The sequence below is a fragment of the Pleurodeles waltl genome, chromosome 3_1 (assembly GCF_031143425.1).
Source record: "Pleurodeles waltl isolate 20211129_DDA chromosome 3_1, aPleWal1.hap1.20221129, whole genome shotgun sequence".
NCBI classification, from domain to species: domain Eukaryota; kingdom Metazoa; phylum Chordata; class Amphibia; order Caudata; family Salamandridae; genus Pleurodeles; species Pleurodeles waltl.
In genome coordinates, this window is record NC_090440.1 from 723,291,853 (window position 1) to 723,363,941 (window position 72,089).

The window sequence follows — 72,089 nt, forward strand, 5'->3', positions numbered from 1 at the left end:
TGGTAAAGGTGGTTATGTCAGTACAACCTTGGGAATGACACTTCTAGAAAGTCTGCATTTCCATTTTCTAAAGCCCCTCGTGTGGGTCTTTTCAATTCTAGCTTCATTTCACTGGGGGCTAGGGAAAACACATCTGTGCATTCCCCAGTGATGGCTACAAAACTTAGAGAACCGAAACAATAGACCTCTGCAATCTGAGAGCCTGGCTGGATAGATAGGAGGGAGAAGTTTTGACACTTGGCCTCTCTGAGCCAGAAAATGGCACCACTAAAGATAAGGATCTACATTCTAGGGCCCTATGGCAGACAGGACTGAAATTTAGGGCAGTCATCTGTGGTACAAAGGGTACTCCTTTGAACCACCCCCAACGTCAGTGGCACTTGTTGTGTATAACTAGGGGAGGCACACGTCAGCAATTCAGAGATACACTTGCAGGAGCGCAGGACAGAGTCCCCCTACTGTGGCATGCACACTGCCAGACGAATCTGTTGTGCACAGGAGTATTTACTGTCCTGGGAAGGAATTGTGCACCCTTCCTGTACCGTGGCTGGCCTGGGCACACTGCCAGCTGAAGTGACATTCTGAAGTGTGCTCTCCAAGGGTTTGTTGGCTGGCCCCCGCCCGTTCTGCGGGTAGATCTCAGGGACATCAAAGACCTCCAGCGAGGGCCCTGCATTGTCTGCTGTGTCATCTGGAGAGCGGTACCCTCTAATGCATCCACATTGACTGCTGGATTCAACCTGGTAGCAGAGGTATGATTGTTGATCTACATATTGGACCTGGAGATCTGGTTGTCCTGGTGCAGAGTTGGTAAAGTATAGCCCGCATTCAAGGAGTGGGGCCCTTCATCACGGGGCCACATCACACATATGCGTTTTATTGGCAGTGAATAGATCACTGGTTGTGGGACCCCGCATGGACCAATATTCTTGAGTGTGCTGCATTTCTCTTGTGCAACCACTGACTGCACACTGATTTTGTGCGATGTCCTTGTCACTGGTTGGGACTCTCAGAGGTTGGGGCATATCAGGAATAGTGCCACATTCTACCTTGTGCGGTGCCTCTGAATTGGCGTCTCTGTGTGTGGCTGGATTTGTCCTGTGTGACTCAAGTCATTGCGCACCAGACGTTGTGCCTCATTCCAGGGAGTTACAGAATGGAAAATGACTGTGTAGTCAGAAAAGCCTGGTGCGAGTCAAGTCATCACACACCAGACGGAGTATCTCATCCCCACAAAATGCTGCTTTGGTAAGTTTTCATGGAGTGGGATTGTTTGGTGTGACTCAATTCATTGCATGCCAGACATTGTGTCTCATTCCAGGGAGGCACGGTAGTGGTACATTTTCATGTGCAGCACGATTGTCTGGTGCGACTCATGTCATTGTGCGCCAGATGTGGTGTCTTATTTTTGGGGGTATGCTAAATTGGTAACTTGTCGTGTGCAAGTGGGATTTTCTGGTGCAAGTCATCGTGCACCAGACGTTGGGCATCACCCAAGGGAGGCCCTGCTTTGACCACTTTGCGCTGGTGTTTAGACGTGTCTGGTGTGACTGACGTCATTGTGCACCAAACCTTCTTCCCACATCAGGAGATCACAGAACTTGGTAAACTCTCTGTGTGCAATCCGTCATTCGTGCCCCAGCCATGATGCCTCCTGTCCTGGGTCTTACCTCCGTGAACAGCATGTCCCAAGGTCCCCCACCCTCCCTGTGCTTTGCAGACAGGGTCCTGCACCGGTGTGGAGACACTTGAGTGAACTTCTCAAGTGGAAACGAAAACCACCATTTGCCGACTGTTGCCTGTTTGGAAATTTCTTCTTCTTCCCCCATACCTTTTTGTTTAAGTATAACCACTGGCTGTGGGAGTCCTGGTATCTGGAAAAGGTTGCTGCATTTCTAACTCTGTGGGAGGTGGAAATTGGTTGGAGGGTAGAGGTGGGTTTGTCCAAGAGAGGTCTGCAACACAATAACACCTCACCAGCTAGTTGTCAGAGTGCTGCATCAGGGTGCTGAAAGTGAGTGTGTGTGTGACTGTGTGTAGACAAGCATGGCTAGCATCCATGGCACCGCAAAGCAGTGCTGAGAGAGTGTGTGGGAGCAGGTATCTGGGGTTGATTTCACCACATGGCCACATACCCATGCACGCTGCTTACTATTGTGGTTGGCTCTGATGTTTACTGGTGCTGCCTCTGCCGAGGAGCTATTTAAAAAGTGCTATAGTTCTCTGGATGTATACATTGCTGCTATGGTTGGGAACCGCTATGCATCCTGTGATGGTTTTAGATTGAACTGGAGTGATCATTGGGGTGGGTCTGCCATCGCGGTAGCACCACATGTGGGTAAGGGGAGGGAAAGTATTTGTTTTCTCATGTGTACATGCTGTTGATTTCTTATTAACACGGTTGGCCCTCAGACTATTAGTGGTATTTTCTAATGTGATTTGTGCCCAGATTACATGACGTTTAGGTAGTGTTAATTCATGTGTGTGGTGAATATAAACTTTATTTACAGACCCCTTGTGTGAAGTCTTGTTTGTGATGTTCATTGTTCTTATTGTGTGGACATGATGTGCTGATGTTTTACACATGGTCTCTGTGATAAGCGTGACTGCTCTGTGCCAAGCTTCTCAAGGTAAAGCGCATGTTAAACAGTGAGTGTAATCACCCACCCCTGATGGAAGTGGTAGGTTCTGCCTGGCTAGCGCCTCACCTCAGCGAACCAGAACATGCTGCCTCCAACAGTAGGGTTTTATTGAAGGTTTATCCCACAATTCTCTTACCTGGTTGCACCCTTAACTGACCTACAATAGGAAAGCTGACCAGGAACTATAAGGTACCTCACATAAATTGTTGGGAGCCTTCAAGATGATTCAAAACACCCTTCCATCAAAACCCGTCCTTCACACCCCAGAATAATCAAAAAGATTCATATTAGAGACCAATGCATCCGGGGTAGGATTGGGTGAAGTTCTTGCACATGAGGATGATACAGGGATAGAGGAACCTGTGTTTATATCAGTTGCAAACTCTTCCCAAGAGAAAGTAACTATGCTATCGTTGAGAAGGAGGGGTTAGCAGTCACTCGTGCTAACAAGGCTCTCAGATATTACCCCGAAGGCCAGGAGTTTGATTTATTTACCAATCACGCCCTGTTAGATTGGATGTCTCAAAATAAGGGGAACAAAGTCTGTGTATTACAGTGGTTTTTGGCTCTGCACTTACCTGTTTCCAAGGCCACTGCTCCTCCCGCATTCCATGATGAACGCCAGCAGCACCTAGAAAAATTAAAGCAAAACTTTAGGAAGGGGGCAGAGCCTATGTCGGTACACAGAACATGAACTCTATTTTACAGGATCAATATGGCAGACGCTGTGGTACCTGCAAGTCTCAGAGGATCAAAGGGGGCACCCGTCGGGGCAGCCAGTGTGCCACAGACACCTGCAAAGGACCAACCCGTTCCACCACCTGCCAAGTTGAAGATGGGGCCAACATGCAGCACAACCAAGGAGCACGACCCACCCAGCAAGGCCTCATCCACAACTCAAGCTGCCAGTGCCAAGGTCTCAGCAGCATCTGCCAAGGTGAGGAAGGGGAAGAAAACCCAAGGCAAGGCACGTCAGGCCTCGGAGGCTCCAGGTGAGGGACTGGTGCCCAACATCAGTACCGACAGCCCCGCAACCTGTACCGTGGCAAGCACCACCACAGGCACCACCACCTGCACGGCCACCTGCACTGCCACTGCCACACCAACTGTCAGAAGCAGCATCCCAAGTGGACAGTCGTCCAAGGCTGCAGGAGATGGCCTGGTGTCTCCCTCCCACACTACCAGCACCTGCACCACAGGAGCACCGGCAGCATCCCCACTGCAGGCACCGCCGCAAGCACCACTATCTGTACCACCATATGCCCAGCCGCTGCCACAACAACTGTCAGCAGCAGGATCCCCAATGGGCAGCCGTCCGAGGCTGCAGGAGACGGCTTGGAGCCTCCCACCACCACTTGAAGCACCCCCACTAGCACTGGCACAACCACCAGTTTGCAGCGTTAGTTGTCACAGGATGAAATATCTACCTGTTCCCTGCAAATCTCGTGCCTCAGACACCCAGGTGAGGGAATGTGAACTGCCACACCCCAAGTGCAACATCACTGGGCCCAAGGCCCCCTCCAGAACTAGTGGAAATGCATCCACTCACCCTACCCTTGGCAGGGTGAAGCAGACTGGACACAAGGCCCCCTCCAGAACCAGTGGAGAAATGCATCCACTCGCCCTATCCTTGGCAGGATGAAGCAGTCTAGGCACAAGGCCCCCTCCAGAACCAGTGGAGAACTGCATCCACTCACACTATCCTTGGCCGGATGAAGCAGACTGGGCACAAGGCCCCCTCCAGAACCAGTGGAGAAAGGCATCCACTTGAGAGACTGTAGCTTTGCACTCCCCAGGACCAAGCAGTGGGCAAACCACCCACTGGAAAGACTTGTGAGACGGTGGCTTTGCACTCCCCAGGACCAAGCAGTGGGCAAACCACCCACTGGAAAGACTTGTGAGATTGTGGCTTTGCACGCCCCAGGACCAAGCAGTGGGCATGTAGCCCCCTCGAGGAGCAGTGGCATTGTACCATCTTCCGGCTGAGGCGCCCCCACTTCCTCTTCCCCCTGAGGTGCCTGTGTGTTTACGACCTGAAGCCGCTGCAGTGTTCTCTCCGTTTTGAGGCAAGTGTGGGTTTCGCCCATGATTTTTGGGCCAGTGGGCCATGGAAATTTGCAAAGGATAGTGTACGGCCTTCTGTACATATTGTATATATTTGTATATACTGTTTTTCTAATAGTTCACTATATATGCATATTTCAAAATATCACTGATTGAACTCAATTCCTTTTGTCCTTGCATTCTTCCAGGGGGTAACGGGGTGTAAATGTAATGTTGATGCAGGTTTTTGTGTATATGGTGTTGTCGGTGAGGGTGGGTGTGTTGCGTGTGTGTGTCACTCTTTTTCCTCCGCCCTACCCGGTGTACAGTACTCACTGCGGTCGTCGTCGCCGCCTTTGATATCCGTCGTGTATGAGGAGGTAGATCAGCATGGGCAGGACCTGCAGCTCAGGCTCCATGGCGTCCTGGTTTTTTGTTGAGTGTCGAGAGGTGAGTGGTTTCCCTTCCAAATCCTGTTTCTGCTGCACTTTTGATGCCGTTGGTACCGCCCCATAAAAGCTGGCGGACTGGCGGGTTGTAATAGGGTGGGCGGTACATTGTCTTCTGCCTGTCTATTGGCGGTGACTGCCGTGGTGTTTGTTGCTACCGCCATGGCGGTCGGTGTGTTAAAGTGGCAGTCTATGTTGGTGGTTTCCTCAGTGGTCGTGATCCCATTTTTTTTACCACCGGCCTGTTGGCGGTATTACCGCCGCTTTATCACCGACCGCCAGGGTTGTAATGAGGGCCTTAATCCTTAGAAAATAGTGAGAATTATGTTACGCAAAGTAACTGGGTAGCATCAAAAATAAAGCCGGACTGGCGACAGTGCATCAAAAAAAGCCAGTGATGCGTTGATTTCTCACTCACACGTGAGACTGTGCATTGGTCCATTTGGTTTGCGTCATTTCTTCTTTCCTGCAAGAGAGTGATGTGTTGATTCCCAGATGGGCACCTCGGGTCTGGGCAGGCTTTGCATTGATTTTTCACGCCGAGCGATGTTGTGATGAAATCCGGTTGCATGGTGTCAGAAAACCGCGCTGGGTGGGCTTGCGTCGTTAACAGTGTTGTTTCTCCAGCCAAGATGCACCCAGAGCATCAATGTTAGCCACGAAGAGGGAGGCCCGGCATTTATCAGCTGCGTTGCAGGTGGTGCATCGAACGTTTTCCTGCACGGCAGTGTTTGCCTGTATTTCTGTCCTTTTCCACCAGCTTTACATTTCAAGAGCCCAGAGACAGGTTAGAGCACCACTTGGCAGGGCAGAACTCTCAGCAGAGAGTCCAGGTGCTGGCATAGAGAAGTCTTTAATATCCCTGAGAATTCAACAACAGGAGGCAAGCTCAGTTCAAGCCCTTGGAGATTCTTCACCAGTGGAAAGTCACACAAAAGTCAATCTTTGTCCTCTCTCAGGCAGAAGCAGCTACTGCAGACCAACCCAGCAAAGCACAGTCACAGGCAAAAGGGCAGTACTCCTCCAGCTCTCCAGCTCTTGTCCCAGGCAGAGGTTCCTCGTGGTTGCAGAAGTAATCTGATTTTCAGAGGTTTTGGGTCCACTTCTTATATCCCTTTCTTCCTTTGAAGTAGGCCTACTTCAAAGGGAAGCCTCTGTTGTTCACATGATCCTGCCTTGCCCAGGCCAGGCCCCAGATACACACCAGGGGGTTGGAGACAGTATTGTGTGAGGGCAGGCAAAGCCCTTACCCCTGAAAGTGACCACTCTTTCCCTCCCCTCTAGCCCAGATGGTCCATCAGGATATGCAGGCTACACTCCAGCTCCCTTTGTGCCATTGCCTAGAGGAGAGGTGCATACATCCCAACTGTCAAACTGACCCAGACAGGGAATCCAGAAACAGGTAGAGTGTCAGAATGGTTTCAGCAAGAAAATGCCTACTTTCTAAAAGTGGCATTTTAAAACACACAATCTAAAAACAGCCTTCACCAAAAGATGTATTTTTAAATGGCGAGTTCAGAGACACTAAACTCCACATTTCTATTGGCTCCCAAAGGGAATCTGAGCTTTAAAAATATTTAAAGGCAGACCCAATGTTAACCTATGAGAGAGATAGGACTTGCAACAGTGAAAACACTTTGGCAGAATTTCACTGTTAGGACATGTGAAATGCATTCGTGCACATCCCACCTTTATCCCCTTCGCTGCCAGGCCTTTTCCCCCTCCAGTGCCAGGCCTTTTTTCGGCTATTTGGGGCAGTTTGTGTTAAGGACCTCATAACTAATTGTCCACATAAGCTACCCACGCTCAATTTGCGTCCTTTTTTCAACATCCTAGAGATTCTAGAGGTACGTAGAGTTTGTGGGTTACCCTGGAGGAGACTAAGAAATTAGCCAAAATACAGCAAAAATTAGTTTAAAAAAAAAAAGAAATGGGAAAAAGGGCTACAGAAGAAGGCTTTTGTTTTTTTTTTTCCACTGAAAATAGCATCAACAAAGAGTTTGTGGTGCTAAAATCACCATCTTCCCAGCTTTCAGGAACAGGCAGACTTGAATCAGAAAACCAAATTTTTCAACACAATTTTGGCATTTTATTGGGACACTCCCCATTTTTACTATTTTTTGTGCTTTTAGCCTCCTTCCAGTTAGTGAAAGAAATGGGTATGAAACCAATTCTGGACCCTGGACAGCTAACCATTTCTAAAAAGTAGACTAAATTCTGAATTTACCAAGGGGTCAGTTGTGTAGATAGATACTACAAGGTGTTTCTACAAAAATAACAGCTGAAATAAAAAAATATTGAAATTGAGGTGAAAAAAACTCAGCCGTTTCCACGTTTTACTATATAGCCTTTTCCTGCAATGTCAGATCTTCAAAAGCAATATACTGTTATGTCTGCTGGACTCTTTTGGTTGCGGGGAAATATAGGGCTTGTAGGTTAATCAAGACCCCTAGGTACCTAAAGCCAATAAAGGAGCCACACCTTGCAATAAGTTTTTATTGTGTACCGGATATATAGCAGTTCATTTGCTCAAATATAAAGAGTGAAAAATAAGTATCAATGAAACCTTTGTATTTCCAAAATGGGCACAAGATAAGGTGTCGAGAAGCAGTGTTTATTTGCACATTTCTGAATTGCGGGACCCCCTTCCTAGCATGTGAATTACAGGGCATTTCTCAAATAGACGTCTTTTTTACACACAGTCTTACATTTGGAAGGAAAAAATGTAGAGAGAGATGAGGGGCAATAACACTTGTTATTGTATTCTGTGTTACCCCAAGTCTCCCAATAAAAATTGTACCTCACTTGCATGGGTAAGCCTAATGCCCGCAACAGGAAACACAACATAGACTCATCACATTTTTACATTGACAACTGATGTGTTATTTGGAAATTGCCTAGCTGTGGATTTTGGTCTGTCGCTCAGCCGGCACCTCGGAAAACCTACCAAACGTGCATTTTTTAAAACTAGACACCTAGGGGAACCCAGGATGGGGTGACTTGTGGCACTCCCGCCAGGTTCTGTTACCTAGAATCCTTTGCAAACCTCACAATTTGGCCAAAAAGCACATTTTCCTCACATTTTGGTGACAGAAGTTCTGGAATCTGAGAGGAGCCATACATTTCCTTCCACCCAGAATTCCCCCAAGCCTCCCGACAAAAATGGTACCTTACTTGTGTGGGTAGGCCTAGTGCCCGCGACAGGAAATCCCCCAAAAACACAACATGGACACATCACATTTTCCCAAAGAAAACAGAGCTGTTTTTTGCAAAGTGCCTAGCTGTGGATTTTGGCCTCTAGCTCAGCTGGCACCTAGGGAAACCTACCAAACCTATACATTTTTGAAAACTATACAGCTAGGGGAAGTTAAGATGGGGTGACTTGTGGGGGCTCTCACAAGGTTCTGTTACCCAGAATAACTTGCAAACCTCAAAATGTGGCCAAAAAAACACCTTTTCCTCACATTTCGGTGACAAAGTTCTAGAATCTGAGAGAAGCCCCAAATTTCCTTCCACCCTGCGTTCCCCCAAGTCTCAGCTAAAAATGGTACCTCACTTGTGTGGGTAGGCCTAGTGCCCGGGACAGGAAATGCAATAAAAAACATGGACACATCACATTTACCTGAGGAAAACAGAGCTGTTTTTTGCAAAGTGCCTAGCTGTGGATTTTGGCCTCTATCTCAGCTGGAACCAAGGGAAACCTACCAAAGCTATGCATTTTTTTAAACTATACACCTAGGGGAATACAAGATGGGGTGACTTGTGGGGGCTCTCACAAGGTTCTGTTACCCAGAATCCTTTGCAAACCTCAATTTGGCCCTAAAAACACATTTTCCTCACATTTCTGTGACAAAGTTCGGAATCTGAGAGGATCCACAAATTTCCTTCCACCCACCGTTCCTCCAAGTCTCCCGATAAAAATGGTGCCTCACTTGTGTGGATCGACCTAGTGCCCGCGTAAGGAAATGCCCCAAAACTCTATATGGACACATCAAATTTTTCAAATACAAAACTACCTGTTATTGTGGGGGGGGGACACCTGCGTTTTTGTTCCTGGGCTCAGCAGCCATATAGGGAATCCTACCAAACCCAAACATTTCTGTAAACTAGACACCAGAGGGGCCCAGGGAGGTGTGACTTGTGTGGATCCCCCAGTGGTTTTTTACCCAGAATCCTCAAGTTTTGCAAAAAAAACACTTTTTCCCACATTTCTGTGTGGGATCCCCAGACTGGGCCAAATTTCCTACCACCCAACGTTACCCTAAGTCTCCCAATAAAAATGATACCCCACTTATGTAGGTGGGCCATGTGCCTGTGACAGGGAAGAGCCAAAAACATTTTGAAATTGACAGGGAACCAAAGCGGATCTAAAAGGGCAATTTGAAAAAAAAATATTTTTAGGCTGACAAGTGGGGCAGAAGTTTTATTGATATAGATGCGACAATGCTGGATGGTAGGAATTTTGTGGATTCCTGCAGATTCCGGAAGGTTCCATCACAAAAATGTGGGAAAAATGTGATTTTCAGCAAAATTGGAGGTTTACAGGGCATTGTGGGTAATTAAATGGTGCAGGCTGCATGTGAAGCACACCAACCTCGACTCACCCAGATGTTTAGTTTTCAGATGTGTCTAGGTCTTGTGGATTTTTCTAAATGGCAGCGTCCCAAAGTCCAAAAAGTGCAGCCCTCATCTTTCCAAGTGGGACGATTTTGAGTTAGCCAAGCTCTCATGGCCCAAATGTAAAACCAAAATCCAGAATAATCAAATGTCCTCTTGACTGCCATGGGATAACATGTTTTAGTCTGCAGAGGCAAGGTGAAAGACAGTTACACCCTTCAGTTGGGGTGGGGGTATAACCATGCCCATAGTGGTTTTATTTCCATGGCTTCTAGTGGGCTTTCTGCCCACCTGGGGAGTGGATCGGGGTTAATTGCCCCATCTACCTACCAGTGGGCAGAACAACTTCGTCCCCATTTATTTGGGGAGGGGGTATGGCCATAACTCCACCCTTTTAAAAAAAAAAAAAAAAAAAAATCTTCCCTGGTGTATAGTGGGGTTTCTGCCCCCTGGGGGGCAGATGAGCCCAACAGAAATAGGCCAATATGCCCCCAAGGGGGGCAGAAACGGCCTAAAAACAATTTAGCCATCCCAGTGGAGCGACCCTTGCTTAAGGGGTCGCTCCCCTTATCAATGTAAACAAATAAATAAAAACATCCCTGGTGTCTAGTGGCTTCTGCCCCCTGGGGGCAGATCAGCCTAATCAATGTAGGTCTATCTGCCCCAAGCGGGGGCAGAAAAGGCCTAATAAAAATATTGTCCCCTGGGGAGCGATCCTTGCCAAAGGGGTCGCTCACCTTATGCCAGTTTCATTCGAAAAAAAAAAAAAAAAATCCCTGGTGTCTAGTGGCTTCTGCCCCCCTAGGCGGAGATCGACCTAATCAATATAGGCTGGTCTGCCCCCCAGGGGGCGCAGATTAGGCCTAGCAAAATTATTGCTCCCGGGGAACGACCCTTGCCTAAGAGGTCACTCACCTTATGCCAATTTCATTCAAATTGGTGTCAAGTGGGCAGAAGTGCTCAGAATTATATCAATAGAAAGGAAAAGCCTTTCCTTTCTTTCGATGTCTCTGCCCGCCCCTCCTCCCGAGCGGAAGAGAAATGCTGTCGCGGTCGCATGCTGATGTCATCAGACGTCACTGGGGGGAGGGGTGAGTTGGGAGTGGAAGGGGAAGTGATTCCCCTTCCATTGCCGATGGGAGTGTAGATGGGAGGCCCACGGAGGGGAGCGCGGGCCCTGTGCAGAACGAGCTGATCTCATCCCCAGCACAGGGGAACCGAGGGCAAGACCAGCTCGTCCAAGGCACCATAGGGGTTAATATGTAGGCATTAGCTTTTAAGAAATATTTATTTTCCATGTAGCCAACGTGTTCCGTGTGGTTCGACTATAGTTTTTAAGTGGAAATCATGTATTTTGTAAGCGCATATTTGCCTTCAGTAAACACAAAGTTAGTGTGCTTCAATTAAGTTTCGCCCAATTAAACGCTGCTAAATAACAACATTTACATTTTTTGCTGCAGTTAGAGGGAGAAGGTACATGGAAGTGCTTTAGTTTTATGCAGGGCCACTGGAATTATATGGCAGGAAAAGACAAATTTATGAGGCAGGGCTGACTAATTTATGTCCGGTAATGAATTTACAATGCCAGTAGCTCTAACTCAAGAAAATGCAAGACCTATTGCATTGCAAATGCATGTTCTTACTAGTCATCCCAGTCAGAGTGCACTCCTCCATATGTCCTTTTACATATTTCCATTCCTTCCTAAATTAAACAGTTCTGTTTACACTAGAGTTCTGCTAAGACCACAATCATCTTCCACTTTTAATGTTGCCTTTTCAAGTGTCAGTTCATCATTTGTCACAGTTTCTTCTATCCTATCTATCTATCTATCTATCTATCTATCTATCTATCTATCTATCTATCTAGCTCAAGAAGGCTCCCTTGTTCCCTTGGAACCATCTAGAGAGCTCTAGAAGGAAGGTATCCAGAGAGATATGCATTTAGCTACCATTCGATGGGCATGTTAAAGAGTCATCACTTTTTTCCCAGATAATGGACGGAGATTGCACTGTTATGTATCTAGCTAAGACATGTGGTTTAAACATGTTAGGTTTAATGCCTCAAACAAAGTTTTCAATGTGTTTTTTTAGTAGGAAGCTAGTGATTTTCATGCATTTGTGATGAAAGTGAGTCAATCATTTTTTGGATCAAAAAGCAGTTGGGCTGGGTTGTCAAGCCTAAAATGTGCAGTACCTATTTCATGTATTATTGGGAAGCCCTACATAGACGGAGATATAAGAGTCAATCTGGGAACAAGTCAAGGCATTTAAGATAAGATTTCTTTTTAATGTTATAAAAAGAAATTATGTGGCGATCTTCTATTTTACAGAAACAGTTTTTGGATACTGCAAATATGTAACTCAGTGTTGCCATTTCCATATTTATCATTACTCCAAGGATCCAAATAGTCCTATCAAAGTAAGAAAGGCACCCATCAGAAAAGGCCAAAAACTACTGTCCCTATTTTTTGCAATCATTTTGCTCTTTTCCTCATGTTTTAACCCACACGCTTAATTATAGAGGTCATGCCCCTTTGAGAGACCTCGCAATTTTTTCATCCCACTTAAATCCCTGGGTCCAGGTAGGACCTGGCTTTGCAGTTCAGGCTGGACCTTTCCCATGGGGAGCAGGGTCAAGACTGATTTGCATATGGCTGAGTCCAAAGTTGGGTGGTGTGGTGAGCAAAATAACAATGGATTAAAGCCAGATCTGTGACTGAGGGTGAGCGTTTGCACAGTTTCAACACTCTGTCGATCACTTTATTTTGTGGTGTTGTTATGGGTGCCCTAAATGGCTAGTGTATGCCCAGACATAAGTCCCTGACTCACTGTGTCACTGGATTCAAGCTAGCCTGGGTGATGAGAGGTGATACCCCTAAACTGGTCCCAGGATGCTTGTTTCCTGTCCAGTCCAGAGAGGACCTCACTTACCACTTCAGGCTGGACTGTTCCTGTGGGAGAAGGGTCAAGACTGGTTTGCATATGGCTCGGTCCAAACTAGAGTGGCGTGGTGAGCAAAATAACCATTGGTTAAACCCAGATCTGTGACTGGGGATGAGTTTATAAAGTTTCAACACTCCATCCATTAATTTCATTTTGTTAGTATTGCCATGTTCCCTTTTATCGACCTTGATATAGTGACATACAACAAATATCCACATTAACATAAACACTGATCGGTGGTAAAGCTTAAGGCATTGGAATCAGGTTGGGAAATGAAACCTGTAATTTCAAAATGTGTACATTGTAATAAACAAAAGAAATCAAATTAATCAATTACTTTTTTTTGAGCAACAACTAGTAAAACCACTAAAAAGTTCTAACCAGCCTTTGCGAAGAATAACGACTGTCAAATACGAAGCCTGTCCTCTAAATGTTCTTCGATCAGTGTCCGTGACTCCCCTTTTTTCAATATACAGCAATTAGAAAATCAACATTAATTAGTCGTTCTTGTTTTTTTGTCCTTTTCTGGTGCAGTCGTGACATTTTTCGTGCGATTTCTTTTCTCCACTTTGGCTTTTCGCTAGCACCATGGACGCAAGCATCAGGAAACCGAGCCTCGATTCTCTGCCAGCCGTCATTACAGAGTCCGACGTTGGGTATTGACATGCTTCTCCGAGCACTAATGTTCTTTCGAAGCCGCCTGACTAATTTGTTTGGACCAAAGACCAGGGCATCTCTGCGTCTCTATCTATCAGGTTAATGGCCCTCCTTTTGACTGAAGATTGAAAGTGGAGCGAGGCGCCTGTATGTCTTTTCAAAGCCATCTCCATATAATTTCGTGCTTCCATAATTGCTTCGCTACATCAAGGTTCCCAAATTGTACAGTTTACACGTAAACATGACGGAACATGATTCAGCACTTGTTTGATTATGCATGGACCTTTCTGGCACTAACTGCACCATCTAGGTTACTATTATCGTGGCGAAATCGCCCCGTCATCCTTGTGTGTGACCTCGTTAAATTAGAGGTTAATGGAGTTATAAGTGAACACTACTCCCATAATTAAATCTTAGTCGCATTAAAAACGACGGTGTTGCAGCCAAATTAACTGAAGTGCCAGAACTGCCCCTTCTTGGCATGCAACCACCCGGCATCACAAAATGACATTTACATTTGAAGCTGCCAGGCAGGTTTTTAAAATGAAACACCAGCCTTAGTAGCATCAGAGGCAACCTCCTTTGAGAAGCGACTGAACATTGAAACGTGCACGTCAGGAGTTATCGTGCTTTATTGAATTTCACTACTGAAGTTATGTTGTCATTTTTTGGGACCTTTAAATATCAGAAGGCATCTGAGCAAAGCATCGTGATCACACCTTCGATACAGCCTCTTACTACTGCACACTTAGGGCCATATTTATACTTTTTGACGCAAAACTGCACTAACGCAGTTTTGCACCAAAAAATTTCATGCCGGCTAACGCCATTTATTTGCGCCGCCCGGGCGTCAAATTTATACTTTGCTGCGCAGTGGCACAAACCACTGGTGTGAGTCATGTTTTTTTGCTCAAACCAATGCGTCACGTCGTAAAGAAAAACAACGTTAACACAATGAAAATGACTTTAAGCCTGTTTACAACGTCGCAAATCGGATACGCGCCGTTTTTTGACGCAACAGTGTCAAAAAGCCGCGCAAACACAGCAAAATGTGCTAAGGAGAGCCAAAATGGATACCAGATGCTTGCACAGACCCCAGGAAGATGACAACAGACCAGGAACCAGCCAGGAGGACCCACAGAAGACCCAGGACAGGAAGAAGAAGAAAAGCAAGTGTCGCCTCAGTGCAGAGGAGCAGGAAATTCTGGTGAAAGAGGTGACGGAACACCAGCACCAACTGTTTGTCACATCAAAGTTGCCAATCAGTAGGAGAGAGGCAATATGGCAACAAATTGTTGACAAGATAAACAGTGTGGCAGAAGTACGGAGAACAGTCATCAAGTGCAAGAAACGCTGGCATGACTCCAAGCGCAGGACCAAGGAAAAGATGGCTAGGAACAGGAAGGCAGCACTGCAGACTGGAAGTGGGAGTCCAGCACCGCAGGAGGCCCTGGACCACATGGAGGAGACGGTCACAGCCGTCATCCCTGAGGAGATCGTCACATGGATTCAAGGAAGGACAGCGCAGACTACCAGGAGACAACACAGATGCAGAGTAAGTCGCATGGGAAATTAAAATGCACAAATGTTAACTGTTAGTGGGGAGAACATACCTACTACACAATGCATGTAATTCATGATAATCAGGACGTGGCATGGGTAAAGGGGCACAGCACGGGGGCATGGCCCGTTCAGAGGAAACCTGGGGCACAGTACTACACTACACCAACAACCTTTGCATAGGGGTTTGCTGCCATGCCAAGGATGTTGGAAAGGTAAAGCCAGGCCATGAGTGTGGGGTACAATGTAAAACTGGCCTGCTGTCACACGTCAGCTGGTATTCTCCCTACATGAACTAGGGCTCAATTAAGTCTGAGGCCATATCTGCAAGTGGAATTTAACATTGACAACAGTTGCCACTACGACCTCTGCTGTGTGTGCAGGTCAAGTAGCTAATGGCAGTAACGTCCCCATGGATCAAACACACCCAAATTAGAGGGTTCAGGATGACAACGTTATCAATCCCCTGAAATCAATACAAATGTTCCAGTCCTATCAAATGTGATTGTCCATAGTTGCTACAAACATCAGCCATTGTCATAATCATTATGAGGTACACAACACTAATGTCATACCCATGCTGCATATGTCAGGGTCCACCCTGTGCCTGGGTCACAATCGCTCCAATGACACCATGCAACATCCCAAATGTCCTACTGCTCAGAAAAAGAGCATGGAGGGGGAGGACATATGTAACTGACTAGTGCAATACACACGCACAGTCAGAGGAGGAACTGGACACTGCTAGGACCGTCAGTGCAATCCAATGTAGCACACATTTCCCAACATCAGCAGTACACTACCAATGCTGACGCCCGTATCATGCCATGCAAATGCAATACATAGTATATGCTAGGTCTCAGCAACATATAGGTGGATGTGACTGGGTCAGTTCCAGATTAAGTGTGGTGCAAGTGCCACCAGAACACCCACAGCCAGTAAAAGGCCTCACCATGAGAATGGAAGTAGACAGAGGGTTGAGTAGGACAAGAAGGTGGCACTTCACAATTTGGCCAGAACCAAAACCTAGGGGATGTGATGCTGACAAGTCCCCAAACTGACGACAATACATATGACATGCAGGTGGGGCATAGGCCTGGGAGTATGATAATATGAAAGACAGGAGTAATGAACCAGAACCAAGATCACAATGTGCAACAAATAGGAAGGCAGACACGTCACATTACAAATCCCACAACACAGACACACTAATTGTACCATATCTCATTGCAGAGGACAATGGCTCTCCTGCAGATATGCCTGTCCTGGACTTCCCTGCTGACATGGATGACGAGCTGACAAACATCAGCCAGCAGACCCTCCAAGATGTCCTTGGGACCCTCCCGACCCCACCTTCAGTCACAAGGAGGAGCACAGAACTAGCAGCTATCACAGAGGACCCACCCACCACCCCAGTAGTACGACCTGCCAGCTCTAACCCAGCTGAAGACTCTGACGACACTGGCACCAGCTTTGAGAGAACTGTAGTTGGAGTACAGCGGGAGCTGGCCAAGGAGGTGCGGGTGGGGATGGAAAATATGGCAGCCAGCCTAGAGGGGGTGCGTTTGTGCATGATGTCAACTGCAGAACAGGCAGCAGCCATGCAAGGGCGAACATCAATCTTGCAGGAATTCAAAAAAACTGTGAAGTAAATCAGCACAGCTGTAAGAGAGTTGACACAACACCTACAACAACAATCCTGTCAATGTGTGCAGGAATGCAATATTGACCCCCTCAGGGCCTACCTGGCTGCCTACCACAGTGATGTGGCTGCTATACTTAAGAACCAGCAGCTCCTCCTTGCTGCAGTACTGCCCTTAATAGCCCCACAGTTGGCAGCTACCGGGATGTCAGACTCCAAGTCTTCAAACACTGAGGTGTGTGTTGCCCCCTTCACAACCACCACCACCAAGGACAGAGGAGACAACACACACATCAGAAGATGAAGACGTGGAACAGATCACCTTCACCTGTAAGAGTACCCGGTAGCACTAGTCCCTGCCACATGGCCACCTATAACCAAGGTCCTGTGCTTTGTAACATGCCAGTCTTGCAAAAGCTGTACTCAAGCACTGTTCTTCAGCCCACTGTTTATCTCGTCACCCTGCTCTGCGATTGTCTCTCACAAACTCATTGGCAAATCCTGTCCCTCTGCACTGTCTGACACTTCACCCCAGCATGTCCAATGACATGTCCTTTTAATGGGCTCACAATCATGGACAATGTACATATAGCACTGCAGCACTTTAAAATAAATAGCACTTACACAACAACTTTGTCTCAGTGTAATGTGACATATCAACCGTGATGGCCATCAGTGATGTTTACCTCAGGCCAATGATTATAGATTGTCAATACAACTGACCTGAAAGAATGTTGGCAGATAACTGTGCACTGTGGTCTGGATTGTACCATCATCTGCCCTTCCTGAGGGTTAATTCTGAGGATAATAGAAACTATACACCATAATGCTGTGTTTGACAGAATAACGCTTCCTCAAGGGATGTCTAAGCCAAAAAATATTGCCTTCAACTTTTTCTTTAAGCCAAAATTTACATATGTGACATTTGACCCAAAGTTTTCCTAACACACACCATACAGCAGGAATGGATGTGTCTGAGTGTACGTACAAATATGTAACCTGGCTGCACAATGTAACAAATGATAGGTGTAAGTTATGTATACCATACTACATGAGATGATACTACCACTCACCTTATAAGGCTTCGCTTGGACATCAGGCTGCAGGCAGACTTAACACAGTGTCCTCAATACCAATTCTGGTCACAAAGTATGTGAGATTGAAAACATACATAAAAAAATAACAACACTTTGGGATGCATAGTAACCTTGAGTGGAGGGTGCAATGGATGGCAGAATTTTAGCAAAGTAGCTCTGGTGTAGTTGGCAATGTAACAGATCAATTGGGAGTTGGTTGCAGGATGGGACACAAAAGCTAATACTAAGGAGACACTGTTTGGCCATGCCAATGCCCTGATCCTCAAGCATGTGACACATACTGTAAAGGGTTACCTAAATATTTATTTAACAGTAAAAACAGAAGCTAAAACTAGGGGAAACACCTTCCCTAACCTAACCTATCCTAATTACACATTACCCACAACTGGCCCTAACTAACCGAAGCTAAACTTATCACATTTAACTAAACACTCTAAACATCAATCCCCCACCCCCCCTTATAAGAAGGGACACATGGAGGACAACATATACTAACCTAAACACATACAATCTTATCCTAAACAAATATATATTTTTTGTATTTTTATATTTTATATATATATATTTTTTAAACACCAAAACCCCAACATCATCCCCACCCACACACATAATAAAAAAACAGATATTAAAAGTATCATACCTCCACACCCCACCCACTACTACTAAATAACTAATAGCCTATTCTAACCTAACACTAAGCCCCCTAAACGCACTAATGAAAAGAACCAGGAAAGAGGGGGGAGGGGAGGGAATCATGGCTGAGGGTAAAATGTGTACAAGTTCGCCCTTTGCAGGGTCTTCCTTATGGCACGCACCCTCCTATTCACTTGTGCCACCTCCTTCTGCAGCCTGTTCATTTTTCTCAACATACGGTCAATATTCCGTTGCATCCGCTGAAAATCTGCTAGGTCAATGACTGCAGCAGGGGTGGTCTGGGTGCCAGTTGAAGATGTATGCCCCCTTGTCGGTGCCATGCGTGTAGGAGGAGGTGCAGGTGGTGCTGTGATAGGTCCTGGAGCAGTGGAGGTTGATGGTCCAGCAAAGGTGCCTGCTTTGGTAGGTGCCACCTGGGTTGTAGTGGTGGCGCTGGTGGTGGTGGTGGCTGTGGTGGACACGGAAGGGCCCCCTTGGGCAAATGCCCTCCACACTCCAGAGGCTCTTTCATAGCGATAACGCCTTGCCATGTTGCGGAACCCAGACTCCACATCCAGAATGTGGCAGTAAAGCATCACCTGGCACTGAATCTCCCAAATCTGGATGGGATTCATATTGGCAGCTGTTAAAAAAAAAAATCCCATCCACATTTATGTTTGGAAATGCAGACAATTGTCAACATCATTTCATACCAGTAACACATGACTTACAACAAGCAGATATATGCAAGCACACATCTGGCCATGAGCTGCATGCACACAGAGGCCATTGTACTCAAGTGCCTCATACACGTAGCACAACATGTGGAGCTGCATGCTGCTAGGAAGTCAAACATACAGTCAAACATGTTCATTAGTGAATAGGGACGCTCAAGTCTGTGGGTAAGACTTTGGCATCCCTATTCTGTGAGATTCAGGGTCGGACTTGCTGACTAAATCATAAATATGGTCCCCGCTACATTTTCTTAATATAAGTATTATCCTCAAAAGTCACCCTATTCACATGGCTGTGCCTACAGTCCCAAAATATGACTATACGCTAATGAATGCCCAACTCAAAGATGGAAAAAAAAATGAGACTCCACTCAAGGAACATATCCGATCATTGACCAGCGCATCATACCTTGCTATGTGTCCAACACACAGGAGTCAGTCACACAACAGCAGCAAACACAACACAGAACAGAAATATCAACACTTACTGAAGATGTCTGGGTCCGCAAATCGAGCCACCTCTACGATATTGTAGGGGGCAGGTCCACCTGTCAAGCATGGAAGGGAGAAATGTGCTCAATGTCTGTGCACTGTACAACACTTCCAAATACAATTACTGTGTGTAAGATTTAATCAGAAAGTCAATCCTCTCAGGCATGATGATACTGCATCCGTCATACCACTGCAAACATGTACAGACCCGGGCACTCCAGTGAGTGATACACACTTCTACACACATGCAGTGGCCCTAACTATCATGTGGTTGCAAACCGGCTCCATCATTTGTTTGCAGACTCATTTATGGTGTGTATTCCTCTCATGTGTATCCATGAGAGACATGCAGAGCCACTTTCCTGGAGGACTGCAATACCAGTCACTCAGGTATTGTGACTTGGGCATCAAAGGACAATACTTTACTGTGAAACGCACCTGTGGGTTGAATTAAGGGCATGATTTATCATGCTTTCTATGGTCCCTTACATGTAGGGCCTGTGTTGTGTCTAGGTTACATATGCTACATTAAAAGGTTACCCTGAGCCGCATATGCCCCAGATGACACCATAATGGCAGGGATCCTGTGCATTATTTGGTGACAGTTTGAGGCCAGCCATGGATTGAGCAGTTTTTATATTTGGATACAACAAGGAGATATATGTTGACAGTGTATATTGGATTCATCCATGACAGACTGCATGGGCACAGGTGTAGTCATTGCACCTGAAATGTCTCTCATTGCCCTGTTTACCCAATATGGGTTTCGGAAATCAGATAAGCCACATTCATCATCTTACATTTACCAATTTGGTTGGTCAGCGGATCTATAGCAAACTGACACCGTGATTTTATTAATACATGGTTTAGCAAATGTACCAGTGTGTCAATAATGATAATGTAATTTTCAATTTGTATGTACCTTCGGAATGAGACCCTTCTCAGGAATGATGGTCTACTGATCTTAGCATAAACCCATGGCAGTGATAGCCTTCATACTGGGAGGTTAGTTATTAAACATATGCTGCACTTGATCAGCATGGTGTCCCAAACTAAACTAGCTAAGTATTAGTCAACTTTACATGTATGATGGAATTGGTCAGTGGTCCCTTGCATGACATCATGCAATTAATCCATTGTGATCATGCATTCCCCAACGTCATGTATCCCATGATGATCCCATAACTGACAAGAAGTACATGGCAATAGAGTAACACAGATGGCAAAAGCATTAGCTTGGGGCCAGCTATTGTGACTAAGACCAATGTAAAACACACAGGTACAATGTACAGTGGGCCAGGAATAGTTGTTACTCCTCAATTTGTATCATTTGCTTCATTTTATGTGCCACAGCTATGGTAAGTTGCTCAAAACATTTTGATATGAACCCGTGTGCATTACATTTGGCATCCATCCCTAATTTCATTGTGGCACAACCAAGTCCAAATATCAGTCTAAGATGTTACCTGAGGTCAGATATAACTTGTTACGTATGTGTCAGAATACAGTTCAGACATGTATCAGAGATAATTGAGGGACACATTAGTTCTTGAAAATATCTGGATTAAATACATGTCTTTCCTGGTACACTCACAGACCATGTTTATATGCATAAAACATATGTTAGAGCCACATTTGCATCATCTATTGACATGAAGGCAGCACTAATTTACAGGCTCCTGTTGTGTTTTGTAAGTTAGTGCAGCTGTTGCGTCAACAAATTACGGTAATGTGTAGGAATTATTGTATAACACACGCCAACTGTATGTTTAACTTGCATTCCACATGTCCAAAAACATTGCCTGCAGCATTTGAACAAATCTGCTACTGTCACTACAGAGTATCCAAATGTGCACATTACTCTGATTTGTACTCACCAACAGGGCTACCAATCACAGTCCCCAGGTGGTCCAGCAGGTCTTGCTCCCTGGCAACCAGGTCAGCCCAATGGTGTTTCAGCTGGTGGTCATTGCACAGTGTGTTGTAGATTCTTTGAAGATGGTACAGGACCTTTGCCCACCGGAGCCTCCTTGCCTCTGTGTGATACCCCTGTATCACATGGCCACCTGCTTCAATTACTGATGGTAGGAAGTGGCACACCAGCCAAATAAATCCCCCCAGCTCCTCCTCTCCCATCCTACCGAGACGTGGCCTACCCAACATGCTTGAAAAACAAAAATGTAATAAAGGGGTACAGAGGATAATAAAGGGAAAGTAGGAGAGGCAAATGAAAACAAATTAACACTAAAACAGCCCAACTATCCCCAAACTAACCCTACCAACAACAGACTCCCAACAGTACAGAGATAAATTTAGACACCAGAAATTACAAAAATACACTTACACAGGATAACACAGACACTTAGGAAATACCAAAAGACAATTTAAAGACCACACAGGAGACAAATTCACAAAATGCACAGAGACAAGTCAAAACACAGCCACACAGTCAGGAAATATCACAGACTGCAAAGTGAAAGTGAAAGTGCATCCACTGTACCAATTCTGTAAACAGGATATCCTATTACATCACTTCCTGACTCAAATGCGGTGCATTATTATTCTTATGCGTCAAAATTTTATAACTCTTAGTCTATGCATCATTTTTTTCTGACGCACATGCTTAGAAATTACCCCGCATCCATATTTTCAAATATTTGTCATAGTTCACCAATTTCATGGGATGCAGTGTGGGAATTACGGCTCAGGACCAATGGATGTATCATGGTAGTGAGTGTCATTTTTCTACGCATATGCAGCATTTCTTGACAAATGTGCATCTTTTTTGACAAGTATGCGTAAAAATTTCTGTCTTTGACTGGGTTTGGGTCATTTCTCAATTTTAATAGTACATGACAGGTGTGACAATACAGAGATAGGCTGTTTGCACCTACATTGTGCATTCCAGTGTATGGGCACATGTGACAGATCATACTACTGCGGACCATGATCCTCTAGTTGTTGTACCGGATTTGCACTCTTCACTGACGCAATAGGTGGCCAAACGTGTGGAATACAAATAGGTATTACCCAGTTTGGGCATGTTTTGCATCAATAGAGGATAGCAAGGCTACGCAACTCAGTACAGTAACTCAATGACTGTGTGTCAATGTGTGTGAATTGGCTCTTACTAATGTAGTTGTCCCACTGTGTGAACATCACAAGACTCGTTTTCTCAAATCTGCTTGTATGTATTCTCAATGTGGCCAACCATCAGATGCTATTCGGTGTGGAAATGAGAAAGGAAATGTTTGTCATACACGTAGCAACAAATGCTGTGTGAACTTCCCAGGTTTTTTGGGACATAAGCATCACTAATGACAAACCATGCGCAGGATAGATAGAAGGCGGTTGATCATGGCAAAGTTCCAAGACTAGACCATCACATGTCCTTAAATGTTGGATACCACTTCCTGGGCACTTGTTTGTATACTACCCATGAGTCAGGCATTGGAAAATGCTATGTGGGTACGGTGTTTGTGACACCGAGTACCAAAACCAATCTACAAATGTCATGTCACGCCACAGTTTGAGTCATATAAATGAGCCATGTTTCTCCTGTGGCAGTGGAGGACCAGCAGACCAAGCAGCATGTGTGCACATATTTCCAGTGGTTAATTGCACAAAGGTGTCCAGTTCAAGTGTGTGGGGCCATGTGTAGCCTGAGTCATTATTGGGGTCCATGTTGTCACAGTTACGTGCAGGTCTAGTCATGAGTCTGTGGAGCCATTTCCTGCATTTACAAAATATCCTTCACAGCTGAATTGAAGGAAAGCCAAAGAGGAATTGAGAACACACATGGGGCTAGTCCAGCTATGGCAATGCAGACGTTTTATAAGACTGACAACAGGGTAACCTTGGTATGCTGACATGGTTAATGGATCAGGAATCTTTGTACACTGGGTGGCCTCTAAAATTCTCACTGCAGCCGGGAACATCAGCGCTTTTGTACTGATTAATCTCACAGCTATTCACCACGCAAGCCCCATCAATATGTTGGGGGCAATGTGAATCATTGTGTGGACTGTCAGGGTACAAACATGTGTTGACATTTCATGCTCATTATCTGACGTTTATTGTGCTGGAGGCACCAAACCCAATCCATGCATTAAGCCATGGTACACTGTCATTATTTGTCACTCATGCATACATGAAACCCAGACAAGGGATGGGCCATGATTAGGCTATTTGAAGACAAGTTCCACCTTATGATACGATAAGTAAACTGATTACGCTATACAATGTATTTGAGTACTCATTGTAGACCTACATGACACAATACACGAGGAGGAGAGTGAGGGCATAGAAAGCAACTATGAGATAAATGTGGCCACAGGAACCTTTATGGTGATGCAAAGACAGGAACCAGTCAGGCTAACAGGATGCAGGGTCAATCAGGAACAAAAATGAACAAGGCAAATACACAGTGAGCAGACTGAGACTGGTCAAAGCTGGAACAACACTGTGGAAAATGAAAACTGTATTTGTCCTGTGTGTTGTAACGTAACACAATAACCCAAGGCCTGTGTTACACAAGTGATTTATACGGCAATGCATAACAGTGTTATACATATAATGGCAGTTTCTATGCCGTTCCAGGCAGCTGTAAGGGCAGTGCATGTTCAAATGGCTGGTCTGCATGGAGGTGCTCGCAGGTGTGTGCAGCTTCAGTCTCAAGTCCTGTAGGTGAGAACCAATTTCAAATGGCCAACCGTACCTTTCACATGGTAAGCAATGTACAGGTTATTTCAGGTCCTACAGACTACAAGGCAGTGCATTATTCAACCAAAAGTCCATGCAGATAGAAGAACAATGACTATGGCATACCATGCTAAAGAGGGAAGCACACTGGAGTCAGAATGTGAGTCTGGGTGTGTGTAGATGAGGGATTATCTGAGTACAAATATTCCATTTCCAGGGCCCTCTGAGGAAGGGTGAAGTGAGACAGGGAACATGGCAGTGACAGGACTTATGACCTGGGATGGCATGTGCAGGGGATGTCTTGTGAGCAATGCTAGTCATACCTGGGGCACTCATGCTATACATTTGCTGCTTACATGGATTTCTTTTCACACATATAGCTGATGTAACACTTACTGCTGTCAAGTGTCTGGTCATACCTTCTTGTTACTAATGCAATAGCACATCCTCTCCCCCATGCATGAGGCATTTTTTCCTTAGTGATTGATGGTGTCTTAGTTGTGTGCCATATGCTGCAATGAACCATGATGCCAACATGTATGTGTGAAATAGCTGTGCTCCTCTGATATTGACCTTCAAATGTGAAATGGACATGATATGTCATTTACAGTGTGTGTGAAGTTGGGTGTACATTTATACCCATCAAATATGATGTGGATTTTTCTGTATCCTAATCTGTATTTCTGCAAAACTCCATGAGGCTACACTCTGATTATGATTCTTAGGGATAATGTTATACAAAAATGATTAGCCAGACCATGATATAGTGAATAGAATAAGTGTTTATTGACATATGGTAAGACCGTGGTAATGGTGAGTAGAGTTCAAATAAATTCTGGACAATATGTTGCACCAACGCAATCCTGCAGCTGTGGTTGGATGGTCCCCCTCATGTTGATGGACAGCTTCCTCCTCTTCCTCCTCTTCAGGCATTTGTGGGTCGGGTTCATATAGGGGAATGTTCCTCCTTTCACATATGTTGTGCAGGATGGCACAAGTCAAAATTATTTTTCACACCATTTCAGGTGAGTATAGGAGGCTGCCTCCGGTGATGTTGAGGCACCTGAATCTTGACTTCAGGATGCCAAAGGTCCTCTCGACTATGGTGCGTGTCCTCTGATGTGCCTCATTATAGGCATGCTCTGCTGCCGTGCTTGGGTTTGCTAATGGGGTCATGATCCATGGCTGGATCCCATACCCCTGATCAGCTGAAAGAGAAAATGAGTGAGAAAATGTTGATGTTGCTTGCACCATGATTATCACTTTGCATGGCAGTTGTTCTCTTGTGTTGTCTGTGACTCATCAGTGTTTGTGTTATTGTGTGGAATCCTAGGCTTCTAGGATGTACCATCAGCATTGGGTTGTTTCCTTATCTGAACTGGTTTGGCTGATTGACCGGATGTCAGCGGTATTTTTGTAGAGTTGCAGTACATTGTGTACTCCCTTGCATTATGTCATGTGAAAGAGGTGTCCTTGTGTCTTAACTGGGGGTGACATGATACTTCCATACACAGAATCAATTCCATCCAATATAACATATGCAATAGAATTAGTTAAACATCAGTGAGGCACTTAGATTTGGCAAGGTGACAATGTACAGCACATCTCCATAAGTTGTCAGCACTGACGTGTTGACAATTGACAATGCACAAATATCCCATGTGTGACAAATTCTCTGCAGACCTATTTCTCAGTTCTTGCCAAGTCGACTCAGGTTCAAATGTGTACCTATACTACTGAACATGTTCTGGTTCATAACTTTGTTTTGAGGTTGTCAATTACAGGTCAGAAGGTCCATATGCTTGTACATCTGTTGTTTATATGTGTAATTGTCTCAATCCGTATGTGTAGGAATATGCACTTTCAATATTGTCACATCAATATGTGTTCTTAGCACAGTCCACTTGCTTATTGGTAGTGGGCAATGTCAGAGCAGGAGTGGTGTGAGATATTGGTACAGCCTCAATGATTCCATGTCACCTTCATTGTAGTCATCATCATGCTATGTGTATCATGGTGTTTGGCCTGCAGCAAAACACATTACACACCCCTTACACAGTACTTATTGCTTGGAAGGGTGTTTGATTGGGTGTTCTTGATGTGATTTTGAAAGATTAACCTTCCAAGTTTGTACTGCCAGTTGAGGCCATGTTATTGTCATTGTGTTGTTTTAAATTGTTCCCTTGTGTCTATGGAGAGGCATCTGTTATTTGGATCTGTCATTTGTCCATAGTTGTTTATCCAAATGGGTGAGGATATCAAACATGCCTAGCAGTGTCACAACATCAGTGTGTTCCTGGCCACGTGTCAATGTAGTGGTGTATGTGTTGTTTGTCCTAGAGGGTTGCTGTGCAGTGTGTATATAAGTAGGTTTCTGTCCTAGAGGGTTGCTGTGTAGTGTGTATATAAGTAGGTTTCTGTATTTACCCGTACCAACAAAGCTAAATGGGACGATAAAGCCTTCACGGTGGCTGCAGCTAAGTGCTGGAACTCGCTCCCTTTGGAAATAAGAAAGGAACATAGCTACTTAAAATTCAGGAAGTCAGTTAAAACATGGTTATTTCCGCGATAATTGCTGGTCACGATTTCCCCCTTCTGCTTAGTGTCTCGCGTCCCTCACCTTTTGTTAGCGCTTCGATGCTTTTTGGCCGGAACACGCTTTATAAATACTACATACATACATTCAAAGCCCTCAGTATGGCCCAGAGGGCATTCCACGACAAAGGGCCTTTGATCTTTCCACCCCTGATCTCCCCTATACCACAGACAGAAGTGTGTGATCTTTCAGATATTATGCGACCAAACTTTGGAATTCCCTCCCCTCACTCCGAGGACAGCTAATCTGAAATTTCCATTCTCTAAACTACTAAAATCTTGGCTTTTTGACAGTTGCCCCCTCGAGGGCTCTTTGGCGACTCTGTGTTGCACTCCTAGCCCTGGGATTCCTCCGGGTAGCTATGCGCTCCGCAAATGCTGACTAGAATAGAACAGATCAGAATGTAAGTACTGCTATAAACAATTTAAGGGGTCCTATTCATTTGTATTGTTTTGGTTTCTGAACAAGTTAAATGAATTCCAAGTAAACTTCAAATATCTCTTTAACTTCATTTCTTAAGAGGCATTAACTCTAAACATTTTCTTGTTCATTGATTGATATGTGTTCTTTCTTTAACATTTCAAATGGCCCATTAATATATGGTGCCACTTTTGGTAAACTTTAAACATTAATGACTTTATACAAACGAATTTACAATTCATGGATTCATTTTCCCAATCAGCTTCATCATACCAAAACTTAGTTGGTATATAAATGTATTATTCCCGCACATGATCTAGGTCTTCAGGTGAACGTGCCTTTGCGTTAGAAATATGTATCCTTCAAGTCAGGACGAAAAGGACATATGATTTAATAAGTTCTTAATTTCTCCCCAAAATAGTCCCAAACTGCAATGACGTTCCCAGTGATAATTTTCGTCTCTTGTCCTCCTTCATCAGTCCTTTAACGACATAGAAAACTTTTGTGCTACTTTTCATTTCCAGTGCAAAACATACATGTGGCTAACACCAATATTTGTGTAGTTCTTGATTTCATTTCTTTACCATTTTTTGAAGAAACCTGTCCCAAAGGCATGTGTAGGTTTTGCTGCAATAGTCCATCTAGAGAACCCAAATAAACATCGAACGAGCATAGCATTGTCCAGCGAAATAGCCATGTCATTATAGAAAAAGCAGCTGTTATAGAAGATATCAGGCATTAAACATAAGCCTCAGAGTTCACCTTACACATCACACCAGTGTAATTGAACTGGTGCTGGTGTTTAGTTTCATTTGCTTTAAAACAGGTGTTACTAGAATCATGTTTATTAGGTATCCACATTCTATGCTAGTCAGTATGAGCTTGAGCGTAGCTTAGTCACTGAGATTGGGGTATGTGAATCTCAAATATTCCAATCAAAAAAGCTGCTGTCGGTAGGATGGAGGGATGGGAAGACTAAGATTCCGATGGACATGTGGAACAGGGTCAGTGGTGATCTGCATTAGGTAAAGGTGTCTATCCAGAGTGGCACAGTCGGCAAAAAGCGATGGTTTGGAATGCTATCCCCAGAGATTCCCTGTAGTCAGACTATTTACAAGCATTCGTTCGATCACCTTTAGGTGTATTATTGTCATTAGTAGGCCTGGAAACTTGAGGCTGGTGTAGCTTTCTAAGCCTACTACTGGCTATGTGTGTGATTTTCAAACAGTAGTACATTTACACCCTTCAAGGATTACTTACAGACTCACTCATTATTTGGTAAAGAGTTCAATGTATATAGTTTATCCCCCGATCCCAAAAAACGTCTTAATTATATGAGAATAAGAAAAACCAACACATACATAGCAGACCCATCCCAGGGCCCACTGATCCAACTACCAAGCCAGTAATGCATTTATTTGGGAGGTGTCACACCCCAAATACCCCTCCTGAAGCCATGGTCAAGTATGAGAGACAGCAAGGCTTTTGGCCATTTCATCTGACAAAAATATAACCACATGCCTGCTAAATCGTAACTACAGGCTCCCGAAAAAGTCAATTTGTGACGAAGATGGCCTGATAAAAATGGCAATGAATTTTAAAAAAATCTAAAATTAAAAATACAGATTTTGTAATAAGACTGGAAAAATAGGAATGAAGAACAGAAATAAAGCAAGGTCGTCCTGCAACTCTTCTGATTCTAATGAGAAGAGAGCGTCCTACACACAAAGTGGAAGAGAAGTGAATGGAGATTCATGAGAGAGAGAAGTAAAGATGCATTAGAGAAAGAGGGCTGGGGTATGATTTTGTTGCTGGTGAAAGGAGCGGGAACACCATTAATTACTTATATTTTTTTAGAAGGGGACGAAGGAAGAGAAGGACAGCGGTGGGAGAAGTAGAGGAGAGAAAAGTTATCAAGGAGGGAGAAGGAACACAAAGAGGGACAGTTTAGGGAAAACCGAGCAGGAAAACAGAAACGTATAGTGGAAGACGAAGGAGAGAGAGAGAGACAATGGAAGCGATCATGGAACAGAAAATCGCTTGAGAACAAAATGCTGGGGTGTACTGTTTAATAGGGGGACTTCCAGGAGGAGGGGATTTTTTTTTTGCTCTGAAAAATGGCAGCTGGTGCATAAGATTAAAGTGATCCAGGGGAAAAACAGTCTTATTAAATCAGGTCTGGTATGAAATACATTGGTCAGGTTGAATTTACCAACGTGGATAATTGCATTGATTATGAATATTTAGGGTTTCGATTCTTCAGGAAGAATTTGATTTGTCAGGATGGGGCTTATCAATCTTGTTTTTTATCAGAATCACACAGATGATGTTCCCAATGGCATTACAACTTTTCGAACATTGTGCAATGTGTTCTTTTGCCACATGTGAGAGATTAATTTATATTCCACTGGCTCTCTTCAGTGTCTGAAATTAGACTCATTTCTTCAATTTTGAGAAAAGTGTATGGCCATATTTAATCTTGTTAGACCTGCCATCCTTGGCGTGGTTTCCCTGAACATTTTGCCCTCTGACTTATGTTGTATGATTGGCTTTTAGGATTCCAGGCACCTTACCACTGCTGACCAGTGCTAAAGTGCAGGTACTCTGTACACTAAACATGGTAACATTTGCTTATCCACAATCAGCATATTTAATTTACTTCTAAGTCCCTAGTAAAGTTCACTATAATGGCCCAGGGTCTGTAAATGAAATGCCAGTAGTGGGCCTGCAGCACTGATTGTGCCACCCACTACAGTAGCCTTTCAAATGAGTCCCAGGCGTGCCACTGCAGAGCCGGAGTGTGCAGTTTTAAACTGTCATTTCAACCTGGCAAGTGTACCCACTTGCCACACCGAAATCTTCCTTTTTATTACATGTAAGTCACCTTTAAGGTAGGCCCTAATTAACCCCAAGGGCAGGGTGCACTGTATTTAAAAAGCTGGACATGCACTTTTAAATTTAACATGTCCAGATAGTGAAAAACTCTTACATTTGTTTTTCACTATTGCAAGTCCTGTCTCTCATAGGATAGCATTGCTTTCCAATTGGGAAAATATTGAAATATGGAGTTCAGATTTAAATTGCAAGTCTGAAAATGCCACTTTTAGAAAGTAGTTGTCATTTTCTTACTTTAACCATTCTGTGCCTCTGCCTGTCTCTGAATACACTTCTGGGGTTGTTGACAGCTGGGCTTTGTGCATTCCCTCTAGACCGTCACACACAAAGGGAGCTTGCATGTGAAATTTGTATCCTGGTGGCCCATCACCAGGCTGATAGGCGTTCCTGGGCTAGGTGGGTGGAAGGAGCTGACACACCTAAATAGGGATATTCCTTTCCTCACACACAGAGCCTCCTAGCCCCTTGTAGAGTGCCTGGAGGCAGGGAAGGGAAGTGAAGGGACATTGTAAGCTTCAAAGGCCTCTGTGAAGTCTCTCCCATTTCAAGGCGCATTTGGGTATAAGTACTGGACCCCAAACCCCAGCAAATCAGACCTCTACTGGAACCAAGGACACTCAGCCAGGAAGAAGGATTGCTGTGCTGCTAGGAGGGAGTGCCACTCTGCAATTGCATTGCTGTGTTGGTCTACTGCTCGCTGTACTGTTGGAGGGACTGCCACTTTACTGCTTGCTTTGCTGTGTTGGCCTGCTGCCTGCTGCTTCTTATCTGCAGTGACAAGGACTGGACTAGCTCTCTACTTCCTTGAAACCAAGGATCTCCAAGGGCCTGTTGTCTTTCCGACTGTTCTTCTGCAGTCTCAGGGACATCAAAGATTGCTTGCAATTCTCCTGGTGCTGCTGGACTCTGCCATCTATGAGTCCTACCCTTGCCTAAGGAGCCTCCAGTCCTGGGCCTCAGAAGTGGATTCTGAAGTCAAAGCCTGCAAGAAGTGATGTATCGCCTCGATTGTGGGAGCAAATCAGTGCATCACTTACCAATGGCAACGTAGCGGCTGCCCAAAAACTGTGGTTTCACAGATACTGCAGCCCAACGACAATGATCTGCGTGGCCCGATGATGACACATCACATTCACTTCCATGGAGCCCAATGACGACGCAGTGCCCCAAGTGTGGTAGAAATATCAACACATCATGTGCTCGCCATCGACGCACTGCTCCATCAAAGGTACTGTTTTAGCATACCCTGCATGGGGTCTTTAGCCGGCTTACCCTCCATCATGGTCAGCATGGATTTTGCACTTGCACTGGTCTCTCAAGAAACCTTTTGACTGCTAGTGACTTATAAGCACTGTTTTTTCATTTATTTTAAAAAAATCCATATCTAGACTTCTTCGTATTGAATTTTTGTCATTTTGGTCTTGTTGTAATCAGATAAGTGTTATCTATTTGTCTAAATTCCTTTTGTGGTGTTTTTTCATTGTGTTACTGTAATTAAGTGTTGCACAATACTTTACAAATTTCCTCTTAAGTTAAGCATGACTGCTCAGTGCCAAGCTACCAAAGGGTGAGCACAGGTTAATTTAGGATGTGTATCTGACTTACCCTGACTAGGATTGTGGTCAGTACTTGGACAGGATGCATACCTCTGCAGAATAGAGGCCCACTTTCTAACTTGTCTTTCAGCTCAACTGCCTTAATCATTGAGGCTAACAGTGTCATGTGCTGATTGCACCAAGAAACTACAATATCTGTGTTCACTTTCCAACGTTAAAGGAACCTGCAGATACATTGCTGAAATACCTGTGTCCTGATGTGTTTCTATTCATTTTAAGTTATAAACAAATTATTTAATCTGCAAATTATTTCTACATTAAGCCTAGGTAGAAAACGTGTTACTGGATGTAGCCCTAGCTAACCATGCTCACATGATACAAATTACATGTATGTCTAAAAACATAAAGCAAATGAGTGCTGATACATTTAAAGTAGAGGCTACAGTTGTTTGCTTACACCATTACTGCAGCAGTTTTCCGTTTTCAGTCTTTATTGATCTGGCTACAGACTACGGGCCTAAACATAGACCAAACTTCTAAATTTATGAATTTGGGAATTCACAAAGGGCATTTACGAATAGTAGCTTTACATCCGTACTCAGGGCAGATGTCCCACACTCACTCAGCACCAATATGCTGTGCCTCAGATATCAGGCAGGTTTGTATGAAACACACTCGCATACACAAGCAAGCAGCACCATAATGCATTGCAAGTGATATCCGGCAGGTCAACTGATAGCACAATGCAGACCATGTGGTCCAACTCTTCCTCCACCCTCCAGGTCATCAAGACTGCCCCACACCCACGGGTTGGAGAGAAATCACCCTCCCCCTGATACTAGGCCGATCGTGGCCAGAGTCATACTTAGTCAGTATCCCAGGGAAGAAGGTAGGGGTAGGTAGCAGGACTTATTAGGAGGCAGTGGGCAAATGGGGGGTTTGGCCACCATGTGGGAAGTTCACCGCTAGGATGCAGAGCAGAAGCAGCTAAGGGCAATAGTTTGTTCAACCCAAGGATTCAGTAACGTACCTTCCAGCAGAAGCCCAATCCTACAAAGCAGAGGAAGTGTTCCCTCAGCCCGGTCAAATACTCTCACCCCCCAGTGCCGGTCTTGGCAATACTACCTGGCAATACAATGTCGGGGATGAGTGAGGACAGGGCAGGTAGTTCACCACAAGGAGGGCCCAAAAGGAACTAACAATGAGGAGGAATGTAGCTGAGGAGCTTCTTGGAAGAGAGAGGCACCGAGTCAATTTGGGCACAACGCCTGGTGCACATTGATCCATGTCACACCAGACAGTTATGGTCACACACAACAAAGAGTTATAAATGCCATGCTTCCATGGAAATGAGCCACAACCCCTGGTGCATGTTGATACAGGTCACACCAGACTGTTCTGACCACACTCAACCAAGAGCTCAAAATTCCGTGCCTCCATGGGAATGAGGCACAACGCCTGGTGCATGTTGATATGGGTCCCACCAGACAGTTCTGATAACACACATCAAAGAGATGCAAATTTTTTGCCTTCTGGGAAATGAGGCACAGCAGGCAGTGCGGGTTGATACGCGACTCACCAGACAGTTCTGGTCACATGCACAGACGCAAGTTCAGCAGTGCTGCACGAGGTAGAATGTGGCACTACTCTGGGTGCGTTCTCACCTCCAAGGGTCGCCCCCTGTGAGTTGGACACCGCATGCAATGGACGTGCAGTCGGCCAATCATACTGTAGAGATGCTGCACATTTGATGAAGCGGGCCACCCGGGGTCCCGCAACCGGTGAATCCGCTCCACACCAAAAAGACACTTATGGATATTGAGGCCCCACAATACGGGGGCCACACTCCTTAGATGCGGGCAATGTTCTTGGGGTTCTGCACCAGGCAATTTGGACTCCAGGCACAATTCTTAGTTCCACACTCACGCGTCACTACCAGTTGGGATTCCGCAGAGGATGTTGGCACTTAGAGAGCACCACTCTCCAGGAGTCACAAGTAATCAGTGTGGGTCCCTCGCGCAAGGTCTTTGACACTGAGACCGCCACAAGAGGGCAGGGAGCCAGCCAACAAGCCCTTGGAGAGCATACTTCAGGGAGCCACACAGCAACAGGTAGTCAGCCCAAGCCCGCTCCTGCTCAGGAAGGATGCAGGGGCCCTGCCAATGGCAGCAATCCTCCTTGTTCACAACAGATTCTTCTGGCAGTGTGCATTGTGTGCACCAGGTTCTCCATTCCCACGTCCCCACAAATGTATCTCTGCCCTGCTGAAGTATGGCACCAGTAGTTATACTGTAGTGTGCTGTTGAAGTTGGGGGTGGTTCAGAGGTTCTCCCTTTGAACGACAGATGTCTCCCCTAAATGTCAGCCCTATCTGCCATGGAATGCAGCTCTTAACCTTTAGTGCGGCCATAATCTGGCTCCCGGAGGCCAAGTGTCAAAACCTTTCCTTCCAATTTATCCAGCCGGGACCTCAAATGGCAGAGGTCTGTTATTCTAGTTGAATTCTCAATATTTATAGCTGTAGCTGGGGAATGCACAGATGTGCTCCCCCAGCCAAGTAGAAAGGCACACAATGAATTTTAGAGCAGAGATGTCCACTTACAAGAAGAGGCATTTCTGAGCTAGTAATGACAAAAACACCTTTACCATAGGAAGGGGTTTGTCATTGTGAATCCAATTATAGTAAACATTATGAGACTGCTCCACTGCAATCCACTTTTGGAGTTTGGAGTGATTTCAATCAGTCCTCCATGTTAGCCTTATGGAAGAGCAATGTTCAGGACTTACCCTAGGGGTGCCCTATTGGTAGTAGAAGGTCTCCTCAGGATTGACTGGGGATTTAGAGAAGCCAACCCAAGTGTATGTGCAATGGCGCTCACACCGGCCTGCAATGGCAAGCTGGACACATGTTTAAAACACCATGGTGCAAGTTCACACACTCAGACCTGGCAATGGCAGGATTAGCACATGTTTAAAAACACCCTTGGTGCAAGTTGCACACACTGGTAAGTGCCACTTCCTAACGTGTGGGAAGGGTGCGCACACTTTCACACTGTACTTACAGTAGGAAAGTGCCCACAGCCCTAAGGCCACTAACAGAGAATCAGAAAAAGCTATCTGAGAAAAGCAAAAAAGTTTAGAAAACACTATCTCACACATGTCAGATCTAACACCGTGCGATTGCCCAGTTTAAATTTTGCCCGCCCCGAATTCTGTTCCATTGTCTGTCCCAAAGACTGATGAAGTTCAAGGGTTGTTCCTGCAAGAGACGGATGTGTGAGTATTAACAGGGTTTTGCGCTTGCATTGCTTTTGGCCTGAAGATTGCAGTAAAGTGTAATGTTGGGAAGTGTTTTCTGTGAGTCAACATATTCATTTGATTGTGGTACTTGTTGCTAAAAAATGTATGCGTTTATAGTTGTTGAGGATCCGTCATGGCCTAAAAATGAGGGGTAACGCACCAGTGTAGAAGACAGTATATAAATTTATGGTCTGCAGTAAGGTGCTTGTCATGAGACGAGTGTGAGTTTTGGTTGCTATTCAGTATTTCCTGAGGGCCCGTGGAGGATCTGTATCAATTGGAGTGAGGTTCGCTGGTCAAGTTTCACTTGTTGTGTAATTGTGAAAGCTACAGCTGGCAAGCCTCTCTCCGCACAGTTTTGAAGTGTTTGAGTTCCTACCCTGTAGTGTGCAGACAGCTTGTTGGTTTTTGCTCACAATATTTTTGCATTAGGTGTGTGAGAGATTGTGTGAGAGACAATTGCAAAGCAGCTTCATTGCTGAAAGAAGTGTGTGTTGTGGGAAAGTGGCACCTTGTTGCAGTACCCACCCACTTTTTGTCTGGTTTCTGGGTACAACTTGGACTGGAGTGCAGTAGGATCCTGCTAACAAGGTGTACAGTGCCAGTGTTCTTTCTCTAAAAATTGCAAAGGTAATTGACAACACCTTAAGCTACCACTATAAGTCCTTAAGAAATGGCACTTGGGTACCTAGGGCATGGGGTATTAAGGGTAGGCCCCTGAGGGCAGCAGCACTGATTGTGCCACCCTCTAGGACCATGCATCCAGATGGACCCAGCACTGCCATTCCAGGCTGAGTGTTCTGGGCCATACATCCAGATGCACCCAGCCTTGCCATTGCAAGCTGAGTGTCCTGGTGCAATCTGAAAATGAAAACTTGACATGGCACACGGCCTGTGTGCCCTGTCCACTACATACTGCATACAATATAGATAAGTCACCCTCTGGCAGGCCTTCCAGCCCCAAGACAGGGTGCACTATACTGTATGTGAGGCCATAGCCGCATGAGCCATATGCCCCACTGTGTCCTTGCAAAACCTGGGACATAGTGAGTAAACAGATCTGTCATTTTAAATACATGTGCTGGACACTGGTCAATACGAGTTTCCCAGCTACATGATATCCACTCTGAGCGCTGGGTTGTTTGGTATCAAACAACTCAGAATGACACACCCAAACTGGTATCAGTATTGGATTTATTACTAAATGTACCCAGGGGTCACCTTAGAGGTGCCTCCTGCAAAAGATATCTACCTTGGCATGGTTGCTGACTGGTCCGATCCAGCCTGCCACTGTCAAACATCCAATCTGCAACCTTGGGGGAGAGATCCGTCTCTCTGGATTGTAGAACAATGCCTTTCTGTGTGGAGGTGCTAACATCCCCTCCCTCAGGAATGTGCACTGCCCTAGCAGCGAGTTTCAAAGGGCTTACCGCCTTTAAAACTTGACCCCCAGGCCTGCTGCTAGCAGCAGATGGTCACCTCAATTGCAAACTCCCACTTTTGGCGGGAGCAATGGCGGGAAAATACACAAAGGGTAGTAGGAGTGGCCCCACCTGGAATACACCACCCCTAAGGTGTTGCCTGTGAGGTAGGCACGCCATTGCTCTTTCCTCCATCTTGGATGGAGGAAAAATAGCCAACCGGGTATAGGGAAGCGATCCCTCCCCACAGAAGATGGTCCATTAGTCACTACCAGGTTTCCCCTAAAACGCCTACTAAATACAGTGTTTAGTGGAAATCCCTAGACCAGGAAAGGAGATTCAACAGACAAAAGAAGACCAGGACGCCTCAGCCCCCCCTACATGTGGCTTACACACACAGCAATCCATACATTCATTACCCACGCATCATGCTCACAGTGTACTCACCTGTTTGTCTGGCAGACCGTAGAGTAACGTGTACTTGGGTAGGACCCCATCCACCAGTTTCTGCAACTCCTCCGTAGTGAAGGCACGGGAACTTTCCCCAGACACATGAGCTATTGTCGCTTCCAGACACAGGTCACAGAAGCACTTGTAGTGTAGATCCTCTCCTGTTGAAGGTCAGGTAGCAAGTGAGTGAATAGATAGAAAATGGCAGTCACTTTTGCGGCGGTGTGTACCGCCCCTACCGGCGTACATCGCCATTGGCTCCTGGAACCCATAGGGATCAATGATAACCAATGCGAAGTTGCGTGGCGGTCTTTGACCGCCTACCGCAACGAAACGCAACGCCAGCGGAATTACCTAATTTCCACTTGTCCCTCCTCACAGGTCAGGCAGCCACCATTTCAGGGGGACACAGGGCATAGCACCTAACTCCGTCACAGCGGACATTGGCACAGCAACTGACTCTTGGATTCACATACAGGTTCTGTAAAGGAAAAGATGCATCATTATCTCAATTGATGTGTGAATATGACCCTCTGCTCACCGTTTTCCTCCATAGGCTTCAACCGCTGAGGATGAATATGAGATGGTGACATCCTTCGGTGTACAGACCCCTGGTTGACCTTGCAACAATGGAGGACATACACATTATACTAACATACAGACTTGATAGGGCCACAATCCAAGAACTGTGTGCCCAATTGGAGCCAGACCTGATGTCAGCTATCCGCCAGCCAACAGGGATCCCCCCTCTAGTGCAAGTCATGTCAGTGCTCCATTTTCTGGCAAGTGTTTCATTCCAAACAACCGTGGCCATGGCATCAGGGATGTCTCAGCCAATGTTCTCCAACATGTTGACCAGAGTGTTGTCAGCCCTGCTGAAACACATGCGCAGCTACATCGTATTCCCCAGGTGGAGGATTTGGCCACAGTGAAAGCTGACTTTTATGCCCTGGGATATATCCCCAACATCATTGGTGTCATTGATGTTACACATGTGGCATTTGTCCCCCCCTGGAGAAATGAACAAGTGTTCAGGAATAGAAAAAGCTATCACTCTATGAATGTGCAGATGGTGTGTTTGGTGGACCAGTACATCTCCGATGTGAATGCCAAGTATCCTGGCTCTGTGCATGATGCATTTATCTTGAGAAATAGCAACATCCCATATGTGATGGGTCAACGTCAGAGGCACCGGGTGTGGCTAATCGGTGAGCCCAAGGTCCCCACCCAGTATAAGTTGGTGTCTGGGTATGGGGTTGTCCCTAAGGGTTAGTGTGTGTCTTACAGGTATCCATCGATATTTGCAGGTGACTCTGGTTACCCCAACCTCTCATAGCTACTGACCCCAGTGAGGAATGCCAGGACAAGGGCAGAGGAACGTTACAATGAGGCACATGGGTGAACAAGAAGAATAATTGAAAGAACCTTTGGCCTCCTGAAGGCCAGGTTCGGTGCCTCCATCTGACCGGTGGATCCCTGTACTGCTCACCCAAGAGGGTGTGCCAGATCATCGTTGCATGTTGCGCAACCTGGCCATGAGATGCCAGGTGCCTTTTCTGCAGGAGGATGAGCCTGGAGATGGTCTTGTGGCAGCGGTGGAGCCTGTGCACAGTTAGTAAGAGGAGGCAGAGGAAGAAGATGTGGACAACAGAAGTAATATAATACAGCAGTACTTCCAGTGACACACAGGTAAGACATTGTGGGGCATATTTATACTCTGTTTGCGCCGAATGTGCGTCAACATTTTTGGCGTACATTCTGCGCAAACCTTGCACCATATTTATACTATGAAGACCGACATCTCGAACGTCAAAATTCCTCACTATGGGGGTTATTCTAACTTTGGAGGAGTGTTAATCCGTCCCAAAAGTGACGGTAAAGTGACGGATATACCACCAGCCGTATTACGAGTTCCATAGGATATAATGGACTCGTAATACGGCTGGTGGTAAATCCGTCACTTTTGGGACGTATTAACACCTCCTCCAAAGTTAGAATAACCCCCTATGCGTCCTTTTCTGGATGCGGGAAACCGCCTTGCATTAATGACATACAAGGTAGGCGTTCCCATCCAAAAAATGACTTTAAGGCCTGTGTTCCTTATTTATACTCTCGCATCATTTTGACACACAGGAGGGGGCGGGCCTTAAAAAATGGTGCCCAGCCTGCTGTGCACCGTTTTTTAACGCCTGGGTGAGGGCATGCGTTAAGGGACCTGTGGGCTCCTGTCCATGGTCTCTGACCATGGAAGCAGTCCACAGGTGCCCTTCCCTCAGGGACACCCCCTGCCACCCTCACCCACCCCTGGAGGACACCCATCGATAGGGAGGCCCATCCCAGGTAAGTACAGGTAAGTTGCGGTAAGTATTTAAAAAAAAGAAAATTAGTGGCATAGGGGGGCCTAACGTGGCCCCCCCGACATGCCACTGTGCCCAATGGCCATGCCCAGACGACAGAGGTCCCCTGGGCATGGCCGTTGGGCTGGGGGGCATGTCTCCTGTCTTTGCTAAGACAGGAGTAATTTCCATGGGGGTTGTGCATCAAAAAATGGTGCAAGTCCAGTTAGAGCCATGATGCATGACTCTAACCTGACTTGCACCATTTTTGACACACTACCCCCATTTTCCCCTATGCCGGTGCTGCCTGGTTAGAGTCATTTTTTTTTACTCTGACCAGCCTGCAGCGCTGGCTAACTTCAATCCATAAATAAGGCGCCCGTCTGGTGTGTTGGAATGGCTTTAGCCGGCGGTACATTTTTTGACGCAAACCAGGGCATCCGGCACTGGATTGCGTCAAAAAGTATAAATATGACCTGTAACTTCACTTTACATTTCAGTTTTCTGTTGGGCATTGTACATGGCAGTGTGATTTCCCTATGTCTATGGCCACTTGCTGTACAATTTGGCATCTCTATTTTCAGATCTCCGTGGCCCAATCTGGCTCCTGGTATGTTTACTGCTGCCCACTAAAGGTCATTCCAATGTAAATTTAACTGTACATATGACTTGCAATGCTTTGCTAATGTTGTACTAATACATATTTGAATCATTTGACAGACCCCAGATTTGTATTTGTTCCAAGGGTGTTTATTTAAGTTCTCATACGTTGAGGGGGATGTGCAATGGGCTGGGTTGATGGTGGAGGACTGTCCAGTTAGAGTCCAGTCATTTGGTATCACAGGTGCATTGTCCAAGGGGGCATAATAAGTGGGGCAATGGCAGTTCAAGGTGGACAGGGTGACAGAGTGGGACAGAAGGGTGACAATCAGGAGAGTCTTATTTTCTGTCAGGGGTCTTGGCAATGTTCTCTGGCTTCTGCCTGGATCGAAGGGACCGTTTGCAGGGTGGTTCTCCTTCTGAAGGGGGTGGGGTGCTGGTGGCCTGTTGTTCCTGTGGCGGGGCCTCCTGTCCACTAGCACCGGCGGAGGTGGAGGGCTGTTCATCGGTGTGGCAGCACTCACAGGAATGCTGGCCTGCTGATCTCAGCATACCACCATGTCTGTGATAGCCTTCATACTGAGAAGTTAACAATTGTACATATGCTGCGCTAGATCAGCAGGGGTGTACCAAATGTAAACTAGCAAAGTATTTTTGTCACTTTAGATGTATGATGGAAGCAGTCAGTGGTCCCTTGCACAACATCATGCAAATAAACAATTTCTGACCATGCATTCACAAGGTTCAGTGATCCCAGGATGACCCATTAACTTTATAAAAATTATTTGGCTATAAAGTGACACATGTGGCAGATGCACTAGCTCTGTACCAGCAATTGTGCCCAAGGCAAAAATTATGTTGGGCCATGCTACTCAATGATAGGATTTCTACGCCTTCCCTGAAAAGCCACAAGAAGAACCTGTGTACTGCTACTGCAATCTGGTAGAATCCAGGCACTACTACGTTTGGCAATGTGAAAGATTATCTGTCCAGACGTAAACACACAGAAACAATGAACTTAGGGCCAGATGTTATATTTTTTATATATAGCATTTGCTTCATTTTTGTACGCTACAGCTATGGAAAGTAGCACAAACAAATTAGATATTATGAAGTGTGCATTACATTGGCATCCATAATTAATTTAAATGCTGTACAAACCAAGTCGAAATATCAGCCTAAGATATTACCAGAGGTTAGGAAGATCTTGGTATGGCCATGAATACTGTGCAGACATGTATTTTAAAAAATGGGGACTACTTTGTTTACTTGCATTACCCTGTGAAATACATCTAATTCCTGGTGCACTCACAGGCCCAGAATAATACTTTTGTTTGTGCTGCATTACCATGATCTATTGATGTCAAAGCAGCACTAATTTACAAGATAAAGTTGTCTTTTGTAAGTTTATGCAGCATTTGCGTCAACAAATGACAGTAATGCGTAGCAAAAATAGTATACATCAGGGCCACAGTTTGTTCAACTTGCAATCCACATGTCCACAAACATTGCATGCAGCATGTCACAAAATCTGCTACTGTCACTACAGAGCATTTAACTGTATACATTAGTCAAATTTGTACTCACCAACAGGGCCCCCAATCACCACACCCAGGTGGCCCAGCAGGTTCTGCTCTCCGGCCACCAGGTCAGTCCAGCGATGTTGCAGTTGGTGGTCGTTGCGCTGGCTGTTGAACAGTCTTTTTAGGTGGTCCAGCACCTTTGCCCACCTGAGCCTCCTGGCCTTGGTGTGATACCCCTGTATCACCCTGCCACCAGCCTCCAACATCAGGGGGAGGAAGTGGCACACCAGCCATATAAAAGCCCCCAGCTGCTCCTCACCCATTCTACCCAGACGTGGCCTTCCCAACATCTCAAAAATAATAAAGATAGGAAAGGGTAAAGAGGGAAACACAGGGTAAGGAGGTATAGAAAAGAAACTCAAAGAACCCACAAACAGCCCAACAGTGCCCCAACTAGCAATACCCACTTACACACTCCCAACAGTTCAAAGACAAACCTAATCTCAAAAAATGACAAAAACACACTTACACTGATTTACACAGACACTTACAAACACAACAGATGACAACGGTAATAGCACACAGGAGATAAATGCACAATATTGACAGACACAGCTCTATACACAGCCACACAGTCTAGAAGAATCACAGACTGCAAAGTGAAAGTGAAAGTACACCCACTGTCCAATTTCTGTAAACAGGATATCCTATTACATCACTTCCTGTCTCAAATGCTGTGTATTTTTATTATAAGGCGTGAAATTTTATGACGCTTACGGGCTTTGCGTCAATATTGTTTGACGCGTATGCTTAAAAATTCACCCGCATTCAAGGATCAATACTTTTTTAATGGACAACCGATTTCATGGGGTGCAGTGTTTGAATTAATGCAAGGGATCAATCGATGTATTATAAGTGTGAGTGTCATTTTTTAACGCATATGCATCATATTTTGACGCATTTTTTTTTTTTTATGCTTTTGCGTAAAAAAATCAGTCTATAACTGTGTTTGTGTCATTTTTCTTTTTTTAACGTACATGAAGGCTATAACTATACAAAGACAGGATGTTATGACCTGCTGTGTGAGTTCAAGTGTTTGGGCACATGTGACAGTCCACACTACTGCGGACCATAATACTCATGTTGTTGTGCCGGAATATCTCTCTTAACTGACGCAACACAAACTTTTGGAATAAAATTGGTATTTCCTGGTTTGAGCAGGTGTTGCATGAATAGAGGATAGCAAGGCTATGCAACTAAAAAAATGCACTCATGGCCTGTGTGTTTATGTCTGTGAATTGGCTATTTCAATTGTTGTTGTGCCTCTGTGTGCACGTCACAAGATGTCTTTTGCATGATGTGCTTGTATGAATGTGTTGTAATTGTGGATAACTATCAGATGCCCTTCACTGAGGTACATCAGTCATGATATGTGTTTGTTATATCTGTTGCGTCCAATGCTGTGTGAACTTCCCTGACTTTTGGACAAAACATCTCCTATGACAAACTATACACAGGATAGACAGAGGACGGTTGATAATGGCAATGTCAGAAATGTAACCCATCACATGTAATGAAATGTTGGATACCAGTTTATGGTCACTTGTGCGTATACTACCCATGAGTCAGGCATTTGAACATGCTAGGTAGGTACAGTGTTTGTGACACAGAGTCTCAAAGCCAATCCAAAAATGTTTTGGTAACCACTCTTTGACTAATGTAAATGACCTAGGTTTCTCCTGTGGCTGTGGAGGACCAGCAAACCATGCTGCATGTGTTCACATATTTCCAGTGGTTCATTGCACAAAGGTGTCCAGTTCAAGTGTGTGGCCATGTGTATCATGTGTCAGTATTGGCCTCCATGTTGTCATAGTTACGTGCAGGTCTAGTCATGTGTGTGGAGCCATTTCCTCAATTAACAGAGTATCCTTCAAAGCAGATTTGACCTAAAGCCAAAGAACAATCAACGACACACATGGTGATAGCCCAGCCATGGCACTGCAGAACTTTCATAAGGGTGACGACAGGGCAACCTTGGTGTGCTCAAAAACTTAATGGATGAGTAATAGGTAACAAGCAGCTTGCATCACAACATGTGTACACAGGGTGGTCTTGAAAATTCCCACTGCAACAGGGAACATCAGTGCCTCTGTGCTAATTAATCTCACAGCTAGTCACCACGAAAGTACCATCAAAAGGTGGCGGCAGAAATAATTCTGTGTGTGGACCGTCAGGGCACAAACATGTTTTGTCCCCACATACACATTGGCAAGCCTTGTTTGTTGTGCTGGAGGCACCGTACCGAATCCATGCATACAGCCATAGCACACTGTCACTGTTTGGCAAAAATAATTACAGGCAATACCAGACAAGGGATGGGGACTGGATTAGGCAATTTGAATATATGTCCCAGAACTGATTACGATGAGTAAAATGATTAAACTATACTATCTATTTGAGGATTAATTGTAGACCTACCACACACAATAACCCATGAGTCAAGAGAGGGCATGGAAAGCAACTATAAGACAAATGTAGCCACAGGGAACCTGTATGTTTAACTAAAAGACTGGAACCAGTCCGGCTAACAGGATGCAGGCTCTGTCAGGAACAAAAATGAACAAGGCAAATACACAGTGAGTAGACTCTGAATGGGACAAGCAGGAACAGCACTGTGGGAACTAAAAACTGTTTTTGCTGTGGTCTGCAATGTTACACAATCCCCCAAGGGCTCTGGTACACAAGTGATTTGTACGCCAATGCACAACAAGGAAATTCTATAAATGGCAGCTTATCAGCAGTTCCAGGCAGCAGCAAGGGCAGGGCAGGTTCAAATGGCTGGTCTGCATGATATTGAACACAGGTTTGTGCAGCTTCAGTCTCTCCCAAGTTGTGGAGTTGAGAATCAAGTTCAAAGGGCCAACTGAACCTTTCACATGGGAAGCAATGGACAGCTGAGTACAGGTCTTACCGACTACCAGGCAGTGCATTATTTGACCTGAAGTCCACGCAGACTGATGAACTATGACTATGGCATGCCATCCTGAAGTGGGAAGTACACAGGAGTCAGAATGGGGGTCTGGGTGTGTGTAGCTGAAGAATCTCAGGGTACAGATAGTCTATTTACAGGGCCCCCTAGAGAAGTGTGGGGAGAGACTCAAAACATGTCAGTGGCAGGACTTATTACCTGAGATGGACTTGGGAGGTCATGTCTTGTGAGCCATGCTTGTGGCACTCGTGCTATACATTTTCAGCTTTGATGGACTTCTTGTCACACATGCTCCCTGCAGATAGCTGATGTCACACTTACTGTTGTCAAGGGTCTGGTCATACATTCCTATCCACTGCCTCGTGTATGAAACACTTTTTTTCCTTATGATTGATGGTGTCTTAGTTGTGTGTCATGTGCTGCAATGGACCATGTTGGCAACATGGATGTGTCTCATAGCTGTGGTCCTCTGATATTGCCCTTCACATGTGAATTAGACAGGATATATGTAATTTACACTGTGTGTGATGTTGGCTGTACATTCATACCCATCAAATGTGATGTGGCTTTTTCAGTATCCTAATCTGTATTTCTGCAATGCTCCATGAGGCTAAACTCTGAGTATGATTCATCGGGATCATGTGATTCACAAAATATTACCCAGAGCATGATTGAGTGATGAAGGTAGGTGTTTAATCAAAATCACACAAGGAAGTACGGGGTTCAAAGAGAGCTCTAAGCTGTGGAAGGTTTCCTAGTAGCTCTTAGACCCTATTACATAAGTTGATACTGGTGGTTACTGTGGAGGTGTGGGGGGAAGAAGGAAAGTTTCCTTTATGGACTAGGTGGTCTCACACACTATATAGTGTCATGCTTCATCATATGACCACCTAGCCCCACCAGTAGGTGTTTAATAACATATGATAACAAAATGGTGATGGTGACTATAGTTAGAAGAAGTTTTGTGAGATGTGTTGTCTGCAACACAATCCTACAGCAGTGTTTGGATGTTCCCCCTCATTTTCACAGACAGCATCCTCGTATTCCTCCTCTTCAGGCATTTGTGGGCCTGGTTCATAGAGGGGAATGTTCCTCCTTACATAAATGTTGTGCAGGATGGCACAGGTCAAAATGATCTTGCAGACCATTTCAGGTGAATATAGGAGGCTGCATCCAGTGATGTCCAGGCACCTGAATCTGGACTTCAGGATGCCAAAAGTCCTCTCAACTATGGTGTGTGTCCTACGATGTGCCTCATTATATGCACGCTCTGCTGCTGTGCTTGGGTTGGCAAATGGGGTCATGATCCATGGCTGGATCCCGTAACCCTGATCAGCTGAAAGAGAAAATGAGGGTAAATATTTGGTTGTTGGTTGCACCTTGATTATCACTATGCTTGGCAGTTGTTATCTTGAGTCATCTGTGACTCATCAGTGTTTGTGGTATTGTGTGGGATCATAGGCTTCTGTGATGTTATTTCTGCATTGGGTTGTTTAACTATCAAAACTGGTGTTTGGCTGATTGATCTGATATCAGCTGTATATTTCTAAACTTGCATTTCAGTGTGTATCTCCCATGCATTTTGTCATGTGAAAGAAGTGTCCATGTGCCTTCACTGGAGGTGACATGATACTTCCACACACACAATTGATTCCACTGTGGTGGTAACACGGTTGCACTACATGGGCTGAACATCCCATCCAATTCGACCTATGTAATTGCTGGTGAAATGCAACAGTGAGGCCCTATGATTTGGCTAGGTGACAATGTACAACACATATCCATAAGTTGGCAGCACTGAAGTGTTCACAACTGACAAAGCACAATTATCCCATGTGTGACAAGTTCTATGCAAACCTATTTTTGTGCCCTCACCAAGTTGAATCATGTGCAAACATGTAGCTACACTACTGAATTTGCTCCAGGAAAGCTGGCTAACTTGGTAGTTGGGGTGAAGGCTTTAGTGTCAGAAGGTCCATTTGCCTGTACATCTGTTATGTACATGGGGAATTGTCTCAATCCATATGTGTAGCAGTGTGCACTTCAACATGTTTTCATAGCGCAGTCCACTTCCTTATTGCTAGCGGGCAATGTCACCCCAGGAGTGATGTGAGATGTTGGTACTGCCTCAATGATTCCATGCCACCTTCATTAGTCAGCATCATCATGTTATGTGTCTCATGGTGTTTGACCTGCAGCAAAACACATTACATACCCCTTACACAGTACGTATTGGTTGGAAGGGTGTGTGATTGAGTGTTATTGATGTGATATTGGAAGATTCATCTTCCAAGTTGTACTGCCAGTTAAGGCCATGTCATTGTCACTGTGTGATTTTAAAATGGTTCCTTGTGGCTCTGGAGTGGCATCTGTTGTTATTTGCATCTGTCATTTGTCCATAGGTGTGTATCCCATTGTGTCAGGATATCAAACATGACTACCAGTGTCACAACCTCAGTGTCTTCCTGGCCACGTGTTAATGTAGTGGCGTATGTGTTGTGTGTCCTACAGGGTTGCTGTGCTGTGTGTATATAACTAGGTTTCTGTACTTACCAACAAGTAGGCCATTGCCATATCGTCCATCCTGTAAGTGCTGATTGATGGTGCTGTGGCGGAATATGAATGAATCATGTACACTTACACAATACTTTGCCATGATGTTGGTGATCAATCCACGGTGATCCACAATGGCCTGCACATTGATGGAGTGTGTTTGCTTCCTGTTGCGGTATAGATGCTCCATTGCAGCAAGTGGCACAATCCATACATGTGTGCAGTCAATGGCACCAAGCACATGCAGGATGCCATTGATTTGATAGAACCCCTGTTCGGTCTCCTGCTGCTTCTGCAGTGTGTTGGGGAAGCTGATGTGGCGGGGTATGAGGAAGATGATGGCATCAAGTACCTTGGGAAGGAAGGCAGAGAATGAGGGCTGCGAGATCCAGACAACCAGGGCACCAGTAGTTTGAAAAGAGCCACTTGCCAACATGTACAGGACAGCTAGCAGCTTGGTCTCTGGAATGATGTGGGGTGTCTGCAAGCTGGGTGCCAACTGTGGCTCAATGTGGCGCAGCAGCTGCTGTATGGCTTGCCAGTTTAGTCTGTACCTCTGGATGATGTCATGTTTCCTGAGGCCCTGAAGGGTTGTCCCGGTCCTGAATATCCTCTCCTGCCTTCTGCGTTGCCTTTGGGGTCCCTGTTGGTGTGGTGGAAGCTGCTGCTGTTGCTCCTGTGCTCTGCGTCTTCGGGCATGCTGGATGAATAGCACCTCCATGTCTTCCTTTTTGAACTCTGATGTTGCTTCTTAGGGTTTTCTATCAGTACTGGTGTGTTTGCACCATTTTAATGCTTGCCCTGACCCAGGTATTAAATTTTGGTGCAAATCGGGATTAGCGCCATTTTCCGGCTCCGCCTCCCAGCCGTGTGCCTTTTTCTGCGCGGTTGGATAAGTATGGCGCACAGGTGTTTAAGTCATTTTTTAGAAGGGAATGCCTCCCTTGCATCTCATTGATGCAAGGCGGTTTCAGGCATCCAGAAAATGACGCACATTGGGATATTTTGATGTTAGACGGGTCTAGCGTCAAAGTATAAATATGGTGTTAGCTTTGTGCCAAATTAGCATCAAAATAAATGACGCTAATCCGGCGCAAAGGGAGTATAAATATGCCCCTGAGTGTGCAAAAAGAACAGATGATAGAATGCTGAACAATTCAAACATTAACACTCCGGTCATAAAGATCTGGGTTTAAACCATTGTTTTTTTAACCACCACATCACCCAAGTTTGGACACAGCCAAGAGACAGTGATATGTTATGTTATGAACATTTATATAGCACATAGCTACCCAGAGGCCTCCCAGCGCTATCGGAAAATCTTCAAAGACACAACCCGATGAACTACACTTAAAACAGCCGGGTTTTCAATAACTTCCGAAATGAGAGTTCCTGGCTAGTTTGACATAACTTCAGAGGCAGTGAGTTCCACAATTTAGATCCAAGATAGGGCAAGGATCTTCCATCCCATTTAGCTTTTTTAATTCGGGGAATAGAAACAAGGGCAGCAGAGGAGGATCTGAGTTGACTTGTAGGGACATAAAAAGAGGCTAAAGATTTCAAAAGTGGTGGGAGATAAGGCTCTATGAATCTGGCAAAGAGATTTGAATTTGATCCTTTGCTCCATGGGGAGCCAGTGTAAAGAGGAAAAGGCTGAACTAGCCAATTTATGCCTTGGAATTTTAAAGAGGAGGCGGGCAGCCACAATCTGAACCACCTGCAATTTTATCACCACATGTTTCAGTGCTCCAAGAAACAGGGCATTCCCGTAATCCAAGTGTGAGATTATTAAGGCCTGTGTGATAAGCCATTTTGCAGTAAAAAAGAGAATTTTTAGAATTTTCCTAAGCAATCTGAATGGACCGAAACAGGGTGAGGATATTCTTTTAGCCTGATGCTCCATTGACAACCAAGGGTCTAGCCACACTCCCAGGCTTTTGATGTTTGCCTTGGGAGGGGGAAGATCTCCCAATAGCCTGTAAACAGGAGACACTAGGTTAGGATTGGCCTGGGCCCCCAACAAAATAACCTCCGTCTTCCCTTCATTCAACTCCAACTTGGAGTCCAGCATCCACTTGGAAATCGCCTGTAAACAGGGAGTGAGTTGAGAAGCAAGGAAATTCTGATTGGTGGAAAATGAGACCACCAGTTGGGTGTCATCAGCATAGGACACTGGAGAAAGAATAAAGGGTTCCACGATTTTGGCCAGTGGACCCATATAGATGTTGAATAGTGTAGGGCTCAAAGAAGAGCCCTGGGGCAGTCCCCATCTGCTTATAAAGCAATTTGAGTAGAAAGACTGGTCCAACACTTGAAATGAACGTGCATCCAGGAATAATGAGAACCAGCATAAGGCCTTTCCTGAAATCCCGCTTTCCCTCATTCTTTGAATTAGAATCCGATGGTCCACTGTGTCGAAAGTGGCACTCAGATTTAATAACAATATTGCTGATGCCCTGCCCTGGTCCATACGTTTCCTTGCTTTTTCATACACTGCAATCAATGCGGACTCTGTATTATGTGACGGTCTAAAACCCATGTGGAAGGGATGCAGAAGGTTATTCTCTTCCAAGAACTTTGAAAGATGAGTATTAACGTGTTTTTCCAATATCTTCGCAAGGAAAGGAAGCATAGAGATGGGTCTATAGTTATTGAGGAAGGCAGGGTCAAGATTGGGCTTTTTGAGCAGTGGCTTGACAATTGTGTGTTTCCATTGTGGAGAGACAATTCCAACTGATAATGATAGGTTTAATAACTCCGTTAAAACTGGTACTATGACGGAGGCCCCTAGTCCTAAGATTGACGATGGAGCCAGATCCAACAGGGGACCAGACTTAAGTGTGGAAATTGCTGACAGAATAGTTTCAGAGGACAGAGGATGAATCTGCATGAATCTTACCAGGCCCTTAAAGCCCTGATCTTCTTTGGCTAGTGGATGGTACTGTGTTGTTTGAAAAACTGCATGTATATCCGCGATCTTTTCCTGGAAAAATAAAGCTAAAGCATTACTATGTTCATGAGAGCCCTCTAAAATTTTAATGTGAGCCTGGGAAGTAGTGAAATCTTTTAGAATATGAAGGATTTCTTTTGGGCGAATTAGAGTTCTGCTCTATTTTACCAGCATAGTACACACTTTGTGCTTTTTTAATTTCAACACAAAATCTTCTAATCGCCTTCCTATATTCATCCTTGGAGGGAATATCATAGGTTTTCCTCCATTTCCGCTCCAGCTGCCTACATTCCCACTTTATTATACTTAAATGAGTGGAAAACCAGGGGGCACTCTTTGTTTATGACCCCTAGATCTGGATGTGAGTGGAAGAATGGCATCTAAACTTTTCCCAATCCAGTTGTTAAATATGTCTGATGAAGTGGCTATATTCCCATCCAAGGTGGGAGTGGATGTTTCCAGGGTGGATATCCATTCTTTACTCTTGAGCTTGTGCCACGGCCTATACGGTTGTATAGTGCTTTTGGGGGGGTTTATCCGATCGTTGGACCAGGAGGGAAAAGGACATGAGAAAGTGGTCCAATCAAATCAATGGGATGGGGGGCAAAGCCGTTAATTCAGTTAAATTACTAAAAACTAGGTCAGTTATGTGACCTTTAATATGAGTAGGACCTTTTATTCGTTGAGTAAAATCTAAAGCTTCCATATCAGAAATCAATTTCTTGGAGGAGGCATTTTCCTGATCCTCCGCATGAATATTAAAATCACCCAAAAGAGTGAAATTTGACTTATTGCATTTTAGTTCCGCCACCTGCTATGATAATGCATGAAGAAAATGTTGAGCTGTGCCGGGAAGGCGATGCACTAGGGCCCCTGAGAAACTGAAATGGGGGTTTATGTGAAAAGAGAAAACATACTCTCACAATCGACCAGATTAAGGGGAAAAGTAGTGACCTGTATTGGATCCCTAACTATATTGCAATCGCCCCCCTTTCCCGAAGCCTCTATCCTGCTTTAGTATAGAGTATTCTTTAGGGAGGGCCAGGTTGATGTCTGGCGCAGACCCTTCATGAAACCATGTTTCGGTAAGGAACATGTGTATAGGTTTCAATTCATTTAATAAAAGGTGAATATTCAATTTATGTGCGACTAATGATCTGCAATTTGTCATAAGAAATGTTACCTGGGCGAGCCTCTGGTTGTCGTAGGTTCTGATGACCTACCTACGGAGTTCTCGAGCCCCTTCTATGCAAAGTTGTCATGTCCCTGATCTCGGCTTGCCCATTAGAGTGATTCCCTTCTGGTTTAAGAGAATGGAGGAACTCAGCCGCATATGTTATCCTTCTGGTAGTAGGAGAAGCAGAATGCCTGGCCCATGGGACCTGTCGGGCCCGGACAGGCCCAGACGGGCTTGCCTTTGGCACGCCTTCGGCATGCCGTGGGCGCATCCGCTGCACTGCCGTGTCATAGCCGCCTTTATTCAATCCGATTCTACAGCTCCAGGAGGATCAAAACGGCTAGTCCGCTGACCTCCAAAGATGGCGGCTAGGAAAAGTGCCCCCGGGAAGGATAGAAAATGGCAGCCATCTCGGAATATCTAGATAGCCAGCACACTTCGTGGAAGCGGCTGGTCAGGGCTTATTTAAACCCTCGACTGGCAAGTAATAGAGAGATTAAAATAGCCCCCCCTTGTTACCACCTCCGGCCTCTGAACACGGACCAAGGGTGGCACTAAAATCAACCTTGTTTGCCTAATAATAAACTATCACAATTTATAATACTTTACAAGTCCTAAAAGTTCATTTCTAGTGAGCAATAAAAAGCATATTCACCTGTGGCTGTGTCTACAAGAAGATCTGCTGCGCGGCAGTGTCATAGCCCTTTATTCAATCCGATTCTACAGCTCCAGGAGGATCAAAACAGCTAGTCCGCTGACCTCCAAAGATGGCGGCTAGGAAAAGTGCCCCTGGGAAGGATATAAAATGGCAGCCGTCTCGGAATATCGAGATCGGCAACACACTTCCTGGAAGCGGCTGGTCAGGGCTTATTTAAAGCCTCGACTGGCAAGTAATAGAAAGATTAAGAGTCCCCCTTGTTACCACCTCCGGCCTCTTAGCACAGACCGAGGGTGGCACTAAAAACAACCTTGTTCGCCAAATAATAAACTATCACAATTTTAAATACTTTACAAGTTCTAAAAGTTTGTTTCTAGTGAGCAATAAAAAGCAGTCACCTGTGGCTGTGTCTTCAAGAAGATCCGCTGTCATAGCTGCCTTTATTCAATCCGATTCTACAGCTCCAGGAGGATCAAAATGGCCCATCTGCTGACCTCCAAAGATGGCGGCTAAGAAAAGTGCCCGCGGGAAGGATAGAAATTGGCCGGCGTCTCGGAATATCGGGATCGGCAGCACACTTCCTGGAAGCGGCTGGTCAGGGCATATTCCAAGCCTCGACTGGCAAGTAATAGAAAGATTAAAACATTAAAAGAGCCCTCCTTGTTACTGCCTCTGCCCTCTGAACATGGACCGAGGGTGGCACTAAAAACAACCTTGTTCGCCAAATAATAAACTATCGCAATCTTACATACTTTACAAGTCCTAAACGTTTGTTTCTAGTGATCAAAAAAAACTCATGGTGTCGAACAGAAAAAGTAAGTTCAAATACACATGTATAGTTTTAGTGGGAGTGACAGTTATCATAATTATATTGTCACTCATTAGATTGAGTTTGTCAATAACTAATAGTTCAAGGAAAAATGTGCCCCAAATTTTGCCAATCCCATTGCAGATCAAAATCCCCTGTACAATGATGAGAAATACTTACATACTGATGGTTCTAGAGCTGATGTATCCACACATGTGTATTAAAAACTGTTGTATAAATATGTAGATATCAAGGAAGCTAGAGACTGCTACTCATGCACACAGTTACCTTCATCAGTGAGTGAGGGAATCACATACCATAGTTTACCCCTAACCTATGAACTTCCTGTAGGCTGTTGCTAACACTTTTGTATCAGCAGGGGTACTATCAATACTTTTGTTCAAAGTATGACCTAGTATTTTCAATTGTCATAATTATGAAACATTTGAGCAACATTGCAAAGATGAAAAACATTGACACAGTGGGAGGTTTCTTTGACCCAACATTGACATTTGGTACAGTTTATGTCTGCAAGAACAATTTCACTGGTATTCTTACCCAAGCAGAGAAGAGGTTTATTAGACAAGATGAAGAAAGAAGAGGAGCTATGAAGAATAAAATAGAAAAGGGAATAGTTTTACATAATTGGGGAAAAGATTAAACACATTCAGTAGCTGGAACTCAAGAATCCCTGGCTTTAGATTGGCAGCATGTGGGGAAGTTATGCGTATATAGACCTAAATCAAAGACTGACACACATTTTGTAAGAACTAGTGATTGTAGTCATGTGTTTTTGTTTAAGAATTTTTGACCTTTATATTGAATAGACAAGACCCTGCTGTTCAAGGAGTTTATTTCATATGTGGAAAGAATGCCTATTACAAGCTACCAAAAGGCTAGTATGGTACATGTTACCTGGGAGTAGTTTTTCCAAAGATATATAATGTGGACCATTTTAATGATCCAGTTTGCGGTGAGAAATCAAACACCAGAGTTAAGAGAAGTGCTAGTGCTTCAGAGATTGCAGAAAAGATTTATGGTGTGTTCTTGAATGATCTCAAGATTAGGAAGTTGTCCACAATAGTAGATAAGCTATCTACAGACACTTCAGGTGCCACAATAATGATAGACACAGAAATGGTTGCCATAATATCAATGGTTTTACAATATTGCCTTGGGCTGGACATTCTTCTCACAATGGAAGGTGGAGTTTGCAAAATGTTGCAAGCTCAACAGTGTTGCACTTACTTCCTCATAATAGTAAGGAAATAAGAAAATACACTGCAAACATAACTGACTTGAAACAGGTCCTGAGAGAGTTAACCGTTACAGGTGCCTGGGAAGCAATAGGTAATGGTTGTCCAGCAATTGGAAGGTGGTTTGGAAATCTAGGAAGAGGAATTGCTGGAAATATTTTGAGAGCCCTATTGATTATGACTTTGTGTGTCCTAGTTGCAATTGCTCTTTACAAAATTGTAGGCAAAATCAATAATAGGCTAAGGCTCAAGTGTGCAGCAAAATCAAAACTAAATCATGCAGTATCCCTAGTAGAGATGCAAAAAGATCTGACTTACCCTTATATTCAAGGGTTACCTATCCAATTCAGAGCAAAGAAATACATTTTCAACAATCAGAGCACAACATTTAAAAATGTCACATAACCCTACTACATTAGCATTAACCCACTACACGTATATCATGAACATTGATTCAGCCCCTTGTGACCTAATGTTATTCAGGACTGTCCGAACAAACTAGTTTCATAAACAACGGTGAACCATTGTGAATAAATATAATACCACATGCAAATGGAAGATCCTTGGAAAATTGTTGCAACACCTGAGACTCTTCTTCGAGAACAGTATAATACAGAAATAAACAAATCCACATCTTACCTGACTACATGCAGCAAGAACATATACAACATACACAACGCATCAACTTGATGCAGTATCCATTTTGGACAAGAAGGCATTGAGGTGAAACTGAGGCCTATTTAGCATAAACCTGGAAAACACACTTGAACATGTTGGAGCAAAATCATTGCACCTGTATTAGTTCCATGTTGGTGTACTCATGTGAAATGAAGTATGGATTAATTGCTCACCATGCCATTAATAATGCACTTTTTGAATGAGAGGCATAAATGTGTCATCAATAACGTTTGTGAACTTATCTTTTATTAGTTTACAAATTAAACATGTTCACACACACATGTGCTTTGTTAAAAATACAACAAAATGCTAGTCTTTTTCCCCTGCTATTGCCTGTTGCCCAAGTAATGATGTGTTCACACATAGGCCCTCATTACAACCTCGGTGGTCTTTTCAAAAGAATACTGCCAGTTCTGGTGGTATTTCTGGCTCCCTATTATGACTTTTCTGCTGGGCCAGCGGACGGTAACATTGTTACCATCGGCTGGCCCAGCCGAAAAGTCACATCAACATTGCTGCTGGCTCGTAATAGAGCCGGCGGCAATGCTGATGTGCAGCAGGTGCAGTAGCACCCATCACGCATTTCACTTTTCACTGCCCGGGTCATAATGAGGCCCAGATACTTTCTTAAAATGTAACACAATGTTTGCCTTTCATCTGTTCCACTGTTTACTATCAATCATCCTGCCACAATTAACTTTGACCACTCATTATCCACTTATCACTAAAACTAAACATTTTTACACATATTAAACAATCATTTTCTATTACAATTTGCTTATATAAACACTATCATAACACTATCATAACAAACTACTATTGTCCTATTACAGCTAACACCCTTGAACTATTACTTCTAAAATACTAAATATGAACTTCTTTAAAATTGTTAAAAATGTTGTTTACATATATACATTTAAACATTTGCTTTCTAGATGTAATCAACTTGATACGCAATCATACAACATGGTGTAGCGTTGTCCTATTATTAAGCATATCTCTCGAAAGAATAAGGTTGCACATCCGGAGAGCTGGTGTTATAAAATGGATTTCTGGTTGACAAACGTATGCACACTGTCCAAGCAAGAATCTCAATCCAAGTCAGGTTAAGTCACAAACACACCATAGGGTAACCTGTTCTCTCCTTCTGGTAGCCTGGCACAGAGCAGTCAGGCTCGACTCAGAGGCAATGTGTAACGTATTTGTGCAACACTTTAAACAGTAAAACAGTGAAAACACCAAAACATGATACCACACCTGGAGGAAAATGACAAAAATTCATACCTCAAGTTCTTTTTATTTGATTTTTAAGAAAACGCTGTGGAATAGAGCTTAGAAACAAGAAACGCCAACAGTGAAATCTAATCTTGCCAAACCGTGACAAAGTCAAAAGTTAAGGCGGACTGCAATGGAGCATGGGCCGCTACAGGGAGCCCTTTGGACCCGATGATCAAAAGCATCTTAATCCTGGTTGTGTTAACATTGAGGATGCAGGAAGCAGGCTGAAGGAATGTGTCACTGTCGATCCCTGCAGTGGAGGTGATGCGTCTTGGTCAATCCGCACAGGAGAGGTAATGTGTCAACTACAACACCCTCAGTGGGGCTGATGCGCCGGTTCTGATCTCACACAACAGTGGCGATATGCCTGTTCCAATCTGCACAGCAGCAGCAATGCATTGATTTGGACTAAGCAGCACTTTACACCCACTTTCAATGGCTCAGGTCTGGATTGGCACCACTTGGCTGGGCAACACTCAAAGTTGGCAGAGTCCAGGTGCTGTAACAGGTGAGTTGGAAGTTGTTGGAAATGGCCATTTTTGCAGGGCTATCCCCAGTCTTTTTGGCTCCTTCCTCCTATTTTTTCTGACCTGTTGCTGTTGGCTTTTGAACTCTGAGCACTTTACCACTGCTAACCGTTGCTAAAGTGCATATGCTCTCTGTGTAAATCCCTAGTAAAGTGCACTAGAGGTGCCAGGGCCTGTAAATAAAATGCTACTAGTGGGCCTGCAGCACTGGTTGTGCCACCCACATAAGTAGCTCTGTAATCATGACTCAGACTGCAGGGTCTGTGTGTGTACTTTTAACTGTAAATTCGACTTGGCAAGTGTACCCACTTGCCAGGCCTAAACCTTCCCTTTTCTTACATGTAATGCACCCCTAAGGTAGGTCCTAGGTAGCCCCAAGGGCAGGGGGCATTTTATGGTTAAGGTAGGACATATAGCAATGTGGTTTATATGTCCTGACAGTGAAATATTGCTAATTTCGTTTTTCACTTTTGCAAGGCCTGTCCCGCTCATAGGTTAACATAGGGGCTACCTTTAAATCTGATTAAAGTGTAGATTCCCTTTGGAAGAGGATGGACATGTGGAGTTTGGGGTCTCTGAGTTCACAATTTAAAAATACATCTTTTAGTAAAGTTGATTTTAAGATTGTGGGTTTGAAAATGCCACTTTTAGAAAGTGAGCATTTTCTTGCTTATACCATTTCTGTGACTCTGCCTGATTGTGGATTCCCTGTCTGGGTCAGTTTGACAGTTGGGCTGGTTGCACCTCACACTAGACAGTGACACAAAAGGAGCTGGGGTGTAGTCTGCATTTCCTGTGCTAGGAGGGAGGGGAGAAGTGGTCACTTACACCTGAAAGGGCTGTGCCTGTCCTCACACAATGCAGTCTCCAACCCCCTGGTGAGTGTCGGGGGCCTGGCCTGGGAAAGGCAGGGTTTCACATTCAAAAGAGACTTTACTTTGAAGTAGGCCTACTTCAAAGGAGAAATTGGGTATAAGAAGGGCACCCAAAACCATGGACTTTAGATCACTTCTGGAAACAAGAGGAACCTCTGCCTGGAGAAGAGCTGAAGAGCTGAGGACAAAGAGCTGCCCTGCCTGTGACTGTACTTTGTGGAGCTATCCTGCAGTTGCTGCTTCTGCCAGAGTAAGAGGGCAAAGGCTGTACTTTGTGTGCCTTCCATCTTGTGAAGAAATCTCCAAGGGCTTGATTTAGAGCTTGCCTCCTGTTGTTTGAAGTCTCAGGTACAGCAAAGACTTCTGTCTGCCAGCACCTCGAGTCTCTGGAGAGACTCCTGCTTTGACAAGTGGTGCCCTATCCAGTCCCGGGGCCCTTGAAAGGAAAGCTGGTGAAAATCCAATGAAATCGAATTTGGACGACTTGGGACCGATGCCGCTGCTAAATCTGGTGACGCCGCCTGCAACCGACTCCGTGATCTTCATTGGAACGCGATGACCGCAGGCCCGATGCCACTGCAGCCCGCTGAAGTCTGCGACTCCGTGGAAGTCGCCGCACCACGTCGTGACTGATGACGCTCGAAGTGCACAGATTCAACGTTTCGCACAGACGCTGTGATCCCAGACTTCGCGCATCAACTTGTTCTCACTCTTCACCAAAGGTACTGTACTTGGCGGTCTACGCGACTCCGTGTCCGGCGCCCCTGGTGTCAGCTTGTTGGGAACGACTCCGCCACGACGCCGTGTTAACACCGCATCAAAGCATTTTGTGTTTCTAAGCGCTTTTTTTTTGTTTAATCTTTAAAAAATCATAACTTGACTTGTGTATGTCGGATTTTTGTCGTTTTGGTCTGTTTTGTTTAGATAAATATTTCCTATTTTTCTAAACTGGTGTTGTGTCATTTTGTAGTGTTCATTAAGTTACTGTGTGTGTTGGTGCAAATGCTTTTCACCTAGTACTCTGAAGTTATGCCTACTGCTCTGCCAAGCTACCAAGGGGGTAAGCAGGGGTTAGCTGAGGGTGATTCTCTTTTACCCTGACTAGAGTGAGGGTCCTTGCTTGAACAGTGAGTAACCTGACTGTCAAACAAAGACCCCATTTCTAACAGAAGTTTTTTGTGTCCCTGACACTTCAGAAAACTGGAGCATTGCAACAAGCCCTTGGAGTCACTTTAGTTCTGGGTTGGAGAGATGCAGGTCCAGTCCTTCTCACTTCCAGGCAAGGAAGTCAGCAGGAAGCAGGTCAGCACAGCAGAGCAGGAGTCCAGCAGAGTAGCAGTCCATCAGATTGGCAGTTGTTTCAGGACAGCAGTCATTCTTCCTGGCAGAGTATCCACAGCTCCAGAAGTGAACTGAGTTGGTGGTGTCTGAGGTCCAGTACTTATACCCAGTTGTGCCTCTGAAGTGGGGGAGACTTCAAAGAGATGCCTTTGTAGTGCACCGAGTCCCTGCCCTTCCTGCCCTAGCTCCAGACTCACTACAGGGAAGTATGCAGCCCTTTATATAGGGACAGGTCATAGCTTATTCAGGTGTAAGTGTCACCTCCTCCCTCCCTTCCTGCCAAGCATGGCCCATCAGTATGTGGATGGCCCATAAATCACACCTTAGCTCCCTTTGTGTGTGGCTGTCTAGAGGAAATGGACAAAGCCCAGCTGTCATCCAACCCAGATGTGTATTCAGAGACAGGCAGAAGGCACCAAATTGGTAAAGTCGATAAAAGACTATCAATAAATGGCATTTTCAGAATTACCATGTTGTAGTACACAATATGTGGCCAAATTGTGCTGAAACTGTGCCCCTTGTTGGGGATTAAAATAAATACTGTAACAATCCTGTAAATAAACAATGTGCAACAATATACATCTCTATACTATAAATTATGAATCCTGGGCTAAAAAGAACAGGGACGAATGCATAAGACATACAATGTACACTTGATCACAACAGAGAATGCTGGGGAAAAAATCGTCATACAATTTAAAATGTTTATATTCTAGCCGCAAGCTCCATCTCAGATGCATATCTGCTGCTACTGGTTAAAGTATACGACGTAAGAGCCTGCAACCCCTGCATAACAGTCTGCCTCTAATTTCCATATTACAGTCTTGAGTTGTGAAATGTCTAGTCATCCATAACAATGAAATGATGAACGTTTAAGTTCGATGTCACAAAGCCTGTTGACAGCTAGAACCAGAAGCTATGGTACAAGGCAGGTCACTGAGCTAAATTAAAGCTGCAGTTCAAACAAAGCAATGAAAATTGTTTTTTTATCCTACTGAACTTTTTTCTCAAAGGTAAAGTGACAGGAAGGATATATTTAGAGAAACGTGTTTATTTTTCACACAGAGAAGGTGCAGGAAGATTATAATTTATCTGCAATTATCTACACACAGTGAACCTCATCGTTTTTATAATCTGAAAATCCCATTATCTATTTGCAACAAAATGATTATTGCTTTTTGATGAGTTACATTTTATACTGGATTCTGCTTTTATTCTTCATGTTTCAAACTATGCTATCTCTTTCATATGTACTATGATAAAGCAATACATCAAGATTTCAAGCTGTTTGATGGAAGAGTGATGCTGTGACCATGTATTATAAGGAACAACATACCTTCTGACATAAATTGTAAGGATAGTGTCACCTTTGAGTTCCATAAATTTACATGTGATCACAAAATAGTGACTTCCAATATCCTTATAATGTGCAGCGGGGTTATTTATGCAACATATTTCGTAGCATGATGTGGATGTGTTTGAATAATTCCATATGAGGAGTCAAATGGAATGCACAGGAGAGTGAAGTGGAGCCACTCAGACCGTGATATACATCTGCCTAAAGAACTGTGTTCTAGATTTCGACATTAACATACCGCATGTTGTCAATATGGCCCACATCCATCCAATAAAGGGTAGATATCAGAATTGTTACTGTGAGAAACCTCCGCATCTTTTGCATGAATTGCTACTTATGTCTATGGAGTCCTTGGAAAAGGATGAAGAAGTGCACCATTGCTAGTACAGTTTTGCTCCGATTTTTCAGGTTTACACCGACTGTGCTGGCGCTGCTGCAACTCTTCACTGATATTGTTCCAGTATAACATATGCAAAATAAAGAATTTAGCATCAAATGACAACTGCCTCAAAAGGCATTTGGTGCCTGTCTGTCAGTAAAAGGTATGCTCTGCTGATCAGAGCTGATAGTGACACACAGATGGCTACATGGGTTTGCCTACATCTTGGCATGCATACTGCCCAAATGTCCAAGGTGATATTTTTCTCCAGAACATTGTACTCACGTAGATCAACTTGTACTGATTGTCATTGAAACACACTGTCTGCAATCCATGCTGCTCTCCTCAGCTCAATCACTCAGAGACAGATACAGAGCAGGAGGCACAGCAGGGGCCTCCTTATTCAAGATTTCTGGAAGAATTATGCACAGTCCTTGAGAAATGGTTTCGAGGTCGAAATGGGATGCGATGGAAGCATGATTTAGAAAAAAAATGAAGTGTTCAAATCAGGCTCCCTGTTAAGGGGCCCTCAGAAAATCGTTTCTATCTTTAAATTAGAACTGTATCATGTATAGCTGAGCCCATGCAATTGAACTGATACAGTCTGAAGCGAACAGCGAATTCTGCTCAATGTACTTCCCACATTGACGGAGACGCATCCTTGGTCCGTGTGAAGATTATAACATTTGTTTCAGTAGCATTTTCCAAGACAAAGATGGGGGTACAGAATATTTATAGTTGTGTTGTTAGTAGAGTTAAGAATGAAAGACTGGTAGAAAAACGTTTTGATGTTTGTATCCCTAAAAAGTATCATTTGGGAGAAGAAACATAAATATATTTTTTCGTTTACATTTTCCCTAGCTACAGAGTGAATGGAAAAAAAGAATTGGCAAATTAAAAGAAAGCATAACAATTGACTGAGAAGAATGGTAGAGGTGGAAGCGGTTGTTATCAGAGGTGTGTAAAAATGAAACCTTTACCTTTCTAGCTGAGAAAAAGTTACTCTGTCCAACATTCCCACAGCTGGTCTGTTTCCTAGCCGCAGGAATTACCAACAGTAAAAGGGGGCCATACTGTGACTGAAAAATGCATCAGAGATTGTAGAAAGGCTAAGGGACAGGACTGGGGGTGGCTAGGGAAATGGAGTTAGAAAACGTAGCACACGGGGGCAGGGAAGTGTGCTCAAACAAGGGGAAACGACCATGAAGGGAGCGGAAGGGCTAATTCAGCATTAGACAGGGCAAGATGTTGAAGGTGTGGTAGAGGACATGCTAGGTTGGGGTCTCAAAATGAGGACGATTGACAGAAGACATCATCTCGTCCACAGCTCTCCCCAGCAATGGGAATAATTTCCTGCTATCATAAATGGCTAATCATGAAGTTTTATGCAGATTTTGTGATCTTTTAAGCCTGCAAATAAAAAAAACGCGGATTTATAGGATTTTGCTGCAACTGCACCTAGGCCCGCACTTTAAGTGGTCTGTTAAACATTCCTCCTATTTCCACATTCCTAAATTGACATCACGGATGACGGGAAAATAACAGGGATTACAACATTTGGGGGAATAGCATACAGGAATCAGTGTTTTTTTTCTGTGATCCCTAAATGTTTCTCCTGTATTTTCACAAAGATATTTCAGTTGCTTTCATTAACTGAAATATCTGTGTCCAACACATACAATTTATAATTCTAATGGTCTATTAACTCTGAGAACTGGAACCATCGGAATTTATAGCTCACTAGTAAGGAGAGCCCTAGTTTTTACAGAGTCAACCCAGTTATAAGTACAGATGCCTTCATTAAGAGTGGTCTCTTAATTCTGATGGGGTCAGTAACAGCATTTACAGTTCTTTCCTTTTACCCACATTAGCAGCCGAAACGTTAGGTGAAAGTCCAGCCCAAAATGAGAAAATGGACCGGAATCATCGATTCCCCTAGTACTTCCTCCGTTCCTAATTCCTTAATTTACGTCAGGGTCCAACTCGTAATGGGCTGCATATTCCCCAGCCCTGCAGTTACTTATACACCATATGTTGATAACTCTGGAAGGAGAGGGAATCCACAATATTTCCCATGCCACTTGTAATAAGGTCTAAAGTGTGAAATGTAACCATTCTTTGTGCAAAATCCATCAGGGTAGCCACAGTAGAAGCTGCTACCCAAGCTTGTCCATGTATGCCCATAGTCTGCCCTTTCTGCTGAAGGAGGCTGACTCTCTATATAGTGTATAGAAAATAATGGTCACTCTGCAGAGTCCAAGCAACCCCGCTATTGTGTCCAGAGGAAAAAAGCAGACCAGCTAGTGCTCTGTTTTTGTGGTAGTGTGGGCGGGCAGTTAGGCTTATCTTGGAGATGTACTAGGCATTTGTTGTACTCATAGTATCAATAAATGTGGAAACACACTCAGAAGAATAACTCAAGACCAATTTACAAAAATACTTCAGATGTTTATAAAATTTATAAGACCAAGATCAGCAATTTACAGTTATCACTTTTTTTAGTTATGATTTTTCAAAGTTAAGAAAATGTTCAGATTTTGTGCGTAATTACACACCATAGGAATCAATAGGAAAGTCTTTAAACATATGTTTAAAATAAGGTAATGCTCTCACAAGTGTCACCTTCTATTTTTGGGTCGAGGTTGTTAAAATGTCCTGTGGGACAGCTGGAGAAAGTTAGGCGGTTCCCAGTTCAAGCAGGAGAACCAGATGAAAGTCTTGTGCACAACAGATAGGGGGACCACTTAGAAACACACTGCACAGGTGGACTTGAGGTAAGACTGGTGGGCCTCCTTGGAAGGTGGAAGATGCAAGGGGTTAGGGACCCCTAGAGCACAGCTGGTTTGTCAGTGCAGGGGCTAGGGAGGCTAGGTGCAGGCCTGATAAGTCAGCCAGGAGTCGTGCACCTTAGAGACCTAGGAGCCAGGAGCAGGTCACTTGGAGGGTAAATTGCAAGTCAGCAGGACCACTCTGGGGGTGGTTCTCAGGTGTCCTGAAGTCCCTCGACTAGTTCTTGCTTCTGGCCTTTGAAGTCTGGAGTGGACTTTGCTTCTGGGTGTCCGACACTGCGGGTCCTGGACTCCGGGTAATGGTACGTCTCTGGCCTTTATAGTCGCAGGGCCACCAAATTTGACACACTGGTGGGTTTTGTCCTCCAGGTCTGTCTTGTGGATTTTGGTGAGGCTGCTGGATCCGGTTTGTTGGTCAGCAGCTGGTCAGTAAACTGGACTTCAATGGTTCCTTACCTACAGGGTGCAGGAGAGTGATACCTTCACTCCGAGGGAGGTCCTTGCCGATTTTCAGAAGGCTGGAGGTGCTCTGGGGTTTTGTAGAGTCCTTCAGGTTTCCAGGCACTTGTCAAGTCCTTGTAGCAGCAGGCAGGGTTTGGTGCCTTTTTCTTTATGCAACAGGACTTCTGTTCTCGTGCTTTGGGTCTTAATGCATTTAGGGGGCTTTTAGGGGAGTACCTGTTAGTGGTCAATGGGCCACCTACATTAGTGTGGCTACAACCACTAAGGGCCTCATTACGAGTTTGGCGGTCAGACCACCATCGTGGCGGCCGCCATGTAGGCAGTCATACAGACTGCCGTATCACAAGCTGCACAGGCAGGACTGACAAAAGGCAGCCAAAAAAACCCTGCCAGGCCATTGGAGGGCAGGAAATAGGTGGCCTGACCACCTGCACGACAGCCCGTCAACTAACCACCTAGCTTATAACAAGTACTAAATTGCATTGGCGGTCGTGCCATGGCAGTCCTCCAATGGCGGTCCAAACCATGGTGGTTTGTGGCCACCACAGTAATACACAACACCACATTGGATGATTTGAAATACAACCCACTTGGCACACATTCACATCCCCAGCACACCTACATACCACACTATAAGACACACCCCTTCACACACCACAATTATTTGCAACTCCCACACAAAATACACCATCCAGAGCCCCTAAAAAAAAAATTCCCAATTTAATTGGCACCCCTCCATCTTTCACTAAGCAAATATCCCACACCCTCAACACACCCATTTGCACACCTCAACTCCATTTACTACCCGTCACCTTCTAATTTCCCAGCACCTATCTTTATTATGGATCAATTCATTTCACCACCATGTCACCCCAGACACCACAGCTACTGACACATCTACATCCAGCACATCCACCATACCTGCAGTCACCACCCCAACAGACGACCATCCACCCACGACGGCATCCCCAGCACCACCAACCCCCTAAGCCCAAGGCAAATAAATGCCCTCACTCACCTACCCAACAGACACCTACCACACACAAGCATACCTCCCATGAACACGCACCCAAGACAGCCACAACTACACGTCAGGCAACTATTCCCTCAACCTCCAAATCCCGAACCCCTTCTAATGACCATCCCCGTATGTCAAAAAAACTTTTTCTTTGTGACTTAGACCTTACCCATGTTCTCCCTACCCTCACACCAAACCCAAAAGGTCCTCATCCATCTCAAAGGCCATCGCTTGCCCCTCCAAAGCCTCCCCTGCCCCCCCTGCAAAGACCCATACCCCTCCCCTCCCAAGAAGAAGCCCACCCATCCCAAAAGCAGCCCGCCCTCCCAAGTATAAACCCAACTCCCCCCTCCCAAATCCGATCTTCCCCCACCCTCAGATAATCCCTGAGGTGCCTTCCTGCTCCCTTGATGCCCCTTACTATGGAGGTTACATGGCAGCCTGGAGTCAAGTAGGGGGCACAAGACTGTGCCATAATTTGGACATTGTTTGGACTGGCCAATGGCCATTGGATGTTGTTCATGCCATAATTGTTGTTGCCATTAAAGCCAAAGAGTTGATTTTGTTGGGTATACCTTTGTCCTAAAATTAATTTCCTAGGTAGATGTTGTTCCTGAGTGACTTTGGTTGTGCGCCTCAGTTGTGTGTGTTTGTGTCTGCTTGCTGCTCCATGTGGTGTTGTCTGCAGTATTTGAGCTTGTGTACAGTGCTGTTGTCTCACAAAGGAAGGGTATATGGTGTGTGTTAAGTATGTGTGTGTATGTGCAATGTTGGTTTCATGGCATTGTGAACTGTTTGATATGGTATTTCTTTTTAGTTTGTGCAATGTGAGCATGAATGGTGTTGGATTTGTCCCCCTGATATTGCCCCGATGTGCTGTGTGTATTCTTGCGTTTTGTTATTGCAGACATGGAGTGTGTTAATTTGTGCTAGGATGCTTAGCATTTGGGTGTGCATGTTTATGTGTCCATTTAGGTGTGTGTCTCTTGCAGCTGGTTCATGTAGATTAAGACCCATGGTGTTGGAGTTTGTTTATGTGCTTTGTTGACTTGCCCTTCCCCATTGTGTAGCTGTGCATGTCAACTGATTTAGGTATTGTTTGTCCCGGAGATCCATGTAAGGTCATTTCCTGTACACATGTTGTTTGAGGGGCCTGTTCAACGTGACGTGTCCCAGTGCAGCCTCCTTCCATGTATGCTCCTGATGCTCACATCCCAACTGTGCAGTTATTGTTTATATGGTGAACATTGTCTGTATTATCTATTTGTCACCCCGTCTTTTGTGTATGCCACTGTGCTTCCATTGTGGTGTGATGTGTGTGTCCATTGCAAGGTTGTTTCATCGTGGTGTTGTATGTATTCCATGCCACATAGATAGATGTGTGTTGTATGTGTGGACAGTCCCCAGCCAGTGTTGAATGTGAGTGAGTGATTTGTATATGTGCTGTAGGTGAGTTGCTGCTGTGTGTGAAAATGTTGTGTAGACTTATTGTCCCTGTGCCTGAGCTGTTTAGCCATGTATATTTGTGTATTGTTGGAGTGCAGTGTGAGTGTGCTGGCCAAAGTGTGCATATTATGAGTGTGTCAGTGTCCATGTTGCTGTAAGTCAGTGAGTGTGTGTGTGGTTTGAGATGTGTGCCTGCTGCCCATGTCGTATCCCTCCGGTGTGTTAGCCAGTGTTACAAGCTGTTTTTAAAGTTAATGATACAGGTAGGTGTGTACTTACGGTTGCTGTCGTCCACAGCAGTGTTGATTTAGTTGTCCTTTGGCGAGCATGAGCAACGGCATGACATTTTCGAAGCGTTCCATGGCGGCTCAAGACATGGGCAGCTAACTGCAGGTACGTGTCTCCCTTTATACTGTTCGTTTCTGCCTTCTGATATGTGGTGGTTGGACCGCCACGGTCACATTGGCGATGTGCAACCTCATAATGGGTCTGGTGGAAACAATGGGTCGCACCGTGGCGATCTGTGCTGCCTGGCGGTCGACCTCTGGCGGTCTTCTGTGGGTACGACCGCCAAACTCGTAATACGGCAGTCAGACCACCACCGGACCACCAAACTGGTAATGAGGCCCTAAGTGACCACTTCCTATGGGAAGTGGTTACATCCGTAACCCTGAATGGCTATTTTCCTGCCATCCGAAGATTTAGAAAAATGAAATGGAGTGGTCACTTCACCTGCTACACCTGAGGGGTGGTGCATACTGGGAATGGACACTCCTCCTATCCTTGCTAGTTTTCCTATTGGTTTTCCCACCTAAAGAGGGGGCAAAACCATTGCAAGGTCATCTGCTGCTAGAAGAAACGGGGTCAGATTTCAAAGGCCGTGAAGGCTCTGAAAGTGACCGCTGGTGCAGGGTACCTGCCGGGGAGAGGAAATTTAACACCTCCACCCAGGAAAGACTTTGTGTTCTAGCTCCTGAGGGTGAAAGGCTCTCACCCCATGAGTCCAGAATCGTGTCTGGTGGTGGCAGGCTCGTTAGGACTAGTCAGCAACAATTCCAGGGCTGTAAGACTTTGCAGGGGCACCTCTAAGGTGCCCTCTGTGTAAATTGTTATAATAAATCCAGCACTGCCATTAGTGTGGGTTTAATATTCTGAGTTGTTTGACACCAAACAACACAGGGTTCAGAGTAGCCATCACGTAGCTGGGGAATTCACAATGACCAGTGTCCAGCACATGCATTTGCAATGGCTCCCCTGTACACGTACTATGCCTTAAGGTTTAGCAAAGACACAGTAGGGGCATATTTGCTCATGCACACATATACCCTCACATGCATTGTAGTGGACCCTGACTTAGGACTGTAAGGCCTGCCAGAGGGGTGACTTACCTATATTGCATGCTGTGTTAGTAGACATGGCAATCTTGGTGAGTGCCATTTTGAGTCTGCAAATTTAGATTCACCTTGTCAGGCACTTGTAGTCTGCATGAGGCTGGTGTGGGACCTTTCAGAGTGGCACAATGGGTGCTAGATCACTAGGGGCCATCTTCAGTACCTATGTCTTAGGTACCAAGGGTAGCCTTTACTAGGGACTTACAAAAGTGGCTGAAGTGCCAATCATAATCTGGCTTTGGAGAAAGAAATCTGGCCATGGAAACCTGTTTAGCATGAGCTCAGGGCAGTTACAGTTTGAAAACACATCATTTTCCACGCAAAAAGTGGAGGGTTACCATGTCAAAAGAGGTCCTTTCTCCCACCTACCCATAAACACATGAACACAAGGACAAGTCACAGAAAGAAAACTCAGACCCATGTTCAATTTCTGTACTTTTCACTCATAGCCCTAGTCTCTTAGCTGTTGAACACCAATGGTCCCTGCAGCTGTCAGTCCTTTTGCTTACTTGGTTGCAGAAGTTGTACAGCAGGTCTACCACTTCCCTTTATATATCAGAGCTAAATCTGTGTGGCCCCCCTCGTGGAGTAATACATGGCCCTGTGGGCCACCCTCCCCCCCCCCCCCCAGGTCCGACTCCTGCTATGTCCTCAGATGCCCACCCCCAGGACATAGCTGTTTGCTCTGACTTGTCAGGAGCTTTGACAGATCATGCCAAGTCAGAACAAACAGCTCCCACTTGCTGGGAGTGGAGGTTTCCTCGGTTTCCCTGCTCACAGATGTGCGGCCAGGGAAACAGAGGAAACAATTGCTCTCACAGACAGGGACCTGCATGTTTAACTGCACCCTGTCTGTGACAGGAATGCAGTGGAGATGGGGAGCTGGCTAGGACCACAGGGCATTCAGGCTCTCCCCACGGTCCCCAATGGTGGTGAACTGGTGCCTATAGTCACCGAACACTTCATTATCTTGCCCTCTGTTTCTGCCTTTCTGCTCCATTCTTGCCATCCGTTTGGCAATCCTGAACTGTTTCTTGTCCTCTGTTTATGCCACACTGCCCATTTTCTGCTTGTTTCTTGCCATCTGCGTTTTTCTGGCCATTTCTTCACTCTGTTTGAAACTTTCTGGTCATTTTATGCTAGTTTCTTTCATTGTTTCTGCCTTCCTGCTTGTTTTCTGGCCTCTGTTTCTGCCTCTCCGTCTGTTTTTGGTTCGTTTCTTGCCCTCTGTTAGTGCCTTTCTGCTTGTTTCTGCCCTCTATTTATGCCTTCCTGTCTGTTTCTGTCCCTCTGTTTATGCCTTTCTGCTCGTTTTATGATCATTCCCTGCCTTCTGTTTCTGCCTTGGGGCTCATGTCTTGCCCTCGGTTTATGCCTTTCTGCTAGTTTCTGTCCTCTCTTTATGCCTTTCTGTCTATTTTCTTGCCCTCTGTTTGTGCGTCCCTGTCCTGTTCCTGTCCGTTTTCTTGCTTTCTTTTGGTACCTCTCAGTCCTTTTTCTTTCTGTTTCTTGCCCGTTGTTTGTGCCTCAGTCCTGCCAAGCATCACGCATGTCATATTAGGGTAGCGCAGTTTAAGTTAAGCTCCCGCATTACTGCATGATCAGTAAATTGTCACACAAACAAGATGAAGAGAATGCTAAATGGGATAATTACCTGTCTTGTAAATGGTACTACTCTTGTCATTTAGTTATGAGATTGTGACACCAAGTGCCAGCCAGCTCGGCTGATCAAAACAGCCTAAAAGTGCACCTGGCACACAGGCAAGCTTACATACGCACCTTAGAAGATATACATTTACCAGACAAGGCCTGAAGAGTGTTCTGAAAGAACTATGTTGAAGCTGCTTGTAAGAGTATTGGAGCCAATTAGATGGGGCAGCTTATCACTTGCTGAGCGTAGTGCTATAGTGCATGGGTGGCAAAATAAATCTAATACCTTCTAATTATGCTGCTTGTTACAGACTAATAATTGCCACTGGCACCTTCTCCAATCCATAATTTACTTTTAGAGTGTCATGATCATAGGCCTAAGTAAACTGGGAACTAGGTTAGTGCCCTTCAATTTCTGGTACTTTGCAGCAGTTTTAAGATCTTCTAAGACTTTCTAGTTGCTCAAGTGGGTGTATTTTCTTATATTTATATGTTTCCCTCATCTTCATCACTCAATTTTGCTCGCAAGAAAGTGTCACACAGTTGTTGAATGTCACTCACAATAACACTGAAATTATGAAAATATCACACATACGCCATATGAAACTTTAGCACCTATGGTGCCTTTCTTCTAGTTTGTAGCCCTTTTGGGCTATTTGGGACCACGGGGAGCTTTAAGGCCCCTCAGTGGTACCAGCCAGCTCCCACCTACTGCAGGAGTCAGCATTGCTCCAGCAACCAAGGAGCTGCTTTCAGTAGCAGCTGCCTGGTTGCTGGAGCAATGTTTTCATTTCTCTTCCCTTCACGCATATCTGATGAAAACCCCACTTGCTGGCAGCTGGACCTGTTTGACAAATCAGAAAGAGGTCTCCGCTTGCTTCTGCTTGGTAGGAGTTGTCAGCTCCCACCAAGCAAAAGCAAACTGCTATGTCCCAGGGATGCACACCCCGGAAAATAGCAGGAGCCGGGCCTTGGGGTGGCAGTCCCAGGGCCATCAGTGACTCCACTGGGGGGGGCTGCTCCCCTCGTTTGAGCCAGGGATGTTGTGGTCCCCAGGACTCGAGATCCAAAATTGACCGTCTTCACTTTTTTATTATAGCACCAGGGAGGTGCTGGGTCCCCTGCATTAATATTGATTAAAGGCCTCAGGAGGTGGTGGTCCCCGGGGCTGCAGGGGGAGGACTTTGCACCCTCCCCGCATCTCAATTAGTTGAAGCCCCGGAGTGGTGGTGGGGGAGGGCAACAGGCCTTCTCCAATCCAATAAAACATTGCCCGCGGGAGGGGAAGGTCTCTTGGGCTATGTGGAAGGGGACAAGTGACCCCCCCCCATTACAAATAAACAATGCCCCCAGGACTTGGCCCACCCAGGGTCTTCAAAAAATGAATTGTGCTTTCCTTTTCTCTGGATCCACCGCAATTGGTGGCAAAAAGTTTTAAAAAAATGTTTTTTTTTAGCCCTGTGGGGTCCCACCACCAGAGCTAAGAGGTCAGGGTGTCTGTAGCCTGGCCCCTTTTCTTCTTTTTTTCTTTTTTTCTGGGACTCAGCTGAAGCCGAGTCCCAACATGGCTACCAACACTTTCTTGTTGAAGTGTTGGCAGCCAATCAGATCTCAGCATGAGATCGGAAGGGGTTGTGAATCCTTTGCGTTGCTTATATATATATAGATATATATGAATACATTTGGATTTTCTTTAATTTCTAAAAAAAACTGCAGAATGGATTTACAACAAATAACAAAAAGGCCTCTTTGTAGACCAAGAGCTACCTTTCTGTTAAATTTGGTGTAATTCCGTCCAGCGGTTCCAGTGCTATCGCTGTTCAAAATCCCAATGGAAAAATAAATAGGGAAAGAGTGTTTTGGGACCCTCCCTTTTTCTCTGCCCTGCTTGACGGACCACCCTGAAACTTTCCAGACAGCAACTAAAGTGATTGTTGGATTTTCTCCAAAAGATTTGTGAAGATTCATCAATCGGCGGCAAAGTTTTTAGCAAAACAAAAAACGCCCGTTCTATAGAAACTAGGGGCCATATTTATACTTTTTGATGCAAAACTGCGCCAACTCAGTTTTGCGCCAATTTTTTTTACCGAAGGCTAATGTCATTTCTTTGCACCGCTCAGGCATCAAATTTATACTTTGACGCACGGTGGCGCAAACCACAGGTGTGCGTCATTTTTTTTTTACTCAAACCAATGCGTCACGTCGTAAAGAAAAACAATGTTAACGCGGCGAAAATGACTGTGGGCCGGTTTACGACGTCGTAAACCGGAAACATGCCTTTTTTTTACGCAATTGCGTTAAAAAGCGGCACAAACACAGTAAAATGTGCTAAGGAGAGCGAAAATGGATACCAGATGTTTGCACAGACCCCAGGAAGATAACAACAGACCAGGAACCAGCCAGGAAGACCCACACAAGACGCAGGACAGGGAGAAGAAGAAAAAGTGTCGCTTCAGTGAAGAGGAGCAGGAAATTCTGGTGAAAGAGGTGACGGAACACCAGTAACAACTGTTTGTCACCTCAAAGTTGCCAATTAGTAGGAGAGAGGAAATATGGCAACAAATTGTTGACAGGATCAACAGTGTGGCAGAAGTACGGAGAACAGTCATCGAGTGCAAGAAACGCTGGCAAGACTGCAAGTGCAGGGCCAAGGAAAAGATGGCCAGGAACAGGAAGGCAGGACTGCAGACTGGAGGTGCGAGTCCAGCACCGCAGGAGGCCCTGGACCACATGGAGGAGATGGTGGCAGCCGTCATCCCTGAGGAGATCTTCACAGGGATTCAAGGACAGGACAGCGCAGACTACCTCGATACAACACAGATGCAGAGTAAGTTGCATGGGGAACTAAAATGCCTAATTGTTAACTGCAACCAGGGGGGGGGACATACCTACTACACAATGCATGTAAGTCATGATGTTCAGGGAGTGGCATGGGTAAAGTGGCACGGTACAGGGGCATGGTCCGTTCAGAGGAAACTTGGGGCACAGTACTACACTAGACCAACAACTGAGGAACCAGGAAAGATTGAACCCCCACCCGGGGTCTCCTTCCCAGCGGTGGAGAGACACCCTAGTCCTTAGGGTCTGCTTAGCAGAGAGTATACAAATCAGACGGAGTCACCAACTGGAGGAATAAAGAGAAGTTTATTATATTGGTTATAGCTCGAGCTAGTACAGAGTCCCAGGACAGTCGAGTGACT